The sequence below is a fragment of the Pseudophryne corroboree genome, chromosome 8, assembly GCF_028390025.1.
Source record: "Pseudophryne corroboree isolate aPseCor3 chromosome 8, aPseCor3.hap2, whole genome shotgun sequence".
NCBI classification, from domain to species: Eukaryota; Metazoa; Chordata; class Amphibia; order Anura; family Myobatrachidae; genus Pseudophryne; species Pseudophryne corroboree.
Window position 1 is genome coordinate 34,831,583 of NC_086451.1, and position 72,089 is coordinate 34,903,671.

The 72,089-nt window shown below is 47.4% G+C and overlaps 2 protein-coding genes across 2 annotated transcripts; one reads left to right on the top strand and one right to left on the bottom strand.

Moving 5' to 3' along the window:
- Window positions 1-8,822: 8,822 nt before the first annotated feature.
- AJM1 (apical junction component 1 homolog) lies at window positions 8,823-44,660 on the top strand. The gene is made up of 3 exons (XM_063936242.1): window positions 8,823-9,024; window positions 10,618-10,704; window positions 39,266-44,660. Exon 3 carries the CDS (start codon window positions 39,323-39,325, stop codon window positions 42,599-42,601), a length of 3,279 nt encoding a protein of 1,092 aa, XP_063792312.1. The 5' UTR covers window positions 8,823-9,024; window positions 10,618-10,704; window positions 39,266-39,322; the 3' UTR covers window positions 42,602-44,660.
- On the bottom strand, window positions 23,052-23,737 carry LOC134949728 (keratin-associated protein 19-2-like). The gene is made up of 2 exons (XM_063938480.1): window positions 23,629-23,737; window positions 23,052-23,509 (listed from the first exon to the last, which is right to left on the bottom strand). Exons 1-2 carry the CDS (start codon window positions 23,735-23,737, stop codon window positions 23,052-23,054), a joined length of 567 nt encoding a protein of 188 aa, XP_063794550.1.
- Window positions 44,661-72,089: the final 27,429 nt, after the last annotated feature.

The window sequence follows — 72,089 nt, forward strand, 5'->3', positions numbered from 1 at the left end:
ATACATCTATTACACCCTGTACAGACATAGGACACTACACCCCCAACATGACCTGATCACTGGCCATGACCATAATACATCTATTACACCCTATACAGACATGGGGGGTCATTCCGAGTTGCTCGCTCTGTAAATTTTTTCGCATCGCAGAGATTTTCCGCTTAGTGCGCATGCGCAATGTCCGCAGTGCGACTGCGCAAAGTAAATTTGCTATGCAGTTAGGTTTTTTACTCACGGTTTTTTCTTCGTTCTGGTGATCGTAATGTGATTGACAGGAAGTGGGTGTTTCTGGGCGGAAACTGGCCGTTTTATGGGTGTGTGCGAAAAAACGCTACCGTTTCTGGGAAAAACGCGGGAGTGGCTGGAGAAACGGAGGAGTGTCTGGGCGAACGCTGGGTGTGTTTATGACGTCAAACCAGGAACGACAAGCACTGAACTGATCGCAGATGCCGAGTAAGTCTCGAGCTACTCAGAAACTGCACAGAGATGTCTTTTCGCTATATTGCGAATCTTTCGTTCGCAATTTTAAGAAGCTAAGATTCACTCCCAGTACGCGGCGGCTTAGCGTGTGTAAAGCTGCTAAAAGCAGCTTGCGAGCGAACAACTCGGAATGAGGGCCATAGGACACTACATCCCCAACATGACCTGACTACTGACCATGACCATAATACATCTATTACACCCTATATACAGACATAGGACACTACACCCCCAACATGACCTGACCGCTGGCCGTGACCATAATACATCTATTACACTCTATACAGACATAGGACACTACACCCCCAACATGACCTGACAACTGACCGTGATCATAATACACCCAATACACCCTATACAGACATAGGACACTACACCCCCAACATGACCTGACCACTGGTTGTGACCATAATAAATCTATAACACCCTATACAGACATAGGGCACTACACCCCCAACATGACCTGACCACTAGCCGTGACCATAATACATCTATTACACCCTATCCAGACATAGGGCACTACACCCCCAACATGACGTAACCACTGGCCATGACCATAATACATCTATTACACCCTATCCAGACATAGGACACTACACCCCCAACATGACCTGACCACTGACCATGACCATAATACATCTATTACACTCTATCCAGACATAGGACACTACACCCCCAACATGACCTGACTACTGGACATGACCATAATACATCTATTACACCCTATCCAGACATAGGGCACTACACCAAAACATGACCTGACCACTGGCCATGATCATAATACATCTATTACACCCTATACAGACATAGGACACTACACCCCCAACATGCCCTGGCCATGACCATAATACATCAATTATACCCTATTAAGCCATAGGACACTATACCCCCACATGACCTGACCACTGACCGTGACCATAATACATCAATTACACACTATTCAGCTATAGGGCCCTACACCCCCAACATGACCTGACCACTGGCCGTGACCATAATACATCTATTACACCCTGTACAGACATAGGACACTACACCCCCAACATGATCTGACCACTGCCCATGACCATAATACATCTATTACACCCTATACAGACATAGGACACTACACCCCCAACATGACCTGACTACTGACCATGACCATAATACATCTATTACACCCTATATACAGACATAGGACACTACACCCCCACATGACCTGACCGCTGGCCGTGACCATAATACATCTATTACACTCTATACAGACATAGGACACTACACCCCCAACATGACCTGACAACTGACCGTGATCATAATACACCCATTACACCCTATACAGACATAGGACACTACACCCCCAACATGACCTGACCACTGGTCGTGACCATAATAAATCTATTACACCCTATACAGACATAGGGCACTACACCCCCAACATGACCTGACCACTGGCCATGACCATAATACATCTATAACACCCTATCCAGACTTAGGACACTACACCCCCAACATGACCTGACCACTGGCCATGACCATAATACATCTATTACACCCTATACAGACATAGGACACTACACCCCCAACATGACCTGACCACTGGCCATGACCATAATACATCTATAACACCCTATCCAGACTTAGGACACTACACCCCCAACATGACCTGACCACTGGCCATGACCATAATACATCTATTACACCCTATACAGACATAGGACACTACACCCCCAACATGACCTGACCACTGGCCATGATCATAATACATCTATTACACCCTATCCAGACATAGGGCACTACACCCCCAACATGACGTAACCACTGGCCATGACCATAATACATCTATTACACCCTATCCAGACATAGGGCACTACACCCCCAACATGACCTGACCACTGGCCATGACCATAATACATCTATTACACTCTATCCAGACATAGGACACTACACCCCCAACATGACCTGACTACTGGACATGACCATAATACATCTATTACACCCTATACAGACATAGGACACTACACCCCCAACATGACCTGACTACTGGACATGACCATAATACATCTATTACACCCTATATACAGACACCGGACACTGCACGCCCAACATGACCTGACTACTGGACATGACCATAATACATCTATTACACCCTATATACAGACACAGGACACTACACCCCCAACATGACCTGACCACTGGCCATGATCATAATACATCTATTACACCCTATCCAGACACAGGACACTACACCCCCAACATGACCTGACCACTGGCCATGACCATAATACATCTATTACACCCTATACAGACATACGACACTACACCCCCAACATGACCTGACTACTGGACATAACCATAATACATCTATTACACCCTATATACAGACACAGGACACTACACCCCCAACATGACCTGACCACTGGCCATGACCATAATACATCTATTACACCCTATACAGACATAGGACACTACACCCCCAACATTACCTGACTACTGGACATAACCAAAATACATCTAATACACCCTATATACAGACACAGGACACTACACCCCCAACATGACCTGACCACTGGCCATGACCATAATACATATATTACACCCTATCCAGACATAGGACACTACACCCCCAACATGACCTGACCACTGGACATGATCATAATACATCTATTACACCCTATACAGACATAGGACACTACCCCCCAACATGACCTGCCTGCTGGCCATGACTATAAGACATCTATTACACCCTATACAGACATAGGACACTACACCCCCAACATGACCTGACCACTGGCCATGAACATAATACATCTATTACACCCTATACAGACATAGGACACTACACCCCCAACATGACCTGACCACTGGCCATGAACATAATACATCTATTACACCCTATACAGACATAGGACACTACACCCCCAACATGACCTGACCACTGGCCATGACCATAATACATCTATTACACCATATCCAGACATAGGACACTACACCCCCAACATGACCTGACCACTGGCCATGACCATAATACATCTATTACACACTATACAGACATAGGACACTACACCCCCAACATGACCTGACTACTGGACATGACCATAATACATCTATTACACCCTATACAGACATAGGACACTACACCCCCAACATGACCTGACTACTGGACATGACCATAATACATCTATTACACTCTATACAGATATAGGACTCAACACCACCAACATGACCTGACCACTGGCCATGACCATAATACATCTATTACACCCTATATCCAGACACAGGACACTACACCCCCAACATGACCTGGCCATGACCATAATACATCTATTACACCCTATGTAGCGGAGACGTGCAGGCGGGAGGCAGATTAAAATAATGCAAAGAAGAACAGAATCTGTGATAGATATCTTCTTAAAATTATTGTAAACATTTCCACCTGTGAATATGCCTGCATATGGGGATGGGAGGCAGAGGGAGAGGTGCCTCCCGCTGACAATATAAAGTGGGGGGTGGGGCGAAGCCTTGGGCTGCAAAAGCCAATTAAAAAAGAATATAAAAGGTGCACCTATACAGGTGCCTCAATAACGGGCGTGCATTTAGCCCACATGAATGCACGCCCCTGTCAGTCCCGCAGATGTGATTGGACCAGCAGATTCACTGGATCTGCTGGCCAGCAGGCACATGCGGCAGCACGACACAACGGGCGTTGTGGACATTCGTGGCGGCGGGACCCGGTGGAGAAAGTGTGGCCGGTGGAGGACCTGGGTCCGAGAGGATCCAGTCCCTGCCTGCCATTCTGCAGAGTTCAGCAGTGTGAGCAGATAGCTGGATACCCATTTAAAAAATGGCGCCTCACCATCATTTTTGAAATTCAAGATGGCTGCCGTGAGCCAATAACGACTCGCCGCGTAATCGCCCTGGCCCCTCAACTGGTATGAGGCAGCGGCTGTCAGTCCACCGGCGGGGAGGGAGCAGGCAAGAGCTCCCGAAAATAGAAAGCGCCGGAAGCCCTGGAGAGGCGGCGGCCATGAAAAGGAACTTAAAGGCCGCCGCCCCCAGGTGAAGACGCAGTATAATAAACTATTAAAACATGTGTTGTGTTTTTATTTTAATATTTTCTTTACAGGCGGACTACGAGTGCCAGTGGGCCCTTAGTGTCTGGGCATGCTGGCACCTGTGGTTCTCCATGTGCCGGCATGCTGGGGCAGGCTTGCTGGGACCTGTAGGCCGCTTGTAAAGAACAATATTGGTCTACTATGAACCCCGCACCCACAGCCACCAGGGGTGCGGGGCATAGCAGTGGCTGATTGTTGCTCAGGATGGGGGGGACTCTTGTTTTAATGTTTAGGGCCCCCAGTTTCTGATGAATTCCAGCTCTAGGCTGACTGGTTTGGGGGGTGTTCAATGTTATGGCAGGGGGACCCCACACTGAGTGTCTCCCCTGCTATAGCATTATCCCCCTGGCTGGTTCAGCCTGGTGCTGGTTTTGCTTAAATAAGGGGGACCTTATGCTTTTTTTGGGGGGGGAGGGCGGGGAGGTGGTGTCCGCGATCAGCCAGTGCCTCACCAGTCACTGACCTTACCGCATGTCACTGCTATACAGCCATAAGATGCTACACCCTAACATGACCTGACCACTGGCTATGACCATAATACATCTATTGCACCCTTACAGACATGGGACACTACACTCCCAACGTGACCTGACCACTGGCCGTGACCATATTACACCTTATACAGACATAGGACACTACACCCCCAACATGACCTGACCACTGGCTATGACCATAATACATCTATTACACCCTATACAGACATAGGACACATAATACAGTTTTATTCTGAACTGAGCTGACCAGATTAAAATGTAACATTAAAAGCTAAGAACTTCTGTTCTGAGATCTGCAGCCAATATTAAAGTATACCCATCACCTTCACTCAGTGAAGGCAGACATTTTTTTATTTTATTTTTTAAATGGCATGCTGTAACTGAGGCAAGAGAAACTCTGAGCCTCATACCTCACACTGTACACCAGGGAGAGCTGACAGCTGTCTATAACAGATACAGGACAGGGTCTAGACTAGGATCAGCTCCACTGCACAGATTGCGTTCGCAAGTCTGAGCTTGCTGGTTGCCTGGGCTCCCGGTAAACACAGTGTGACACGGGAACAATGCTGTAATCATTACGCAATCTCACACAATCTCGTAGTGTTACACATTAACATAGACAGGACCAGCTGTACTGCATCAGCTATTGCGGGCTACCACCAGCGCCGCCAAACCTTGTCACTACTACTACTGGTAATATTATACACATTTGGCTGACGGACATGGGGTTGTTGTTTTTTTTTTTACTTCTTCAAAACGTGACCCTAGAAACATCATGTAATGACTCAGGAGTGTAAGAAAGGCGTTACCAAGACTGTAATTCATGTATTTATTCACCATTATGTATATAGCGTACACATATTATGCATTGCTGTATAGACAGTAGTCATTCACATAAGTCAATGACTCACATTTAGTGTTAGGATCCTGACACTTTTCTAACTTACCTCTTGACCTATTTTTTTCTTACTGACGGATGAAAATGACATTTTTACTTACACTCTGTAATTTACTGAATGTTGGCAGCCATGCCTACTAGAAGTCTAATTTGTGCATCCACCAGAAAGCTGGCTTTCACTCTTACGAAGGCACCTTACCATTATTCATGATTTCCCGTTACCAGCATGGCAGGTTTTCAGGGTGTCCCGGCAATTTGAAAAAGGGTGTTACAACAGGGAGCAATTCTAAAAGTCCTGCAGGTGAAACTTGTTAGAACTTTGGGGGCAATTCAGAACTGATCGCTCGCTAGCTGTTTTTTTGCTGTCCTGCGTTCACATAGTCGCCGGCCACCGGGGAGTGTATTTTAGCTGTGCAAGTGTGCGAATGCATGTGCAGTCCAGCGGTACAAAAAGATTTTGTGCAGTTTCTGAGTTGCCCAGAACTTACTCAGCTGCTGCGATCACTTCAGCCTGTCCGGGGCCGGAATTGACGTCAGACACCCGCCCTGCAAACGCTTGGGAATGCCTGCGTTTTTCCAACCACTCCCAGAAAATGGTCAGTTGCCACCCACAAACGACTTCTTCCTGTCAATCACCTTGCGTTCGCCCGTGCGAATAGATTCTTCACACAAACCATTCGCAGAGCAGCGAACTGCTTTGTACCTGTGCATGCGCAGTTCTGACCTGATCGCAGCGCTGCAAAAAACGCTAGCGAGGGTTCAGGTCTGAATTACCCCCTTTGTGTCAAAAATACACGTGAACTACAAAAAAAAGTGTATATTGTAGATGGAACAAATGTGCTGGCAGAGAAGCACAGTGGAGTAGTGTTCAGTATTACTGCCTCACAGATCTGAGGACATGACTTAAAATCCTGACGAAGGCCCTTTAGGTAGAGTATGTATATGCTGTATGTTCTCCATGTGCGTAGGTGGGTTTTCTCTGGGTTTTTCCGTATTTATTTATTTATTAACTTTCCTATATAGCGCAGCATATTCTGTTGCGCTTTACAATTAGAACAACAGTAATAGAACAAAAAACTGGGTAAAAAAACAGAGAGACATAGAGGCAGGAAGGCCCTGCTCGCAAGCTTACACTCTATAGGCATTGATATACAAGGATAGATGCTACCGGTATAAAATAGCCCTAGTGCATATGTGTGTATCTGTGATAGGAAATAGATTGTAAGCTCTGCTGGGGCAGGGACTGATGTGAATGACTGAGATATACTCTATAAAGAGATGTGGCAGTGTCGGGTCCTTCTTTGCGCCGCTTCTAGGGCCGCTGCAACCCCTGTCTGGGTATCCGTTCTCTACAATTGAACACACACACCCCCACTAGCCCCTACCCCCACTCGTCTCTCTGCCAGGCCGGATTGCCCCGCAGCCCCCTTAGTATGCCCCTGTGCTGTAGAGTGTGCACTATATCACTGATAACCACTGTCTAGATAAAACAAAAGAATGGGTCAACAATTTATGCAGCTCTTCCTTATGATGTACATACCTGGCTGAAGAGCACAGAAGGTAATTAGATAAATATATATACCTGGCTGAAGAGCACAGAGGGCAATTAGATAAATATTATATACCTGGCTGAAGAGCATAGAAGGCAATTAGATAAATATTATATACCTGGCTGAAGAGCACAAAAGGTAATTAGATGAATATTACATACCTGGCTGAGGAGCACAGAAGGTAATTAGATAAATAGTATATACCTGGCTGAAGAGCACAGAAGGTAATTAGATAAATATTATATACCTGGCTGAAGAGCACAGAAGGTAATTAGATGAATATTACATACCTGGCTGAGGAGCACAGAAGGTAATTAGATAATAGTATATACCTGGCTGAAGAGCACAGAAGGTAATTAGATAAATATTATATATCTGGCTGAAGAGCACAGAAGGTAATTAGATTAATATATACCTGACTGAAGAGTACAGAAGGTAATTAGATAATAGTATATACCTGGCTGAAGAGCACAGAAGGTAATTACATAAATAGTGTATACCTGACTGAAGAGCACAGAAGGTAATTAGATTAATATTATATACCTGGCTGAAGAGCACAGAAGGTAATTAGATAAATGTTATATACCTGGCTGAAGAGCACAGAAGGTAATTAGATTAATATTATATACCTGGCTGAAGAGCACAGAAGGTAATTAGATTAATATTATGTACCTGGCTGAAGAGCACAGAAGGTAATTAGATTAATATTATATACCTGGCTGAAGAGCACAGAAGGTAATTAGATTAATATTATGTACCTGGCTGAAGAGCACAGAAGGTAATTAGATTAATATTATATACCTGGCTGAAGAGCACAGAAGGTAATTAGATTAATATTATATACCTGGCTGAAGAGCACATAAGGTAATTAGATAAATGTTATATACCTGGCTGAAGAGCACAGAAGGTCATTATATTAATATATACCTGGCTGAAGAGCACAGAAGGTAATTAGATACATATTATATACCTGGCTGAAGAGCACAGAAGGCAATTAGATAAGTATAAAGTAAAATAAAATCCAGCTAATAAATAAAAGCCTGGGAAGGAGGACATGGGTTGGCTTATATTAATATTAGTCAGTCTGTAGCTTCTGCCTAATACAGTTTTCTCATGATAATTCATTCTTGTTTCCTCGCCTCTCAGTGCTCTCACATTAATAAACGTGATAAGTGATTATGCAGGAATGACACAGACCCAGCCAATGGTTACATCGTTTCACTCGTTTAATATGATTAACCCTTTACTATCCTTGTGCATAGAGATGTATTTGTTTATATATTTATTTATTTTTGTTGTGCACATAAGGTCACAGAATGGTTATCGTGTAGCAGTCCTCCCGGATGCATCTCCCTGCCCCCACCCTGCCGGCTCTGCCCCATGATTCCCTTATTGCCTGGCCAGAGCGTCCTTCGATGGCTCTTTAAACCGCTGTTCTGCCTAGCGGCCACTAGGGGCGCTGCTGATGCCAAAGTGAAACTCGTATCTTCTAAGGAGGCATCAGAGACTAACAGGTACCTGGGGCGCTCCGGGGCCACGGGGAGACAGCATGGCAGGACCCTCAGTACACGCCTGGGCAGTAGGGGGTGCACTGGGAAGATGGCTGGGGAGAAGATGGGGCATGTTATATGGGTAGAGGGAAAGATGCTTCAATGCAGCATCATTTCTATTCCATACAGCCTGCATCATGTAGGACCAAGCATCACAGATCAGGCTGTGGAGTGACACCACATCCTGCAGGGAAGCAAAGCATCCTGCATCCAGGCTCTAGGGTGGCACAGCATCCTGCATACAAGCGTCTATGGCAACACAGCCACCCTGTATGTAGGCACTAGGGCAGCACAGCATCCTGCACCCAGGCTCTAGGGCAGATCATCATCCTGCATCTAGGCTCTAGGGCAGATCATCATCCTGCACCCAGGCTCTAGGGCAGCACAGCATCCTGCACCCAGGCTCTAGGGCAGATCATCATCCTGCACCCAGGCTCTAGGGCAGCACAGCATCCTGCATCTAGGCTCTAGGGCAGCACAGCATCCTGCATCTAGGCTCTAGGGCAGCACAGCATCCTGCATCCAGGCACTAGGGCAGCACAGTATCCTGCATCCAAGCACTAGGGCAGCACAGCATCCAGGCACTAGGGCAGCGCAGCATCCTGCACCCAGGCACAAGGGCAGCACAGTATCCTCCATCCAGGCACTAGGGCAGCACAGCATCCTGCACCCAGGCAATAGGGCAGCACAGCATCCTGCACCCAGGCTCTAGGGCAGCACAGCATCCTGCACCCAGGCAATAGGGCAGCACAGCATCCTGCACCCAGGCTCTAGGGCAGCACAGCATCCTGCACCCAGGCTCTAGGGCAGCACAGCATCCTGCACCCAGGCTCTAGGGCAGCACAGCATCCTGCACCCAGGCTCTAGGGCAGCACAGCATCCTGCACCCAGGCAATAGGGCAGCACAGCATCCTGCACAAGGGCAGCACAGTATCCTCCATCCAGGCACTAGGGCAGCACAGCATCCTGCACCCAGGCAATAGGGCAGCACAGCATCCTGCACCCAGGCAATAGGGCAGCACAGCATCCTGCACCCAGGCAATAGGGCAGCACAGCATCCTGCACCCAGGCAATAGGGCAGCACAGCATCCTGCACCCAGGCTCTAGGGCAGCACAGCATCCTGCACCCAGTCAATAGGGCAGCACAGCATCCTGCACCCAGGCAATAGGGCAGCACAGCATCCTGCACCCAGGCAATAGGGCAGCACAGAATCCTCCATCCAGGCTCTAGGGCAGCACAGAATCCTCCATCCAGGCTCTAGGGCAGCACAGCATCCTGCACCCAGGCACTAGGGCAGCACAGAATCCTCCATCCAGGCACTAGGGCAGCACAGCATCCTCCATCCAGGCACTAGGGCAGCACAGCATCCTCCATCCAGGCTCTAGGGCAGCACAGCATCCTCCATCCAGGCACTAGGGCAGCACAGCATCCTCCATCAGGCTACACTGCATCCTTGCTCCCGATTAGAGGGTACCACACAATCCCTCATGCAGCATCCAGGGGAGGGGGTTGAGCTCACACGGGATTAATGCTGCCTAATTATCTCCTATAATCAGGATCTTGTTACGGCTGCAGATCAGGAGCCGGGGATCTGTCTGATCACATGAGAGAGACACCGGGATCCATGACAGATTCATCCTGAGGTGTGTGCAGCCATATTTAATGACTTAATCTGAAATAGTACTGGCTACCCCAGCTGTACTGTGCAGCAGTGCATTCTGATATGTGTATACTGTGTTACAGATGCTGCAGTGTCCATTCTGATATGTGTATACTGTGTTACAGATGCTGCAGTGTCCATTCTGATATGTGTATACTGTGTTACAGATGCTGCAGTGTCCATTCTGATATGTGTATACTGTGTTACAGATGCTGCAGTGTTCATGCTGCTCGTTATGTGGTCGCAGAAGCAAAGTGATAACTAGAAGTACCGATTTCAGACAATAGTACATATGCATAGACTTTTTATAGCAGAAAAACAAATATATTTCAGTATGTTACATGTAAAATACACAGAGGTACTGCCAAATGCTAATAATGCTATGCTCTGCATTAACTGTGTATATATATATATATATATATATATATATATATATATATATATATATACACACACACACACACACACACACACACACACACACAGAGACTGTCCTTCCCCACCTGTGGCTCAGGTGTTTTGCGGCGAAGGAACAGGCGGCACTCCAAGGGCTTGTGTAAAAGCTGATTTAGTATTCAAAACATGGTGACAAAAAGCAAAAAAAACAAAATACAGGTATCTTTTTTCCTGTATTTATATATATATATATATATATATATATATATATATATATATATATATATATATATATACTCTGTATATATACCACCCAGCCTATCTAGCCAGTGGCACCTGCCATCAGTGGCAAAGTAACATATTTAACTATGAAAATATATCTACTGTACTTAAATACTGTACTTTAAGACTTTCCAACCTAGACAGCAATACTAGTTTTCCTGTCATTAAGCTGCCAGTCTCCTATGACATAGTAACCCAGGACATGTTCTCTGCTACTGGTGTCACATAGTAAATAATGGTAAAGGGCATAAGAGATAGTTTGATTTGTTTACCTAGTATAATGTATAACAAGACAACAGATGGCCTAGTATAACAATACAGCCGCATAGTATGTGTATTACAAAATATTATAATGGGCACGAGGCATCGTGCGTCTCACACCTGTGTACTGTGGCACAGAACAGAGTAATATAACTCACACATGTATACTGTGGCACAGAACAGAGTAATATAACTCACACCTGTATACTGTGGCACAGAACAGAGTACTATAACTCACACATGTATACTGTGGCACAGAACAGAGTAATATAACTCACACATGTATACTGTGGCACAGAACAGAGTAATATAGCTCACACCTGTGTACTGTGGCACAGAACAGAGTACTATAACTCACACATGTATACTGTGGCACAGAACAGAGTAATATAACTCACACCTGTGTACTGTGGCACAGAACAGAGTAATATAACTCACACCTGTATACTGTGGCACAGAACAGAGTAATATAACTCACACCTGTATATACTGAGGTAACTGGCTGCATAATGTGACATATCTGTACACTGTGCGTGGTACAGGACAACATAATGTGACTGACACTTGTATACTGTGGTACAGGAGCATAATGTGATTCCCACCTGTATACTGAGGTACCAGACAGCTTAATGTGACTCACACCTATATACTGTGGTAGAGGAAAGCATAATGTGACTCACACCTGTATACTGAGGTACCAGACAGCTTAATGTGACTGACACCTGTATACTGAGGTACGAGACACCATAATGTGACTCACACATGTATACTGAGGTACCAGACAGCATAATGTGACTCACACCTGTATACTGAGGTACCAGACAGCATAATGTGACTGACACTTGTATACTGTGGTACAGGAGCATGATGTGATTCCCACCTGTATACTGAGGTACCAGACAGCTTAATGTGACTCACACCTGTATACTGAGGTACAGTAGAGCATAATGTGACTCACACCTGTATACTGTAATACAGGACAACATAATGTTACTCATAACTATATATTGTGGTGCAGGACACCATAATGTGACCCACACCCGTATACTGTGGTACAGGACATCATACTGTGAATCACATCTATATACTGTGGTACAGGACAGCACTCATAGTGTGACTCACATCTGTATATACTGTGGTACAGGACATTATACTGTGAATCACATCTATATACTGAGGTACAGAACAGCATAAAATGACACACCACCTGTATACTGTGGTATAGAACAGCACAATGTGACTCATCTATATACTGTGGTACAGAACAGCACAATGTGACTCACACCTGTATACTGAGGTACAGAACAGCACAATGTGACTCACACTTGTATACTGAGGTACAGAACAGCACAATGTGACTCACACCTGTATACTGAGGTACAGAACAGCACAATGTGACTCACACCTGTATACTGAGGTACAGAACAGCACAATGTGACTCACACCTGTATACTGAGGTACAGAACAGCACAATGTGACTCACACCTGTATACTGAGGTACAGAACAGCACAATGTGACTTACACTTGTATAGTGAGGTACGAAACAGCACAATGTGACTCACACCTGTATACTGAGGTACAGAACAGCATAGTTTGACTCACACCTGTATACTGAGGTACAGAACAGCACAGTGTGACTCACACCTGTATACTGAGATACAGAACAGCACAATGTGACTCACACCTGTATAATGAGGTACAGAACAGCACAATGTGACTCACACCTGTATACTGAGATACAGAACAGCGTAATGTGACTCACACCTATATACGGAGATACAGAACAGCGTAATGTGACTCACATTTGTATACTGAGGTACAGAACAGCACAATGTGACTCAAACCTGTATACTGAGGTACAGAACAGCACAGTGTGACTCACACCTGTATACTGAGATACAGAACAGCATAAAATGACACACCACCTGTATACAGAGATACAGAACATCACAATGTTACTCACACCTATATACTGAGACACAGAACAGCGTAAAATGACACACCACCTGTATACTGAGATACAGAACAGCACAATGTGACTCACACCTGTATACTGAGATACAGAACAGCATAATGTGACTCACCACCTGTATACTGAGATGCAGAACAGCACAATGTGACTCACACCTGTATACTGAGATACAGAACAGCATAAAATGACACACCACCTGTATACTGAGATACAGAACAGCACAATGTGACTCACACCTGTATACTGAGGTACAGAACAGCACAATGTGACTCACACCTGTATACTGAGGTACAGAACAGCACAATGTGACTCACACCTGTATACTGAGGTACAGAACAGCACAATGTGACTCACACTTGTATACTGAGGTACAGAACAGCACAATGTGACTCACACCTGTATACTGAGATACAGAACAGCACAATGTGACTCACACCTGTATACTGAGATACAGAACAGCATAAAATGACACACCACCTGTATACTGAGGTACAGAACAGCACAATGTGACTCACACCTGTATACTGAGGTACAGAACAGCACAATGTGACTCACATCTGTATACTGAGGTACAAAACAGCACAATGTGACTCACACTTGTATACTGAGGTACAGAACAGCACAATGTGACTCACACCTGTATACTGAGGTACAGAACAGCACAATGTGACTCACACCTGTATACTGAGGTACAGAACAGCACAATGTGACTCACACCTGTATACTGAGGTACAGAACAGCACAATGTGACTCACACCTGTATACTGAGGTACAGAACAGCACAATGTGACTTACACTTGTATAGTGAGGTACGAAACAGCACAATGTGACTCACACCTGTATACTGAGGTACAGAACAGCATAGTTTGACTCACACCTGTATACTGAGGTACAGAACAGCACAGTGTGACTCACACCTGTATACCGAGATACAGAACAGCACAATGTGACTCACACCTGTATAATGAGGTACAGAACAGCACAATGTGACTCACACCTGTATACTGAGATACAGAACAGCACAATGTGACTCACACCTGTATACTGAGGTACAGAACAGCACAATGTGACTCACACCTGTATACTGAGGTACAGAACAGCACAATGTGACTCACACCTGTATACTGAGATACAGAACAGCATAATGTGACTCACACCTATATACTGAGATACAGAACAGCGTAATGTGACTCACATTTGTATACTGAGGTACAGAACAGCACAATGTGACTCAAACCTGTATACTGAGGTACAGAACAGCACAGTGTGACTCACACCTGTATACTGAGATAAGAACAGCATAAAATGACACACCACCTGTATACAGAGATACAGAACATCACAATGTTACTCACACCTATATACTGAGACACAGAACAGCGTAAAATGACACACCACCTGTATACTGAGATACAGAACAGCACAATGTGACTCACACCTGTATACTGAGATACAGAACAGCATAATGTGACTCACCACCTGTATACTGAGATGCAGAACAGCACAATGTGACTCACACCTGTATACTGAGATACAGAACAGCACAATGTGACTCACACCTGTATACTGAGGTACAGAACAGCACAATGTGACTCACACCTGTATACTGAGGTACAGAACAGCACAATGTGACTCACACCTGTATACTGAGGTACAGAACAGCACAATGTGACTCACACTTGTATACTGAGGTACAGAACAGCACAATGTGACTCACACCTATATACTGAGATACAGAACAGCACAATGTGACTCACACCTGTATACTGAGATACAGAACAGCATAAAATGACACACCACCTGTATACTGAGGTACAGAACAGCACAATGTGACTCACACCTGTATACTGAGGTACAGAACAGCACAATGTGACTCACATCTGTATACTGAGGTACAAAACAGCACAATGTGACTCACACTTGTATACTGAGGTACAGAACAGCACAATGTGACTCACACCTGTATACTGAGGTACAGAACAGCACAATGTGACTCACACCTGTATACTGAGGTACAGAACAGCACAATGTGACTCACACCTGTATACTGAGATACAGAACAGCACAATGTGACTCACACCTGTATACTGAGGTACAGAACAGCACAATGTGACTCACACCTGTATACTGAGATACAGAACAGCGTAAAATGACACACCACCTGTATACTGAGGTACAAAACAGCACAATGTGACTCACACCTGTATACTGAGATACAGAACAGCATAATGTGACTCACACCTGTATACTGAGGTACAGAACAGCACAATGTGACTCACACTTGTATACTGAGGTACAGAACAGCACAATGTGACTCACACCTGTATACTAAGATACAGAATAGCACAATGTGACTCACACCTGTATACTGAGGTACAGAACAGCACAATGTGACTCACACCTGTATACTGAGATACAGAACAGCGTAAAATGACACACCACCGGTATACTGAGGTACAAAACAGCACAATGTGACTCACACCTGTATACTGAGATACAGAACAGCATAATGTGACTCACACCTGTATACTGAGGTACAGAACAGCACAATGTGACTCACACTTGTATACTGAGGTACAGAACAGCACAATGTGACTCACACCTGTATACTGAGGTAAAGAACAGCACAGTGTGACTCACACCTGTATACTGAGATACAGAACAGCACAATGTGACTCACACCTGTGTACTGAGATACAGAACAGCACAATGTGACTCACACCGGTATACTGAGGTACAGAACAGCACAAAGTGACTCACACCTGTATACTGAGTTACAGAACAGCACAATGTGACTCACACCAGTATACTGAGGTACAGAACAGCACAAAGTGACTCACACCTGTATACTGAGGTACAGAACAGCACAATGTGACTCACACCTGTATACTGAGGTACAGAACAGCATAGTGTGACTCACACCTGTATACTGAGTTACAGAACAGCACAATGTGACTCACACCAGTATACTGAGGTACAGAACAGCACAAAGTGACTCACACCTGTATACTGAGGTACAGAACAGCACAATGTGACTCACACCTGTATACTGAGGTACAGAACAGCATAGTGTGACTCACACCTGTTTACTGAGGTACAGAACAGCATAATGTGACTCACACCTGTATACTGAGATACAGAACAGCACAATGTGACTCACACCTGTATACTGAGGTACAGAACAGCACAATGTGACTCACACCTGTATACTGAGATACAGAACAGCATAATGTGACACACCACCTGTATACTGTATTCAGGATTGCATATGGTATCACATTGTAGTTTAGAAAGAACAGAAAATCACATGTCAGTATACGGCATGACAAACTAGTATATCATTGTGCAAGGTGTAATGGTGCAGCACAAGATTCCTAGACCAGTTGGGCTGAAGTGCGTACGTCCTGCTTCACTCAGCATTACACTAGCAAATGTCACAATAGCTTGTGTCCCCATTCCCTCTGTGTAGCAGCACTCATGTAATAATCATATGTACAGTAAGCATGGATTATAGGAGCTCATTAGATTTGTTAAATGTGAAAAATAATCATTAGATGGGTAGAGCATCCAGGCATTAGGTATAATGATAGTCCTCTGGTACCAGCAAGCACAGTCCAATCGTATCCATCCTGCATCTATTACACCTCTGTATGCATGCTGCTCTGAAGCGGCCAGGCTTGAAGTAATCTGTAGCCAATCTAATGCACAGACCAGCAGCACAGACTATTTCAGGACTCGGAGCCAGGTGGAGTGTGCTGACCTCTTGTGGGGGAAAGTGACCAGTCCATGTGAGGGCCGGCCGGAAGGTGCACTGTCGTGGTGCGGGGAAGGGGGGGGGGGGGGGGGGGGGGCAGAGGGGCTGGAGGGATTGTCGCACTGAGAGTTACATAGGGACAGGGTCTCCCAGGAGCTGTGTGTTATGGGAGGCGTGTGTTTGGCAACCTTCATCTCCATCACTGGTAATTTATATAGGGCGGGATTTACTAAAGGGAAAATGCGGTAAAACCCCTGTTTTACCGCATTTTCATATGTACTAACTCCCGACCGCCGCATTTTCACCTCATAGGGTATCGCCATCTTTTATGGCGATACCCTATAGAAGCCTATGGGATTCTTACCGCCGCCCCACGCCGCATCCCGCCGCCGCCCCGCGCTGCTCTCGACGACCCCCCCCTTCCCCCCCGGCATACCTGAGCTGCTGCTGCCTGCTGGTGCGGCCCCCCTCCTCCCCCGCATCACAGCCTTGTCTCCTTCCGGCTGCAGGGGGGAGGAGGAGGAGCCCGGTGACTCCCTGCACACGTCACCTCCCGAGTCTGGGAGGTGACGGAGACCCCGCTGACCCCCGCCGACCCCCACAGACATCATTGCGGGGGGCCTCCTATACCGCATTGCGATACTAATCGCATATGTTAGTACATATGCGATTAGTATCGCTGCGGTAGGCGGCGAGAGGCGGCGATTGCTTATAGTAAATCCCGCCCATAGTGTCTATCTACAGCCTCATCTCCCAGGGTAAAGGTGGGTTCCCATTAGAACATAAAGGCTATAAGATTTACATATATAAATCTAGGTATAGAAATGAATAGGAATATCACAGCAGTACATTTTTGCCCATTCTTTTTCTGGGCCAAACCCGCCTGGCCATTCTCCTTTCGTGTCATACTCATACAGCCATTCTCCTGAGCCATACCCGTACAGCCATCCTCCATACAATCATTCTCCTGAGCCATACCCATACAGCCATTCTCCTGAGCCATACCCGTACAGCCATTCTCCTGAGCCACACCCGTACAGCCATTCTCCTGAGCCACACCCGTACAGCCATTCTCCTGAGCCACACCCGTACAGCCATTCTCCTGAGCCACACCCGTACAGCCATTCTCCTGAGCCACACCCGTACAGCCATTCTCCTGAGCCATACCCGTACAGCCATTCTCCTGAGCCATACTCATACAGCCATTCTCCTGAGCCATACTCATACAGCCATTCTCCTGAGCCACACCCACACAGCCATTCTTCTGAGCCACACTCATACAGCCATTCTCCTGAGCCACACCCATACAGCCATTCTTCTGAGCCACACCCATACAGCCATTCTTCTGAGCCACACCCGTACAGCCATTCTCCTGAGCCACACCCATACAGCCAATCTCTTGAGCCATACCCATACAGCCATTCTCCTGAGCATACCCGTACAGCCATTCTTCTGAGCCATACCCGTACAGCCATTCTCCTGAGCCATACCCGTACAGCCATTCTCCTGAGCCATACCCATACAGCCATTCTCTTTCTGAGCTATACCCATACAGCCATTCTCCTGAGCCATACCCGTACAGCCATTCTCCTGAGCCATACCCATACAGCCATTCTCCTTCTGAGCTATACCCATACAGCCATTCTCCTGAGCCACACCCGTACAGCCATTCTCCTGAGCCACACCCATACAGCCATTCTCCTTTTGAGGTACACCCATACAGCCATTCTCCTGAGTCATAGCCATACAGCCATTCTCCTTCTGAGCTACACCCATACAGACATTCTCCTGAGTCATACCCGTACAGCCATTCTCCTGAGCCATACCCGTACAGCCATTCTCCTGAGCCATACCCGTACAGCCATTCTCCTGAGCCATACCCATACAGACATTCTCCTGAGTCATACCCGTACAGCCATCCTCCATACAATCATTCTCCTGAGCCATACCCATACAGCCATTCTCCTGAGCCATACCCGTACAGCCATTCTCCTGAGCCATACCCGTACAGCCATTCTCCTGAGCCATACCCGTACAGCCATTCTCCTGAGCCACACCCGTACAGCCATTCTCCTGAGCCACACCCGTACAGCCATTCTCCTGAGCCACACCCGTACAGCCATTCTCCTGAGCCACACCCGTACAGCCATTCTCCTGAGCCACACCCGTACAGCCATTCTCCTGAGCCATACTCATACAGCCATTCTCCTGAGCCATACTCATACAGCCATTCTCCTGAGCCACACCCATACAGCCATTCTCCTGAGCCACACCCATACAGCCATTCTTCTGAGCCACACCCGTACAGCCATTCTCCTGAGCCACACCCATACAGCCAATCTCTTGAGCCATACCCATACAGCCATTCTCCTGAGCCATAATCATACAGCCATTCTCCTGAGCCATACCCATACAGCCATTCTCCTGAGCCATACCCATACAGCCATTCTCCTGAGCCATACCCATACAGCCATTCTCCTGAGCCATACCCATACAGCCATTCTCCTTCTGAGCTATACCCATACAGCCATTCTCCTTCTGAGCTATACCCATACAGCCATTCTCCTGAGCCATACCCGTACAGCCATTCTCCTGAGCCATACCCGTACAGCCATTCTCCTGAGCCACACCCATACAGCCATTCTCCTTTTGAGGTACACCCATACAGCCATTCTCCTGAGTCATAGCCATACAGCCATTCTCCTTCTGAGCTACACCCATACAGCCATTCTCCTGAGTCATACCCATACAGCAATTCTCCTTCTGAGCTACACCCATACAGCCATTCTCCTGAGCCATACCCATACAGCCATTCTCCTTCTGAGCTACACCCATACAGCCATTCTCCTGAGTCATACCCATACAGCCATTCTCCTTCTGAGCTATACACATACAGCCATTCTCCTGAGCCACACCCGTACAGCCATTCTCCTGAGCCACACCCATACAGCCAATCTCTTGAGCCATACCCATACAGCCATTCTCCTGAGCCATACCCATACAGCCATTCTCCTGAGCCATACCCATACAGCCATTCTCCTGAGCCATACCCATACAGCCATTCTCCTTCTGAGCTATACCCATACAGCCATTCTCCTTCTGAGCTATACCCATACAGCCATTCTCCTGAGCCATACCCGTACAGCCATTCTCCTGAGCCATACCCGTACAGCCATTCTCCTGAGCCATACCCGTACAGCCATTCTCCTGAGCCATACCCATACAGACATTCTCCTGAGTCATACCCGTACAGCCATCCTCCATACAGCCATTCTCCTGAGCCATACCCATACAGCCATTCTCCTGAGCCATACCCGTACAGCCATTCTCCTGAGCCATACCCGTACAGCCATTCTCCTGAGCCATACCCGTACAGCCATCCTCCATACAGCCATTCTCCTGAGCCATACCCATACAGCCATTCTCCTGAGCCATACCCGTACAGCCATTCTCCTGAGCCATACCCGTACAGCCATTCTCCTGAGCCATACCCGTACAGCCATTCTCCTGAGCCACACCCGTACAGCCATTCTCCTGAGCCACACCCGTACAGCCATTCTCCTGAGCCACACCCGTACAGCCATTCTCCTGAGCCATACCCGTACAGCCATTCTCCTGAGCCATACCCGTACAGCCATTCTCCTGAGCCATACCCGTACAGCCATTCTCCTGAGCCATACCCATACAGACATTCTCCTGAGTCATACCCGTACAGCCATCCTCCATACAGCCATTCTCCTGAGCCATACCCATACAGCCATTCTCCTGAGCCATACCCGTACAGCCATTCTCCTGAGCCATACCCGTACAGCCATTCTCCTGAGCCATACCCGTACAGCCATCCTCCATACAGCCATTCTCCTGAGCCATACCCATACAGCCATTCTCCTGAGCCATACCCGTACAGCCATTCTCCTGAGCCATACCCGTACAGCCATTCTCCTGAGCCATACCCGTACAGCCATTCTCCTGAGCCACACCCGTACAGCCATTCTCCTGAGCCACACCCGTACAGCCATTCTCCTGAGCCACACCCGTACAGCCATTCTCCTGAGCCACACCCGTACAGCCATTCTCCTGAGCCATACCCGTACAGCCATTCTCCTGAGCCATACTCATACAGCCATTCTCCTGAGCCATACTCATACAGCCATTCTCCTGAGCCACACCCATACAGCCATTCTTCTGAGCCACACTCATACAGCCATTCTCCTGAGCCACACCCATACAGCCATTCTTCTGAGCCACACCCGTACAGCCATTCTCCTGAGCCACACCCATACAGCCAATCTCTTGAGCCATACCCATACAGCCATTCTCCTGAGCCATACCCATACAGCCATTCTCCTGAGCCATACCCATACAGCCATTCTCCTGAGCCATACCCATACAGCCATTCTCCTTCTGAGCTATACCCATACAGCCATTCTCCTTCTGAGCTATACCCATACAGCCATTCTCCTGAGCCATACCCGTACAGCCATTCTCCTGAGCCATACCCGTACAGCCATTCTCCTGAGCCACACCCATACAGCCATTCTCCTTTTGAGGTACACCCATACAGCCATTCTCCTGAGTCATAGCCATACAGCCATTCTCCTTCTGAGCTACACCCATACAGCCATTCTCCTGAGTCATACCCATACAGCAATTCTCCTTCTGAGCTACACCCATACAGCCATTCTCCTGAGCCATACCCATACAGCCATTCTCCTTCTGAGCTACACCCATACAGCCATTCTCCTGAGTCATACCCATACAGCCATTCTCCTTCTGAGCTATACACATACAGCCATTCTCCTGAGCCATACCCGTACAGCCATTCTCCTGAGTCTTGCCCATACAGCCATTCTCCTTCTTAGCTACACCCATACAGCCATTCTCCTGAGTCATACCCATGCAGCCATTCTCCTTCTGAGCTACACCCATACAGCCATTCTCCTGAGCCATACCCATACAGCCATTCTCCTTCTGAGACATACACATACAGCCATTCTCCTTCTGAGCTATACCCATACAGCCATTCTCCTGAGTCATACCCATACAGCCATTCTCCTTCTGAGCTACACACATACAGCCATTCTCCTGAGCCATACCCATACAGCCATTCTCCTTCTGAGCCATACCCATACAGACATTCTCCTGAGTCATACCCGTACAGCCATTCTCCTGAGCCATACCCGTACAGCCATTCTCCTGAGCCATAACCGTACAGCCATTCTCCTCAGCCATACCTATACATCCATTCTTCTGAGCCGTACCTACAGTATACAGCTATTCTCCTAAGCCGTACAGCCATTCTCCTGAGCCATACCCATACAGCCATTCTCCTGAGTCGTACCCGTACAGCCATTCTCCTGAGCCGTACCCATACAGCCATTCTCCTGAGCCATACCCATACAGCCATTCTCCTGAGCATACCCGTACAGCCATTCTCCTTCTGAGCTACACACATACAGCCATTCTCCTGAGCCATACCCATACAGCCATTCTCCTTCTGAGCCATACCCATACAGACATTCTCCTGAGTCATACCCATACAGCCATTCTCCTGAGCCATACCCGTACAGCCATTCTCCTGAGCCATAACCGTACAGCCATTCTCCTCAGCCATACCTATACATCCATTCTTCTGAGCCGTACCTACAGTATACAGCTATTCTCCTAAGCCGTACAGCCATTCTCCTGAGCCATACCCATACAGCCATTCTCCTGAGTCGTACCCGTACAGCCATTCTCCTGAGCCGTACCCATACAGCCATTCTCCTGAGCCATACCCATACAGCCATTCTCCTGAGCATACCCGTACAGCCATTCTTCTGAGCCATACCCGTACAGCCATTCTCCTGAGCCATACCCGTACAGCCATTCTCCTGAGCCATACCCATACAGCCATTCTCTTTCTGAGCTATACCCGTACAGCCATTCTCCTGAGCCATACCCGTACAGCCATTCTCCTGAGCCATACCCATACAGCCATTCTCCTGAGCCATACCCGTACAGCCATTCTCCTGAGCCATAATCATACAGCCATTCTCCTGAGCCATACCCATACAGCCATTCTCTTTCTGAGCTATACCCATACAGCCATTCTCCTGAGCCATACCCGTACAGCCATTCTCCTGAGCCATACCCATACAGCCATTCTCTTGAGCCATACCCATACAGCCATTCTCCTAAGCCATACCCGTACAGCCATTCTCTTGAGCCATACCCTTACAGCTATTCTCTTGAGCCATACCCGTACAGCCATTTTCCTTCCGAGCAACACCCATACGACCATTATTCCTTTGTACCTTACTGGAATGAAGGTTCTCCCTTAAAGCTTTAACCTTACAGCCCTTATCCATTCAAGCCATACTGTAACTGTACAGGGATTCTCCCTTTGAACCACACATGTAGGATCATTCTTCCTTTGAGTCATACCCATGCAACCACTCTTTAAGCCGTACTTGTACGAACTATCTCCCTTCAAGCCTTAAACGTAAAGTCCTTTTCCATTCAAGTCACACCCACACAAATTTCCTTCCTTAGAGCTATACCAATACAGCCATTCTGCTATCAAGTCATACCCATATGATCATTCTCCATTAGAGCTGAACCCATACAGTCATTCTCCTGTCAAGTCATACCTACAATATGCGACCATTCTCTCATATGGCCATTCCCCTATCCAGCCACACCCATATGACCATTCTTCTTTAGAGCTGTACCCATACAGCCATTCTCCTATCAAGTCATACCCATACAACCATTCTCCCATAGAGCTATACCTGTACGCCCATTCTCCTATCAAGTCACACACATATGATCATTCTCCCTTAGAACTATACCCATACGGTGATTCTATCATCAAGTCATACCTATACGACCATTCTCCCATATGGCTATTCCCCTATCAAGTCATACCCATAAGACCATTCTCCCTTAGTCATACCCATATGACCATTCTCCCTTAGAGCTATACCCAAACGGCCATTCTGTTATCAAGTCCAGGGCCGTTTCTTGGGGCAGGCGAGCAGTGCAACCGCACTGGGCGCCCACCGCTGCACTAACTGTGGCTCCCTGCTTCCCCCTCCTATTTCTCCCCGAGCAACCCGCTCGGGGGGCGGAGTTTCACGGAATGACGCGTTTGTGTCGTTACGTCACGACGCAACCCCGTCACTCCGCGAAACTCCCCCCTCCCGAGCGGAGTACAGAGGGGGATCCAAGTTAGGAAGAGGGAAAGGCCGGCACGAGGAGCGACTGGTGAGGCGGGCCGAAGAGCGGTAATCGCCTCTGTAAGTATTCTCTCTCTCTCTCTCTCTCTCTCTCAATGTGTAAAATGGGGACACCTGCCGTAATGTGCGAAATGGGGACTCTTGCCTGCCGTAGTATGGGGATTTAATGTATCAAGGGCATTGCGGTGTGTGGCATAATATGGTGCAGGGGGCATTACTGTGTGGGGCTTAATATGGTTGAATTTTTTTTCCTGTGGTGGTTGTGATCTATTGGAGCAGGGTCAAAAACTGGATTGTGAGGTAGTCTTTTCAGACGAGGCCATGTCCATTTAAATGAGGTCACACCCATTTAGATGAGGACACGCCCCCTTGTCGGGTGCACGCGCAAGTTTTTTTTTTTTTTAATCTAGGTGTGTGTGGGGGGGGGGGCACATTTTTTTATGTCATGGGGGGAGCGCATTTTTAAATCTCGCACTGGGAGCCAAATTGGCTAGAAACAGCCCTGATCAAGTCACACCCATATGACCATTCTCCCTTAGTCATACATATACAACCATTCTCCCATATGGCCATTCCCCTATCAAGTCATACCCATTTGACCATTCTCCCTTAGAGCTACTGTATACCTGTATGGCCATTCACTTATCAAGTCACGCCCATACGACCATTCTCCCTTAGTCATACCCATGTGACCATTCTCCCTTAGTCATACTCATACAACCATTTTCCTTTCAAGTCATGTCTATACAGTGATTCTCTTTTTGAGCTATACTCATACAGCTATTTCCCCCCGAGGCAGGCCCTTTAAGCCATATCCATATAACCATTCTCCCCTTCTAACTAGACCCATTATGGCTTTTGTCCATGAGGGTTTTACACATTTGCGTCTAACACAGTCATCATACAACGACCAAGATGTTATTATTCAAATTGACCAGCATTTACCTTCCAGAGTGGCCAGCGTATTATACCCAATATGACCAGGACACTATCGATTTAGGAGGTCTGTCCCACCATCCTGGCTGTTGGCACCTTTGTCCTGACAGTCAGAGTTTTGGAAGGTCTGACCAGTTCATATAGAGCAGAGGTGGTGGATAATACATAATACACTGCAGTCTGTTTCATTTAGTAAAACATTTGGGCGCATTGTTATATCCAGCATACAGAAGAGAACACATCGCACTGTGCAGTAGCTGTCATTACTTTGCAGAATTTGTGGAAAGGGCGAGTGACATTATCCAGGAGGTGGCACGGCTGTCAAAGTCTCCTCTAAATTACTACTATCAGAGATTGCCAGCCAAAACCTAGGCAACACGAAGCCTGCCCCTGGCCACGGACCAGAGCTGTGTGGCAGGGTAAAGTCACATTGCGTAAGGCTGTTATTAACTAAAATGTAGATTCCCTGCACTCTGGTAAGTTGTGCAATGCTGCATGTCTGTCTCGCTATAGGGTGTACTACCTGGCCCTCCCTGCAGGGGGCGACCCCTCTGTTGGACTCGATTTCCTTTGTCCCTCTTTACTTGAAAACTGTATGTTTTATGGTGGTCATTCCGAGTTGTTCGCTCGTTGCCGATTTTTGCTATGCTGCGATTTGTTGCTAAATGCGCATGCGCTAAGTTATTTAACACAAAACTTAGTAGATTTGCTGGTGTTCGTGCGGCGCTTTTTCAGTCGTTTTGCTGATCGGTGAATGATTGACAGGAAAGGGGCGTTTCTGGGTGGTAACTGAGCGTTTTCCGGGAGTGTGCTAAAAAACGCAGGCGTGTCAGGGAAAAACGCAGGAGTGGCTGGAGAAACGGGGGAGTGGCTGGCCGAACGCAGGGTGTGTTTGTGACGTCAAACCAGGAACTAAACGGACTGAGCTGATAGCAATCTAGGAGTAGGTCTGGAGCTACTCAGAAACTGCAAGAAAATATTTAGTAGCAGTTCTGCTAATCTTTCATTCGCTATTCTGCTAAGCTAAAATACACTCCCAGAGGGCGGCGGCCTAGAGTGTGCAATGCTGCTAAAATCTGCTAGCGAGCGAACAACCACCTATGTCTGGTGTATAGAACTAATAAAAGTGTTTATTTTGCTTCTACATTTATAATCCCAGTCACTAGACAGATAGATTATAACATTAATGCACTGTACATATGTGTCTGATGTACAGTATGTACAATATTTATCTTTCTAGAATAACGTGAGTGTTCTTGTGGATCATGGGCCTTTTTTTCAGATGTGGTCGCAACTTCAATGGTGTCGCAATTGAGCGATTATCTTCAGACAGCGTATGCTTTGCGACCACAGTTGGCATGCGCCAAGCAGTGACATGCAGTGAGGTAAATGGCTGAGGAGGCACTGGCTAGTACCAGAGTCAGATTTTCACACAATATATCAGTCCAAGGGTGCATGTGGGCATTATACACAGGTGCAGCAGTATATACATGTGGGCATTATACACAGGGGCAGCGGTATATACATGTAGGCATTATACACAGGTGCAGCAGTATATAAATGTTGGCATTATACACAGGTTTAGCAGTATATACATGTGAGCATTATACACAGGTGCAGCAGTATATACATGTGAGCATTATACACAGGTGCAGCAGTATATACATGTGAGCATTATACACAGGTGCAGCAGTATATACATGTGAGCATTATACACAGGTGCAGCAGTATATACATGTGAGCATTATACACAGGTGCAGCAGTATATACATGTAGGCATTATACACAGGTGCAGCAGTATATACATGTAGGCATTATACACAGGTGCAGCAGTATATACATGTGGGCATTATACACAGGTGCAGCAGTATATACATGTGAGCATTATACACAGGGGCAGCAGTATATACATGTGGGCATTATACACAGGTGCAGCAGTATATACATGTAGGCATTATACACAGGGGCAGCAGTATATACATGTGGGCATTATACACAGGGGCAGCAGTATATACATGTGGGCATTATACACAGGTGCAGCAGTATATACATGTGGGCATTATATACAGGTGCAGCAGTATATACATGTGGGCATTATACACGGGTGCAACAGTATATACATGTGGGCATTATACACAGGGGCAGCAGTATATACATGTGGGCATTATACACATGTGCAGCAGTATATATACATGTGGGCATTATACACAGGGGCATTAGTATATACATGTGGGCATTATAGACATGTGCAGCAGTATATATACACATGTGGGCATTATACACAGGGGCATTAGTATATACATGTGGGCATTATACACAGATGCAGCAGTGTATACATGTGGGCATTATACACAGATGCAGCAGTATATACATGTAGGCATTATACACAGGTGCAGCAGTACATACATGTGAGCATTATACACAGGTGCAGCAGTATATACATGTGGGCATTATACACAGATGCAGCAGTATATACATGTGGGCATTATACACAGATGCAGCAGTATATACATGTGGGCATTATACACAGATGCAGCAGTATATACATGTAGGCAATATACAGAGATGCAGCAGTATATACATGTGGGTATTATATACAGGTGCAGCAGTATATACATGTAGGCATTATACACAGGTGCAGCAGTATATACATGTGGGCATTATACACAGGGGCAGCGGTGTATACATGTGGGCATTATACACAGTTGCAGCAGAATGTACATGTGGGCATTATACACATGTGCAGCAGTATATATACATGTGGGCATTATACACAGGGTCATTAGTATATACATGTGGACATTATACACATGTGCAGCAGTATATATACACATGTGGGCATTATACACAGGTGCAACAGTATATACATGTGGGCATTATACACATGTGCAGCAGTATATATACATGTGGGCATTATACACAGGGGCATTAGTATATACATGTGGGCATTATACACAGGTGCAGCAGTACATGTAGGCATTATACACAGGTGCAGCAGTACATACAGGCATTATACACAGGTGCAGCAGTACATACATGTGGGTATTATATACAGGTGCAGCAGTATCTACATGTGGGCATTATACACAGGTGCAGCAGTATATATATACATTTGGGCATTATACACAGGGGCAGCAGTATATACATGTGGGCATTATACACAGGGGCAGCAGTATATACATGTGGGCATTATACACAGGTGCAGCAGAATATACATGTGGGTATTATATACAGGTGCAGCAGTATATATACATGTGGGCATTATACACAGGTGCAGCAGTATATACATGTAGGCATTATACACAGGTGCAGCAGTATATACATGTGGGCATTATACACAGGTACAGCAGTACATACATGTGGGTATTATATACAGGTGCAGCAGTACATACATGTGGGCATTATACACAGGTGCAGCAGTATATACATGTGGGTATTATATACAGGTGCAGCAGTATATACATGTAGGCATTATACACAGGTGCAGCAGTATATACATGTGGGCATTATACACAGGGGCAGCGGTGTATACATGTGGGCATTATACACAGTTGCAGCAGAATGTACATCTGGGCATTATACACAGGTGCAGCAATATATACATGTGGGCATTATACACATGTGCAGCAGTATATATACATGTGGACATTATACACAGATGCACAGTGTATAGCTCCTAGGCCCTGGTTCTTCTTAAAAGCCTGCAGTGTTTCCCCTGGGAGCCTCCCAGGGGAGGATGGATCCTCCTGGGGAGGAGGATGACGGAGAGTCCCAGGCTGCAAGGCCTGAGGGAGGCCCTGGGAATTCTGACCTACCGATTGCAGTGGAAGCCTCAGTGCTGGAGGATTTGGACAGTACAGCGTTTCCAGTGATTGTGGGTCCGGTGATGAAACAGGATCCCCAACTGGAGACCCCCAAACCGCAGGATGCTGGCTCTCTGGGTGAGATAACCCAGGGAGGTGATAAGGTGAATGAACTTGCCTGTGGTGGGGCGGGGGTTAGTGCTGCAGGTGGAGTTGCTGAGGTTTCTGATTGCAGCCTGGAGGATTCAACATCCTCTAGTGATAAATACATGAATATGAGTCTAGAGCAGGCCTGGCCAACCTGTGGCTCTCCAGATGTTGTGAAACTACACATCCCAGCATGCCCTGCCACAGTTTTAGCCTTCCCTAATAGCAAAACTGTAGCAAAGCATGATGGGACTTGTAGTTTTACAACAGCTGGAGAGCCACGGGTTGGCCAGGCCTGGTCTAGAGGAATTAAGAATGGAGCAGAACCGTATATACTCCCGCATTACTTATAAAAAAAGAAGGCTTAACTGTAGCAGCAGATGGGAGAGAGTTGCCCTGAAAGATGAACTTTGGGAGCTGAATGACACTTTGGCTGCAGTTAAAAAGAGGATTAAAATGTTGCAGGATCAGGCTCTATTGCAAAAGGAAAAAGCACTGCTAGAGTCCATACCAGGACAAGATGGCGGATGTGATGGCGGCCCGGTCGGTTCTGTGGCGGCATCTGGGCTCATAGTTCCAGTGGAAGACATGGAAGTGGGCAGCCAGACTGCGGAAGAAGTGGTGGATATCGTGGGCCATGATGGAGGTGAAACCTCTGGGATTGCGTCTGGTGCCGTGGATACCGAGGGGAACCCTGCGATGATGTCATCCTGTGCTTTCCATGAGGGGGAGGCGTCTCTCCCAGAGAGAGTGCTGGGTGGTGGCAGGGCAGGGGGCATGGTGGCTGCCGGGGTGACGGCGGGTGCCGGAGCTCTGGTGGCTGCTACTGCTTCCTGTGGACTTGCTCCCGATGCACTTGTCTCTGAAGCTGCGGATATGGGGACGGCGCGGGCCGTGGTAGATGCTGAGGCTGGCTCTCCCTGTAAGCCAGCAGCGACTGGCTCTGGCTTAGTCGCTGTGGTGGCTGAGGGGGGCGGGGCCAAAGACGCATCATGTGTGACATCACGAGTGACATCATTAACTGCATCAATGGGAATTCCGGAGTATGAAGCCATATTAAAAACTGGGCAAAGTTTGGCCCAAGGACTGCCGGCAGTTGATAAAAGCAGCTTAACCCCTGAGGAGACTACACTAGTAGAAACAGTTTACGGAGATATGGATATGCCTATGAGGGCTTTAGCGGCCGTAAGCTTGATCCAGGCAAGCCAAACTAGGATGGCTGGTGGGGCTGGTAGTGCGGGTATAGAGGTCAGTAAGAAGGTAAATGTTCAAGCACCCAAGGGTCTCCCTGTAATCTCTCCTGTGGTTAGACCAGGATCTGGTTCATATGCCAAAACTTTGGAGGGTTCTGGTTGGGCTAGTACTGGTCCTCAGCTTGGGGTAAGTGGGGGTCAGCCTATAAAAAGGCGTAATGTGGTTCAGTTTAGATGGGTAGGGGAAGGGGAGGCTCCTTCAAAGTCGGAGTTCTTGGATATAGTATTCTCGCTGGGTTTTAGGGCCGCAGACCTTTTTGCGTGCATCCATCCGGTGAGAACTCCCGACTTTGATCTGAGCTTCCTCTCCCTGAATGGCTTGCAAGCTTTTGGCTCCCAATGGGAGAAGAACAAGACCAAGGAGCCATACTGCCATTTAAAAACCAACACCATCACCAGGCAGGATAGGGTAAAGATTACTGTTCTGGTGCGCAATGAGTCACTACCGTCTGCGGATATCGTATATTGGTTGTCCAGGTCCTGCACAGTGTTGTCCCCACTTGAGAAATTTGATTACACTAAGGGGGTCTGGGGTGGTGCCTATTCGACCTTTGTGAGGTTGCACCAGGTAGGGGCTGAGACTAAGCACATACCATCTGCTGCTTATATTGGCCGTGACCGGCTTCAGTGCTTCTATCCTGGGCAGCCCAGAACTTGTCACAAGTGTGGTGACTTTCGCCACCTTAGTAATGATTGTACGGTTGTTAAATGTGCTTTGTGTGGCCAGATGGGGCACGGGTCCCGTGAGTGTAATAAGGTGAGGTGCAATCTCTGCGCAGCGGATGGCCATCCCTATAGTCGGTGCCCTAAAGCATTGCATAATCATGATGCAGGGGTGGTTGAGGAGGCACTAGAAATCAGGCCCAGTCATGAGGATAACATGGTGGTTGCTTTACAGCATCAGGATATGTTGAGAAAACTAGAAGCTGGTGGGGTAGGGAAAGTCCAGGTCGAAAGGGGGGAAGCATCTTTTCAGTCAGTGAGTAAAGGCAGGAGGAAGAAGCTGAAAAAGAAGGGGGTGGACATTGTATGCTCTAATAGGTTTGACGTTTTGTCCTCTGCTGATGATGAGGATGAGGGGGAGGTAGTCATGGTTGGGGGAAAAGAGCTAGTGTTTGTTCCGAATACTTCTAAAAGTAAAAAGCCAAAACAGGCCTCTAATCTGTCTGTTGATGGGGTGGCAGTTACGGTCAAAGCTAAACAGGAAAAGGGGGGATGTGGTAAAGTTCAGAGCAAAACCAAGCACTTAGATAGTTCTCAGGGGGATCTAGAGTGGGATCCTACAGGGACAGAGTTAAGCCAGGCCTTGGTACCGTTATTAAATAAGGTTGAGGTAGTGCAGAGTTCAGAGGGGAAGGCCCCTCAATCTCCGGGAGAGGTGATGGTGGTGGAGGAGACTCCTAGCCTTGAGGCGGGGAGCCTTACCTATTCTCCTTTGGCGTCCTCTGGTGGGGATGATCCTGGGGGCGGTTCTTGTATTATTGCCCCAAAAGTCCCTGATCCGGATCCTTCCCCAGACAGGGTTGCAAATGGGGAGGGGTGTGATATTAGGGAGGGTGTTGTTGTACAGGGATCTAAGGGTCTGTTCTGTGAGACTGCGGTCTCAGTTGTTGGTGGGGTGGAGGAGGGGGAGGTGGAAGAAATCTCCTTGTCCGATGAGGATGTTCTTCCCTTCGGGGTTACGTGTAAAAGAGTAGGATCCTCGGATGAGGATTCTAAAAGACAAGCAAAGAAAAAGTGAATGGGGTCCTACCTCTATAATCCAAGAAACATGGATCCCCAACCTATACGATGTGCCACCATTAATGTGGCTTCCGTGTTTTCTGAACGTGCTCGTTTCTTGGCCTTCGATTTTTTCAACACGGTTGATGTTGACTTTTTATTTTTGCAGGAGACCAGGGTAGGTGACTTGGCCACACTCCATCGGGCCAAGTGTCAGTGGAAGCGGGGACCTTCCTTCTGGTCTCTTGCGGCCGAGGCGTCCAGTGGGTTGGCAGTGCTTTTTACTGATATGGTAAACGTGCACAGGATTATAGATTTACAGGTAGGTAGGTGCATGGTTTTTAGATGTCAACCTGAGAGGACATGACCTGAGGCTAATAAACATCTATGGGCCCCATTCAAAGTGGGACAGGAAATGTCTTTTCAGGGAGATAAAACGGTTTCTTTTTACGGCCCGGCAGATTGTCTTTGGAGGTGATTTTAACACCGTCATTAGGCCAAAAGACAGAGGGGACACAAAGGCGACCCTGGGCTATGATTCCAATTTTCTAGTTAGCATGGTTAGAGAGGCTGGTCTGGTGGATGTGCACGTTCGCCATTTCCCAGACCTCACAGGTTTCACCTATCATTGTGGTAGTCGTAGATCTAGGATAGATAGGTTTTTTGTTAAGGAGTCCTCGAAAACTTTGCCTCCTGAGACAAAGCCAGTAGAGTTCTCCGATCACGTTTTTCTGTGTGTTGCTTTGAACGTCTCAGAAACCCCTCAGAAAGGGCGGGGCCTTTGGCGTTTGAATTCCGAGCTCCTAAAGGAGGAGGGAGTTAGACAGTCCTTTAGAGACTTTCTTCAACTACAGGAAACACTTCTGGAGGCTGGTTGGAGTAGGTCTGAGTGGTGGGAGGAGTGTAAAAAGAGGACTCGAAGGCTTTTTCAAAGGCTGGTAGCCAGGAAAAACTTGACAAAAAGATGTATCTACCAAAGCCTGAGAAAGAAACTGGATTTCTTGATCTCTGAGCGTGGAGATAGTGGGGAAATCTCCCGTGTGAAGGCTCAGATGAAGAAATATCAGTACGATCGCCTGGCTTCTTTGATTCTGGAGAGGGATTATGGAAAGTACCACTCGCCTGATCCCTACCAGAGTTGCAGAAAATCAGTTGATTTGAGGGAGGTCCGGGGCCTGTTTGATGACCAGGGTACTCTTCATGAAGACAGGGAGGGTATTTTGGGAGTCATCAGGTCCTATTACTCCAGCCTTTTGTCTGAGCAGCCACTCATCAGAGAGAGGATGGATCAGTTTCTGAGGGAGACACCTGGACTTGAGCAACTTGATCCTTCTTTTGACTCTTTGGGCAGTGATGTGACAGTGGAGGAGGTCAAGAGAGCCATAGACGGTTTGTCTATTAAAAAATCTCCGGGCCCAGATGGGTTAACATCTGAATTTTTTAAAGCTTTTTCAGACATATTGGCTCCTCATCTCATGGAGGTATTTAATGAAAGCCTGGGTAAGGGATCACTCCCTCCCTCTATGAGATCCTCTGCTCTCATATTATTGTCTAAAGGTAGGGACCCGGTGCGTGTTGAGAACTGGCGCCCCATCGCTCTTCTCAATACGGACAGAAAGATTCTGGCAAAGGTACTTTTTAATCGTCTGATGGAAGTTTCCGGGCTGTTACTTTCGCCGTCTCAGCATTGCACTGTAAAAGGCCGAAGCACCTTTAGTGCTGTCCTTGGCATCCGGGAGGCTGTGGAGCAATGTCGTGCTGAAAAATGGGGCAAGTATTTGCTGGCATTGGATCAGTCCAAGGCTTTTGACCGAGTTAATCATCAGTACCTGTGGGCTGTGCTGGAGAGGTATGGTCTTCCAGCGAGGGTGGTAGATTGGCTACGTGTCATTTACAATCAGGCTGAGAGCTTCCCACTTGTCAATGGCTGGGTAGGCCCTGCTTTTGCGGTCGACTCGGGTGTCCGTCAGGGGTGTCCCCTGAGCCCCCTTCTATATGTATTTGCAATTGATCCTTTTGTGCGGAGGATTGAGAGCGGTGCTGTGGCAGGGGTTCAGCTGGGCCCTGGGTTGCCGCTGAGGGTGGTGGCCTATGCAGACGATGTTACTGTGGTCCTGTCATCTGTGGCAGAGGCACGTGGCATGCAACATCTTATCTGTGAGTACTCTGAGGCTTCGTGCTCCCGAATCAATCAGGATAAGTGTGAAGCTTTCTGGATGGGGGAGGAAGGTGATGAATTTACCCTTCCGGATAGCCTCCCCCGCACCAGTCCAGAGATAAAAATTCTAGGTATCAAATTTGGCCGTGGTGATTATGCCACTCAGAATTGGGAGAAGAGGCTGGAAGATGCTACCAGGAAGGTGCAGTCCTGGAGAAGGTGGCAACTTTCTCTCAGGGAGAGGGTTGACTTATGCAAAACCTATCTGATTCCGCTTTTTCTGTATGTCAGTTATGTGTGCTTCTTGACACAGTCTTTGTGGACCAAGATGAATTCTTTATTCTTCCTGATGTTATGGGGGAATAGAATGAATCTGGTCAAGAGAGGGATCACCTACAGATCGAGGGAACAGGGGGGGCTGAGTATGGTCAACCCTGTGGTGTTTTTTGCTACAACGTTTTTAAAACTGAATCTAGGGAGTTTGTTTCTAAGAACTCCCCCTCGATGGGTAGAGAGTTTTAGGGCCTGGGTGTTTCCCTTCCTCAGGTTATGGATGGATGGTGGCCAAGTAAAAACCTTTCGAGTCCGGCATGGCTACCTCCCGATCTACGTTATACTGTGCTTGAAGATGACGAGGCTTTGGGGGCTGGAGGTGGGTGAAGTCAAAAACTTCTCTAGAAGGGAGTTGGAGAGAAGAATTTTGCGGACTCACTTTTATGCTCCGCTGTCGTTAAGGGACTGCCCAGGCAGTGTCTGCTCAGATGGGTTGTCTTTGATTAATTCTCAAAGAATCCCACTGAAGTTCAGAGATATTGCCTGGCTTTCTTTCCAAGGGAGGCTTTATGTGCGGGGTAACCTCAAGTGTCGAAGTGCCAATGATCGTGGCTGCCCACGTGAGGAATGTCTAGGGGAGGTGGAGACAATGGACCATTTCCTCCAGTGTCCCTTCAATATAAAGGTTTACAGAGCGGTATCAAGGGCCTTACGCATCCCGTGCCTTTCGGGGCTTAGTTACCCTGAGTGGGTTTATGGGGCGTTCAAAGGGTATAGAAGGTTTGATTTAACCACAATTTTTATAGTTAGTTTAGCCGTTAGGTTTCACACATGGGGTGCACGGTGTCAGGTTTCCCTCAGAGCAAAGGTCCTCCCCTGTGAGGAGGTGGTGGGAAATATTCTGCACGAGGTTAAGAGGATGATGGATATGGATAGGAAGAGGTTGGATGCTGTTGGGTGGTCCAGGCTCTGGCGCCACCTGAAACCCCCTTGAGTGGGTAGCAGAAGTCCTTTTCTTGTTCATCTTATGGCTTCCTATCCTTCACCTTCCCGTAGATTTTCTTTTTTCTGTTTTTTTAATTAAAGCGGTTTGCATGTGACTAAAAGACTTCATTCATCTTTTCATTGCTTATGGTTATGATATGTGTTGTTCGAATACAGTAGGTTGTTTTTTTGCTTAGATGTTAAGCAATTTTGAAATTGCGTATAGTTATACAAGCTTTGTTGCTTTTTGGTTTGGATTATTGGGCAACAATTCAATGTATATTGTATGTCCTATTTTTATGAGTTTTACCATATTTATGTAATGTATGTTGCAATTTTTCTTAATGAAAGATTGCAGTATATACATGTGGGCATTATACACAGGGGCATTAGTATATACATGTGGGTATTATACACAGGTGCAGCAGTACATACATGTGGGTATTATACACAGGTGCAGCAGTATATACATGTGGGTATTATACACAGGGGCAGCAGAATATACATGTGAGTATTATATACAGGTGCAGCAGTATATACATGTGGGCATTATACACAGGGGCATTAGTATATGCATGTGGGTATTATACACAGGTGCAGCAGTACATACATGTGGGTATTATATACAGGTGCAGCAGTATATACATGTGGGCATTATACACAGGTGCAGCAGAATATACATGTGGGTGTTATATACAGGTGCAGCAGTATATATACATGTGGGCATTATACACAGGTACAGCAGTACATACATGTGGGTATTATATACAGGTGCAGCAGTATATACATGTGGGCATTATACACAGGTGCAGCAGTATATACATGTGGGCATTATACACAGGGGCATCAGTATATACATGTGGGTATTATACACAGGTGCAGCAATACATACATGTGGGTATTATATACAGGTGCAGCAGTATATACATGTGGGCATTATACACATGTGCAGCAGTATATATACATGTGGGCATTATACACAGGGGCAGCAGTATATACATGTTGGCATTATACACAGGTGCAGCAGTATATACATGTGGGCATTATACACAGGTGCAGCAGTATATACATGTGGGTATTATATACAGGTGCAGCAGTATATATACATTTGGGTATTATATACAGGTGCAGCAGTATATATACATGTGGGTATTATATACTGCTGGAAATTTGGTGAGTTGTGATCAGAGATGTGTGGAAAAGGTTGGCCGGGGGAGGTATGGGGGGCGCAGTGCCTCACCTTTCATAGAGTTTTTACTCCAGACTTTTGACTATAAATGATTAGCATAATACATAGAAGATATTTGTAATATATTCTTTGCATGCTTCATATACTTTGTATAGTCAAAACTCTTGAGTATACGTTAGTATGACAGGAGAGGCTCTGCCTCACCGCACGTCACTGGTGCCAAGGCACCGCTGCAATGACGCTCGCATTGAGCAATCAACCGCAGAGTGATTGACAGTAAAAGGCCATTTGGGGGAGGAAATGGGAAGGGTCTGCAAAAAAGGCAGATGTGTTGTGACTGTTTTCAGGGTGTGTTTTGGTGCGTGTCAGCGTTGCAGCTCCCGCGCCTATTCTGCACAGCCGAGGCGGCACTCAGGGGGTCTGTGTCCATTGCAGCTGCATCGCGGATGCGACGGAGTACGATGCTGTGATAGGTTCGATGGGCATCTCTGTTCAGTTGTGGGCGGCTGCTACACTTTGCGATGCCTCGCAGATCCATCGCTGAAAAGGATGGCTGCTGCGGCGGCATTGCGACCGCATCGGGATCAGGCCCCATGTGCGATATTGGAATGATGTAGTATTTAATGTACAGAGGGGCCTGATTCAGAGCTGTACGCAAACCCAATATTTTCACGGGTGAGCAATTATCGGGCAGCTGCGCACTTTACGAATAAGTTGACTGTCAAGTGATTGTCAGTCAGGAACCATTTGGGGGAGGTAACGGGAAAAGCAGCAAAAACGCAGGTGTGTTGCGACCATTTTGTGGGCGTGTTATAGCTTCTGACAGATCCTGGATGCAGTTACAATGTCCCCGATGTGTTACTTCCTGCGGCCATGCTGCGCGATCGTAGGGCCCCTCAAAACTTCCATAATCAACTGATCTGTGCCAGATGCTGCGTCTTTGTACGCAGCCGCCGGGATCCGCTCAGTCACCAGTGGGCGTGTCACTACCAATCCAGGAGTCAGCGACATTTGCATATTTTCGCACAGTCACTGTCTACAAATTTGCCCCAGTTCTTAGTATGTAATTTGGGAGGCCAATCCCGGGATAGGGATTGGCGAGATCCCAGGATTTAGGCCAAAAAAGTCCGGGATTCAATTCCGGATTTGGAAGCTCCAATCCCGGGGATAACAGGATTTAGCTGCCCCATTGTTTTTTTTTTAATGCCGGGCAGCGTTGAGCGTCCTCAGGAGGCTTAGACGCTGCCCGGCTCCCTCCTTCTGGCTCACCGTGCCCCCAGCAGTGTGTACTGTGCAGCATGATATGATGTCAGAGGTCACGCTGCGCAGTCTGATGCTAGCCACCCGGGCCGCACCTCACCGCCGCACCTTGCCGCCCGCAGCCCTCCCACCCATGATGGTGAGTCTGACGCCAAACGCCAGGACCACACCTCGCCGCCCGGTTCCCACCCGCGATGGTGAGTATTTGTGCACGGTGGGCGTGTCTTTAACCCAGTTCTGCGTATCCCGGGAATCCTGGGATTGACCTTTTTTCAATCCCGTACCCGGGATTTGAAAAAAGTTCCATGTTATGATATAACATAATAGTGCCCTCCACATTACAATGAGCGGATCCAATTGTGCCACATTACAGTGCCCCCCACTCCCCACCTCACCATTATAACATCCACTACACATTTCTTTTAGTGAAAATGTAATGTTACACAATTCAGGCTTCACAATGGATCAGGCCCAATTGCTTGGCAGTTGAATCTGGGAAATCGGTATGCAACTTTATATCCTGGATCAAGGCCCTATGTATGGGCCTCATATGTATGGGGATCCATGGGTTGTGCAATTTTCTGAGGGTCTTCTGCATTTTTGCCTGTGATACAGGGGAGAGCTATCAAGCCTCAGAGACAGATAAAGTGATGTAGTTGCTCACAGCAACTGATCATCTTAACTGTGCTAGATAATTGACAGAAGTTGATTGGGAAACATCTCCAATTCATGTCTCTCCAAGGCCTGCTACATTTTTTAGTTTTTGAGTTTAAGTTTTCCTTACCGAACACCTACAAAGCCTGAATTCTCGGTTGTACTTGAAGCAATATGGCGTCCTAGAATTGATGAGTAGAATATGTTGTATATATATCTGTACATGACAGAATATAGGGGATTTGTGAGAGAACTGACTTCTCCTACTCTGCTTTACAGATCATATCGTTGAGATGAGGTAAAAGCCACTCTACACCACGGCTACGCTTCATTAAAATGACACGAACCGACCCGCCTGACCTACTCGTTTCTACGGTTTACCCAGACGTCAAGGTGAGACTGAACGTTGATTCCCGAAGCCCCTGCTCTTTTGCACAATGTGACAGATTCATGTCCAGCCACAGGGAAGTTCACCAGCCACCGTTCAACAAGCGGCACTGCCGCAGCTTTGACTTCCTCGAATCTTTAGACGACCAGTTGCCTAACCCACCAGTCATGGAAACTTACCAACGAGGAGCTCACAGGCGTGCCGGAACGCCAGAACCATCTAACCAGCCTGTGGGTAGGAGATCCACAGCCAGGGCCGACACACAATATACTTCCCAAGGGATGGACACTGCCAGAGATCCGGCCAAAGAACCAAGAAGGAGGCCGAGGTCGAAGAGCGCTCCTCGGGTTAAAACCACCTTCACATCAGTTCCAATACAGATGTCTTCTTCTCAGTCCCCTCCGCCGACTGCCAGAAGGGGCAGAGAAGTTGCCAGAGCTTCAAGAGAACCTCAGAAATCGGTGTCCTCTCCCAAAAGGGAGGTGACTTATGCACCTACAAAAGTACTAATGAGTGAGGTGCACCCCATAAAATTACAACCACAGCGCAACAGTGCCAGTCGCATCTCACCCCTGTGTGTCAGCAACAACTGCATGGAGGAGCCTCACGTTGGGAAACCAAACTCTAGCCCTCACGTGCGGTGCCGGGTGGACATAAAGCCTGATGATGCAGTCCTTCAGCATGCTGCTCACACTTCTGCCCCCTGCCAGGCTTGGGGGGAGGCACAGCACTGTACAAGGCAACCGGGCACCCCCAGGAGCCTAGCTGTGCCAAATGCAAGACTGATGTCTGTGTCGCGTACCCCCACACCAAGTGATTCCTACAGTGTTGACCCTAGAATGACCCACTTTGCTTGCACTCCAGGGGGAGAGATGTATATACCGGATGTGCGAGGTATTCCTTACCAAAGTGTTGCTTCACCAAGAGATTTCACACAATACACCAACCGGGACTGTGGACAGTATGTCAGCCCCACGATCCCTACCGCATTCTTCTATACTGACGAAGACTCCAACTTCAGCCAAACCATTCCTGTCAAAAACAGGGGATATTATCCCCGTCCATATCCTGACCCTGGGGTTTCTGCGCACTCATATTATGCAGATGAGAACCCTACTTTGCCTCCAAGGACTTTTTACTTTGAGGACCCTAGACCGTATCCTATTCAGGAAGCCCCAATAAGGACGTTTTATGGCGAGGATCCCCGGTTTTACCCTCCTCGTAGTGCCCCCACCAAAAGCCTTTATGGGGAAGACCCGAGATCTTATCCAGTTCAAAGTACTTCATCAAAACTCTACTTTACGGAGGATATAGCAAAGTATTCTGAAAGGGAAGCACTGTCCAGGACATACCCATATCCAAGGAGCACACAGCCCCTGCAATTCAGTGAGTGGTATTTTCCGGACCAGAGCCCAATATCTTACCAACCCATTCAGATGCCTCAGTTTCCCACGCACACGGCTGGAAGGGAGGCAATGCTTTCCTCTTGGCACGCTTCTTACAGCATGAACCAGCAAAGACTTGGGACTGATTCCAGAAACTACTCCCGTTCATGGGACAATATTTTAAACACCGGTGGGCGGAAAGAGGACCCATTGTCGCGAGGCCGTAGCTATGAGAATTTGTTGTGCCGTGAGCGACGTGCCTTATCTCCAGACGATAGACGCCAGCCTGTGGTTGTTAATCTGTCTTGTTCTCCAAAGCGTTATGCCGCCCTCTCCCTCTCAGAGAATTCCATCATGGAGAAGATGCATACAGATGGGGGCGGCGGAAGGTACACAACAGGCCGCTCGTGGTTCGTTACCCCGGAGATTACCATCACCGATAATGACTTAAGAGCCAATGGAGTGGGAAGAAGTGATCGACGATCAGCCAGCTGGGATGTGATAGATTCTGGAGTTTCACCACCAGCTTACCCAGCACATGTCCCCTACCCTACCAAAGATAAAATGCCAAGCAGGTCCTCTCGGCACCGCAGCCTAGAACAGCTTGATGAACTAATTGCTGATCTGGTGATAGATTATAAACCACCATCCAGTCGCCGCCCCAGTGAGGCAGATGCCCTGGCTGATCAGTTGAGGAAGTTAATTAAGGAGGACATGATAGGAATTCCACGGAAATCAGAGAACTATGAGCAGATAACTCATCTCTTGCAGAACCGACCCCTCAAGGAACAGCCAACTCCCACCTTCCCTGACTCCCAAAGGGGTCAGAGGAGAGAGACTTTTCCAGAGGTGCCAGTGATCAGTCCCCATAAGCCCTTAGAGGACTGTTCTCCAGATCTCAGTGCTGATGAAGATGACCTACTGACCTGTTCCAATGCCAAGTGTAGACGCACAGAGACAATGTTCAATGCCTGCCTCTACTTCAAGTCCTGCCATAGCTGTTACACCTACTACTGTTCCCGCAATTGCAGACGTGAGGACTGGGACATACACAAGGAGAGCTGTATCTACGGCCGCATGGGCAGTGTCTGTCGCCACGTGCTAAAATTTTGCAGAGAGAACACTGAGGTACATAAAGCCTTCTCCCGAATCGCCAAGGTGGGCTATCTCTCTCGTGGGAGAGGGGTGCTCTTCCTGGGTTTTCCCAACCCGGGTTCAGCAGATAATTTTTTGCAGCTAGGTCTGGAAGGCCTGCTCATGTCTCCCACCTACCTGTCTCTGAGGGAACTCGAAAGTTACTCAGACAACCTTGGAGAACACGCCAAGGAACTGCAAATAGCTGGCAACCAGTTCGACCCTGAAGAATGTTTTCTGTTGAATGTAACTGTGGCGGTGGGACAAAGCGGCCCTGACCGACTCTCCACTAGGGCCCACCACGTTCCCACCGTCCGCAAGTATGCCAAAATAGCCTTAGCCTCTTCCAGCCCGGAGAGGAAGATCACAAAAAAGGAAAAGGACATGGAGACCCTAATACTGACCCCACCACCAGGCACAGCTGACCTAGATAAGGAGGGAGAGGAGGGGAGGAAGGCAAGGGAGGTTTGCTTTATACATATCCAGAGGGAACTTAGGATCAGGGGGGTCTTCCTTCGCCATGAGTACCCCAAGATCTACCAGCAGCTGTGCGAGTTCGTAGAGAACAATAAGAGGTTCACACCTACCACTATCTACCCCATAGATCGGAGGACTGGCAAGCAGTTTATGTGCATGATTATGGCAGCTTCAGAGCCCAGAACTCTTGATTGGGTCGCCAGTCCCAACCTCTTGGATGACATCATGTGACACAAACGCAACCCAGGCGAATCCCAACCCTTATGACTCTTTGTTTTGTAGTTTATGTATTCTTTTGTATCTGCCGTCATACTATGATAGAGATTTTTGGACGGGAGGTGGATCAGAGCAATGTCTGTGCTGCAGTAATTGGTTAATTAGTGCATGTGGAGGGGAGATTTGACCCAAGAGTTTACAGAAGGCATGCAATATGATAAACATATCAATCAGTGGCACTGAGAACAAGCGACATCTCTTGTGTACCAAAGGCCGCGATTCTGAGAACTGGTGGCTTTTTATATAGGATTACTAAATAGTTTATTTTATAGTAAGATGATAGCGTAGATTGCTATTTAATATATTATATATTGGCTGTTTCCACCCTGATGCCTGGTGCTGATTAGATAATCGTGAATTACTTTTTATGAATTATCAAGCGGAATTGCGGGTTTGGGTAAATGAAAGTTCTAGATATGATCATTTTAGAGGAGATTAACGTTTATTTGTCCTGGAGACACTGAACTGTGCTAATATAATGCCTTAGTTATAGATTCCTCCGGCAGTGATGTCTCAAAGGGGGATATTTACTAAAGTGTGAGTTTTTTAGAAGTTGAGAGTTGCCCATAGCAACAGATTCTAGCTATTATCTTCTAGAAGGTGCTAGATGAATGAAAAGTAGAATCTGATTGGTTGATATGGCCAACATCCCCACTTCTAAAAAAATTCACACTGTAGTAAATTCACCCTATAGAGTCTCATTAGCAGCCAAGAGTTGGTTAACTACAGTCCACAGATGAGCCACGTGGTGATCAGACACACTACAGTTGTACGGTTGGTTCAGCTTAAACCTGTATTGAATGAATTACTGAGGGGGAGACTTATCAAACCTTTTAAAGAGTAAAAGTAGATGTGTTGGCCATAGCAACCAATCAGATTCTAGCTATTATTTATCTAGTATTCCATAAAATTACAGCTAGAATCTGATTCGTTGCTATGAGTAACCGCTCCACTTTTCCTTTTTAGACGTGTTGATAAATCTCCCCCCGTCTCACAGTTTGCTCTACATTATCATTTGTTTTGGCAGGATTCTCTTTTAGACAATATTAGTTTATCTACAAACAACGTAAACTGCACCTGTAACCTGTACACAGTGGAGGCAGCCATTTTGTGGGCCGAACCAAAATTTCTGATAATGCAACCTGACATACTAACAAAGGGGGGGGGAGCAGGTCCTGGTTACCAGGGCCCAGACTGGTTGGAGGGGCCCGGGTCAGCTGTGCCTATAGTATTAGTTTTGAAAGGGATATGGCTTAACCTCCAGTATTTGCCCCCCCCCCCCCCCTTCTTTCCTGATACCCTGGCCCTGTTGAGCTCTAAATGGCCTTGGAATTTGTGCCTCACAAATATAAGTCAGGCCTCAGGAACATTGCTCATGAAGTGCAGCGGGGTCTCTGGGCCAGTGACGCAGGGTGTTCAGCTGCTAGGGGCTTGATCCCATGTATGCTCAGGAGAGGTTCCCACTTTTCCTTCTGAGAGAAGTGCTGGGATGTGGGAGCCTTTAGCTGCATGAACAAGCCGTCCCAGAAATGTTACCCATCCATGCAGTGTTCAGCCTCTGATTCTGGGTCCTAGTGAATTCACAAGGTGCCTGATTCTGATTTAGAGCAAGTAACCATGCATCTGGGAAAAACCATGTGCACTGCAGGTGGGGCAGATGTAACGTGCAGAGAAAGTTAGATTTGGGTGGGGTATGTCCTAACTGAAATCTAAATTGCAGTGCAAAAATAAAGCTGTCTAACATGTGTGGGCTACATGCAAAAGCAGCCAGTATTTACCCTGCACAGAACTAAATATAAACATACCTGCCGACATTCTGGCTGGGGGCAGCCAGGTCGGCACAACAGGGGGGGTGTCATTGGCATTGCAGCCCCGCCCCTAGCTATACAATGGCCAGATTACCAGCATTGTAAAATGGGGGGCGGGGCTATGATGACACAATTCAGTGCCAATTACATCATCACCACACCCACTTTTGCTAAGCAAGTTGGCGAGGGGGGGGGGGGGGGGGCGGGGGTTGAGGCTGCTCTGGGAGGCTTTCCAACTTAACCAGGCAGCCGGGAGTGCCATGCGACTTTCGTTAGCGGCACGGCTGTTCCAGGATATTAGGCAAGTATGAATTTAAATGTGCTTGCTCTCTTTGCATTGCAAAATGGTTTGCCCAGGTTCAAAGTTACTTGCTTTATTTAGTTTACTTCCATATCAGAAGCAGGCACTATTCTCCACAAATATTGCTCTATCCCACAAAATGGCTGCCTGCACTACATGTAGGAGATAGGATCGCTTTACAGCAGGAGCCAATAGTTTTTAACTAACTAAAACGACAATGAGATGAATTGTTTTTCATCAATGAAATGTATGATTTGTTTTAAGCCTCATGTGAAACAATGCATGACTTGTCTGAGGTAATTAAGACGTTGAAAGGGCACAAACAGTTCCATGATGGGTGCCTACTGCACAAGTACCAAAAGCACAAGCTGGCAGGCATCCATATTGTAGTTCACGCTATATTGTCATTAGACCTCGACCACAGAACCACAGTAGATGACATATAAACTGCATTAGCAAATTGCGCCCCTTTGAAGCTGTCTGATCCCTATCTAGAGAAAGCTAGAGAGTACCAATCAGGTGTCGGCTTTCATCTGTTTACAAGCGACTGGTAAAATCTGACGTGTGATTGGTTGCTAGCAGGTTTATTTTTTTGTTTGTTTTATAAATCCCCATTGCTTTGGTACCCCAAAGGCGTTACTGGAAGAAGATGCAACATGTAGCCTTCCTAAGGTGTAACTGCCACTTATCCACACTAACGGCAGCCATATTGTGAGCTGGGACAATATTGGGAACCTTGGGCAACTCTACATTGGCTGCGTAGAATACTGGTTTAGCTGTATAATGGTAAGAGGTCATTCACAGCAGCCGCAGCTTTTTTTATTTCTACGGTGTTAGCAGCATTTTCTGTGGAGAAACCCCTCATAGGGGCAGATGTACTAAGCCCTGGAGCGTGATAAAGGGGAGAGATAAAGTACCAGCCAATCAGCTCCTAGCTGTCATTTTTCAGACACGATATAGGAACAAGAGAGCAGGTGCACCATACAACCATTAGAATTATAATAAATGTAATTATACATCATATCTGAGGTTCTTGGCATACATTGGCCATATATATATATATATATATATATATATATATATATATATATATATATATATATGAGCCTGCCCACCAATCGTCATGGTGACCTCCTCGGACAGGTCCCTAACATTATAGGGGTTCGACTCTGAGGCGCAGGGCACCCCCAAACCACCCCAGCCAGACAATGCCTGCAACATGGCAGTTAGGAGCAAATTGGTTGGTACTTTCTCACTCTCCACATTATATCTCTCTCCAAGGCTTTAGTACATCTCCCCCATAATAAGCCCAGTGATTGGACTCTATTACTTAATACCCATAGGTTAAAATCCAATTACAATGTATTGTAATTCAAATATTGACATATTATTTACTCACTGTGGGGCCCCATTTAGAGTTGGGCGTGTGTGAGTTTCTGTGACCAATTATACACATTTCCATACTGCGCTGGCCTACATACCAGAACAGCATCGGCCTGGGGCTTCCAGAGCTCACCGGGGAATGTAGTGGTAGGGGCCCAAGCTTAAGGGGTGAGGCCAGCCATCACAGGGAGTGTGACCAGCCACCTGAAAAGGCCTACGGTCATTAGGTGAACAAGGCTTAGGTCGACAGTCATGAGGTCGACCACTATTGGAAAAAAAGGTCGACATGAGTTTATCACTTTTTTTTTTTTTTTGAACTTTTTCATATTTTACGATCCACCCGGACTACGATTGGGAATAGTGATCTTGCCTGAAGAATGGTGAGCGAAGCGAGCCATGCAAGGGGACACGGTGCACTAATTGGGGTTCCCCGTCACTTTACAAAGAAAACGACACCAGAAAAACGAAAAAAAAAAAACTCTTGTCGACCTTTTTCCATGTTGACTTACTACATATCGACCTAATGATCATGTCGACCTAGTGACCCTGTCGACCTAAGTCTTGTTGACCTAGTGACCCATACCCCCTCAAAATGACTTGGCCAACCATTAGTGAGAACATGCAAGGAACAGGGCCACTTTGTGAAGAAGGGGGCATAGTCATGCCAGGATGACCAACTATGGTTAGCAGGAGGGCTCATCTTAGTGTAGTTTCCATACACAACAAACCAAGCAGCCAAGTTCATCCATGATCCTGCTCCACCGCGTTACTGACCCTTGGGGAGGTGCACTCGGTCAGTGGGGCCCACCAGGAATTTTCCTCACACGCCTGTGGGCCAGTCCAACCCTGTAAACTTGAATGAGTATGTACCTTAAACTTCCGACCCAAGGCGGGAAGGCAGGGCTGATAGACACAATGGGGAAACATGTCGGGGGCCCGCAGCTATTGTTACAAGTACTTACACTATGAAGAAATGTTTAAGGGGGCTGAGTTCTAACACACCAATTGTTTTCTTTACCCACTCCAAGCATCGTCAGGTCATTGTTCTACCCCTGAATGGAATCATTAGGCATTGAGATACAACCTTTATCACTTGGACCTGGGTCTGTAGAGTCTGTATTTCCATATTACATTTATTAATAACGCTACCCTCTGTTCATTGCGTTATATTGTATATCGCATACACTGATAACACTGTCAATCCGCGTATCTACTCTATCATTGGGCATAAGTATATACATTACTATGTCTCACTGAGAAGTACCACTGGTTTGCAGTTGGAGATACTTTAAGATATTGACTCAGCATACACAAGTAAGTCGGCACTTTTTGCACCGTGTCCCCTCGTTTAGAGCGCAAAATGCATCAGTCCCTAAGTGGGGCGCAATGTGTTGCAGCAATGTAAGGGCAAAGAAGCATATTTGGCATCTAACCCTACAATCCAATACTATTCCTCTGTTACTGTATATAATATCACATTTTTCGCTTTATGTTCTTATTCTGTCCACTGTAAGTTATTTATTAAAGGAGTGAATTTCAAATACAAAATGATAAATAAATTAGCTTATGCCTGTGTATAATGAACATGTCAAGGTAAATTATGTTTAGGCTGTGACGTGTTTTACAGGATTACTTCCGTGCTAGCAGAGGGTCACTGAAATTATATTCATATGTTGGTAGATTATATGTGGAAGGTACAGCCTGACTGAGTTTATGAATAAGGCATGAGGGGCTGTATTCATGTATGAATGACAAGTGTCTATCAATATGGTCTGTCAGCAGTTGACCCAGCAGCTACTATGAAATGATAGTTGTGTAGGGTATTTTCTGTGTTTGGCAGCGCTCAATAATAAATTGTTCCTAGGAATCCCCATGACGCAGTGTATAGGAAGTATTGCAAGATTGTCATTCCTCTACAGGTGAAGACAGTCCTTCCATTTAATGATTATCTACTGCATGTTCACTATAAAATATTCACTAGCTGAAACGGGATGCGGTCATTAGGTCGACACCACTTAGGTCGACAGGCATTAGGTCAACCACTATTGGTCGACGTGCATTAGGTCGACATGTACTAGGTCGACAGGTCAAAAGGTCGACATGAGTTTTTCACATTTTTTACAATTTTTGGACTTCATACTTTACGATTCACGTGGACTACGATTGGCAATAGTAACCTTGCCCGAAGTTCGCTCGCCATGCGGGGGGACGCTGTGCACTAATTGGGGTTCCCCGTCACTTTACGAAGAAAAAAACAAACAAAAAAAACTCATGTCGACCTTTTGACATGTCGATCTAGTACATGTCGACCTAATGACCCTGTCGACCTAATTCATGTCGACCAATAGTTGTCGACCTAAGTGGTGTAGGCCTAATGACCCATACCCGCTGAAACATAACGCTCTAATTGCATTCTGTGTTTTAAAACGCACACATCGTTTGCTCATAGTGAAGGCAGCCATTTTGTTTCCAGCGTCATTAGTGAGGCTTCACATTCCCAGTGAATTGGCACCGTTATTATCATGGGGCAAGGCCAGGTTATGATGGGGCACGGCCAAGCCCCCATGGACGTGCCACTGCCCCATACTCCCATTCAAACACCAATTCATTGCCGCAAGCAACAGTGGTGAGAGAATACTGTACAACGTTCTGGCCCAATCAGGATACAGAGCCCTAAATTGTGACTTTCCCATCGAAATGAGGACATTTGGGAGGTATGGAATACTAGAGAGGCTTGATCGGCATATATCGCATCTTAAACCGCTTTGGTGACTCTGAATTCCCGAAAATTCATCAGAAATGTTTTAATTGTTCGATTGATTAAACAAAATCACAGTAAACTTGAGAAAGTCGTACAGGTATGACCATGTTTAAGACAGTTCACATACAATCAGCAACGCGGTAACCACACGCTCAATGTGGGTCGTACATGTGTAATGAGGCTCAAATACCTTTCAGCTGAAATTGATACGTTAGCTGATTGCAAACGGCAATCTTAGATTGCGAGCTGTGAGCATTCTAAAATAGGGACTGTCCCATCTAAATCGGGGCAAGTGTGAAAATGACTGCTCCGCTGTTTGCAGGTAACAGGTGTCCCTGTATTTTCAGTTTATTTTCCGTATTTCATGTAAAACAAGAAGAAAGAAACCTACCTTTGTACATTGTACATATACCATTTAGTGCTATATGAAGAATGGAGAAGTGTCCTGTACGATTAGCTGTTTATCTTTAAATACTGTCAGAAGTAAAAGCTCTAATACTGTTAATATTCATGTTACACCCTGTTACAGTATTCACGCTTGTAAATAGTTCTTGTGATAACTAAGTAGTTATTAATAAGGGTACCCATTTATCAACAAGTTTTAGCTATTTAAAACTCATTGCGTATGATAAGTGGTGCTCCAGCCAATCAGATCCTGCTATGTGACAGTTGGCAGCTGATTGGTTGGGGCACCAGTCACTTATCACCTTGCCAGCATGAGGGGCTGCAAGCTGAATTGTGTCTCCTTGCGGCTCAGCGCTCCCGAACGGAGCAACAATTGAATTGCTCCGTTGAGCGCCATCCAGCGGTGGCCGCGAGGAGAAACAATTGAATTCCCCCCATAGAGTTATAAATAGCTAAAACTTGTTGATAAATGGGCCCCAAGTTTTACACCAGCGTACACTGATTTATATCAATGTGTTGTTCATAGTTTAATGACATGTTTGAAAATATCACTGTAATCTCCCCATTATTTTTAAACTGTGATTTATGAAAGCACTTAATACCTTCCCATGGGAGCAGGCACTGTATATAGAGGGATCTTGTTATAGGAAGACTATAAAAATAGAATATTGTAATATATATAAGTAAAAAAAGATAACAGAAATGCTTTATTGTAATATATGCATTTACATGTATCCATACTGCGGAACAACTTAGGAATCTGCGTTGGGTTTATAAACAAGAAATCTTCCCACAGACTCTTTAGCTGCAAATTGTCTGGGCTTATTCATGAAGTGCAAGATGGCCGCCTCTAAGTCCTGTGGTTCTGTGCCAGTTTGGAGCCGGTACACCTAGCTTTCTGCACTGGTTAGACCCTCATGGGCCGCTAATGCAAAACCAAGTCGTACGTTTTTAAGATTTTAGTAAATATATATGAATTATTGCTGCTAGCAGGTCTTGTACCAACATATGGAACTTAATATATCTCACAGTCTAGCAATGTTTGACAACCTTCTGGAAATATTTGTACATTACAGTTAATAAACAACCAGTTAGATGATGGCTGAGGCATGAGTCACAAAGAGTAAATGGCTCACTGGATATTAATAGGCTGCATTGGTTTATTTGTTACACTGACAAAATGGCTGCCTCCAGCATGTGTAGGTAAGGGGTAAGGTAGGCATGCCTTCCAACATTCATATATCCTAAGTCAGGCCATGTCAAAGGGTATGTGACAGGCAGGGCCGGATTAAGGATAGTGGGGGGCCCCCACCAATAAAATGACAGCAGAGGACCAGCAGCACTGAACTCAGCGGAGGCAGCATGAGCGGTGGTTAGAAGGAGGAGGGCCGCCGGGAGGAGCATACAGGAGGTGGATCAGAGCCACAGGCAGTCCTGGATACGGAGCTGCTCTGTGCTGTATGCACCTGTTTTCATCAATTGCAGGGTCAGACTGACCCCGTGGGGGGGCCCTGTGTGTGGGGGCCCAGGGTGATCGCCACTGTGTCATCTCCACCTCCACCCACCCACTTCACGCTCTTCCAGGGACTTGTGTAATGCTTCCTCCCAATTCCTCTCTGCAAAAACACCCTTGAATTGCTCATGCCACCCATTCAACATGGTTACAACTTCCCTTGGGCCGGGACAACCGTGCTTATTCACATGATGGTGGGACAGTCCCAACAGGTCGGTTGGGAGGTATGAGGAGGACTATAGAAATATCAGAAGCCAGGCCGTCAATTTGCCTGATTAGTAGAATTCTGTAACATTCAATGCAGCTTATGAATTCACTAATAACAGGATAGGTGCCCCATGCTTCAGTGTCACCGGTTCTTAGGGAATTAATGAGCTGGTTCAGGCTACAAAATGGCCGTCACTACTGTGGTAAAGTAACCGCAATATAGGTGCAATCAAAGTCCACAGAAGCAAATGCGGTAGTAGACTATCGAGTGTAGATACAAACTGTAGGTAGTTATATACATATGTGCTCTCATACACCAAACGTCTATACGCCATACCGCATAAGCGGACAGGCGTGACTGAGGCACTCCGAGGGGAGTAGCGTACCATCTTTTTCTTTAAATTATACATCTTATTCGCATTGCAGATGCAGCAAAACACCACTCACAGGCCCTCATTCCGAGTTGTTCGCTCGTTATTTTTTTTAGCTACGGAGCGATTAGTCGCAAACTGTGCATGCGCAATGTTCGCAGTGCGCCTGCGCCAAGTAAATTTGCTCAAAAGTTTGGTATTTTACTCACAGCGTTACGAGTTTTTTTCATCGTTCTGCTGATCGTAGTGTGATTGACAGGAAGTGGGTGTTTCTGGGCGGAAACTGGCCGTTTTATGGGAGTGTGCGGAAAAACGCAGGCGTTTCAGGGAAAAACGCGGGAGTGTCTGGAGAAACGGGGGAGTGTCTGGACGAACGCTGGGTGTGTTTGTGACGTCAAACCAGGAACGAAAAGGACTGAACTGATCGCAGTGTAGGAGTAAGTCTCGAGCTACTCAGAAACTGCAAAGAAATTTCTATTCGCAATTCTGCTAATCTTTCGTTCGCAATTTTGCAAAGCTAAGATTCACTCCCAGTAGGCGGCGGCTTAGCGTGTGCAATGCTGCTAAAAGCAGCTAACGAGCGAACAACTCGGAATGAGGGCCACAGTGTGCTAGAGACGCTGAACTGCACAGGAATTAGTTTTGAACATGTACAAAGTCGCAGATGACGCACGACGGAACCTGGATTGAGAAAAAGCTGTGGCCGCTGCATTGTGCCACTTTGTATGCAGAGTCAGACTCAGTCACACACAGATGTTCAAGTGTCACCTATGACTTTGATCAGTGCAAGCTAGCAATGTCGTTTTGTCACTCCCAGTTGTTTAATTTATGCGAGTAAGGTGTACATTTTGAGAAAGACACTCAGCGCAGCCAAGTCGCCTGGGGCGCCGAGAGGGGTGCAACAGTGTATGAGGACACATGTACACAGGTCTAAATTCACGTTTGTACTCAATGGCCGTTTATTACACAACAGAGCAATGATCAACATACTGTGCATGTGCTGCAATCCACATGTGTGAAGATACCGTTGCGATCCCACGCGCAATGAGGATTTCATGGAAAAGGGATTGACAGGAAGTGACTGCTTGTCATTCCTCTGTGGCAGCCTCACTTGCTAATATTAGCAGCTCTGTAGCCTAGAAAATCGCAATTGCTTTTGCGTACAAACATAAATTAGGCCCATAATACAAATGTTATCCATTGTTTGCACAGAAAATGCATGTTCTGAATCTTAGTAATCATGTTACATATGGGTTTTCTGGTACAAAGTAAACGGGGTCTCAATTGCAATAAGAAAGTGCAGTGCCCATAGTCCTCTGCTGATTTCCATTTTGAGGACTCTTGATCCTGCTCTAATTTGAGCCTTTGCACCACGGGGTGTGGTTCGTTTTATCGACAGTGTCTAGGTCGACAATGTTTAGGTCGACCACTATAGGTCGACAGTCACTAGGTCGACATGGATGGAATGTCGACAGGGTTTCTAGGTCGACATGTGCTAGGTCGACAGGTCTAAAGGTCGACATGAGGATTTATTTATTTTTTTGTGTCGTTTTCTTCGTAAAGTGACCGGGATCCCAAATTAGTGCACCGCTTCCCCTCACATGGCTCGCTTCGCTCGCCATGCTTCGGGCATGGTGCCTTCGCTCCGCTACCGCTTCGCTCGGCACACTTTACCGTTCCAATCGTAGTCCACATGGATCGTTAAGTATGAAAAAATCCCCCCAAAATTTTTTTTTTTAAAAACTCATGTCGACCTTTAGACCTGTCGACCTAACACATGTCGACCTAAAAACCCTGTTGACCTTCCATCCATGTCGACCTAGTGACTGTCGACCTAAACATTGTCGACCTAGACACTGTCGATCTTCAGACCGGATCCCGCACCACGAATCATACTGTAAGTAAAACCTTTGCAACACATAAATGAACAAAGCTGAATATAAACAACATACAGTACTGTACATGTGTAAAATGTTCCTTTACATCACATCCTGTAGTAAGTAAGATTTGCTTATAAAAATAATCAAAGCCATGGGCTTATGTTTGTTAGCACAAAGTATCATGTTCCTCTGTGGATTGGTTTTCCTTGTATGAGATAATATGCACAGCTTACAGCAGAACATGGCTCCCAGTTGTCACATCATCATACAAAATGGCGGGGAGATAAGTTCTCTCAGGCACTGGAGAAGTCCTTTTTTATTGAACAAATGTGTTATAGAGTATAATTAGTTAAAAAAAAGAAATGTTATTTCCTGGTCTATTTAAAGCAAAGCAGAAACTGTATAAATAATACAAGAATTATATGCACAGTATGGCTGTATAGGATGTCTGCAATTCCGGTGTGATTCCTGAGTAGCCTCGCCCAGTAATAAATGGCGGAAGCGGCATCATAATTGTAGGGTGATGTGTGGTGTAAGGGGATATAATAGCTGTTATTGGCCCTACTTTTTAGGCAGTCCCTGATTTTAAACATTTGTCCATTAAAATGTCTCCCTTTTTCATTATAGATCGTTAATACAGTACAGCTCCTATTGGGGCAGATGTATTAACCTGGAGAAGGCATAAGGAAGTGATAAACCAGTGATATGTGCAAGGTGATAAAGGCACCAGCCAACCAGCTCCTAACTGTTAATTTACATATTGGAGCTGATTGGCTGGTGCCTTTATCACCTTGCACATATCACTGGTTTATCACTTCCTTATGCCTTCTCCAGGTTAATACATATGCCCCATTACTCTGTACGTCATATGGAGTTCTTAATATCAATTCTTATCATACTTGCCGACTGTTAATGTGTGAACTCCGGGAGAGTCCCGGGGGGGGGGGGCTGGTGCGGAGGTCACGGTGCCAGGATTTAGTCAGCTTGGCCCTATCCCTTGTATACAATTCACAAATTGGCATTGTGCAGTGCCACCATGAGGTGATTTGACGTGAAATTATGGACATACGATATTCCGATAGCAATATTTAAAGAGACGTTCGCCAGGCTCTTGCACAAATACCTGAACTGAATGTCACCACGACTTGTACTAGTGGGAACAGTTATGTAATGTATCATCTCCGTGAGGCGTAATGGAATTGGAGCACTTTGTGCAGCGTTCAGAAGGCAACGTTGGCCGCTACCACTGAAAAGTGTGTCTCCGATAAACCCGTAACCTCCATTTTCACAGGCCATCTGCTGTCATATAACCGCACCTAACACCCACACGCACAACGGAAGCAGCCATTTTCGTGGGCTGATATAATATTCACGAGGATGTAAACTATTAATTTGCTACAGATCTCTGTTCCTCAGTACAGTTGCTGGTTCCTAGTGAATTAATAAGCAGTACAGTAGTTCAACTTTAAAGGTGGCTGCCAGCACTGTGTATAGTGGTGTAAAATATCAGTGCAGCTTTAATTTTAGGTTTCCCGCCAAATTCATCCACATCAGAGGTGTTTTCACCACTTGGCACAATGTAATTTTACTTTATGTTGCTGTCCTTCTCTTTTCTTATTGCATTTCAGTATATGGGTAAACCGTCCTGTGTGTGCATGGAAGTTTATATGAGCGCGTAATAAAGGGCCGGGGATGTGTAGGGGGGCTCAGGCAGAGAAGTGGGGGCTGCTCTTGTCTCAGGTCAGTCATATACCGCATGCAGAGCTGTCCATTTTTATTACAAAGTAAGCGTCCAAGGCAAGCACTTGTATTTCTTCATGTTTTGTTGTAGAAAAATCCTTGGACAGAGAAATTCTGAACAAACTGAAGATAAAAGTTTTAATAGATAATAATAAAATATAAACTTGAATGTACAAGGCTGTGTGTGGACTCTCATTGTATAATCTCAAGTCATTACGTCATGACACTTCCTACGCATAATTAAAGGACAATGCAGATTTGAACTCGTCAATCCTAATTGTTTTTCTCTCACGTCCTAGTGGATGCTGGGAACTCCGTAAGGACCATGGGGAATAGACGGGCTCCGCAGGAGACTGGGCACTCTAAGAAAGAATTAGGACTACTGGTGTGCACTGGCTCCTCCCTCTATGCCCCTCCTCCAGACCTCAGTTAGAATCTGTGCCCGGCTCGAGCTGGTTGCACACTAGGGGCTCTCCTGAGCTTCTAGTAAAGAAAGTATTTATTAGGTTTTTTATTTTCAGTGAGATCTGCTGGCAACAGACTCACTGCTACGAGGGACTTAGGGGAGAGAAGCGAACCTACCTGCTTGCAGCTAGCTTGGGCTTCTAGGCTACTGGACACCATTAGCTCCAGAGGGATCGAACACAGGCCCAGCCTCGGTCGTCCGGTCCCAGAGCCGCGCCACCGTCCCCCTTGCAGAGCCAGAAGCAAGAAGAACGTCCTGGAAATCGGCGGCTGAAGACTCCGGTCTTCATTAAGGTAGCGCACAGCACTGCAGCTGTGCGCCATTGCTCCCTATGCACACCACATACTCCGGTCTAATGGGTGCAGGGCGCTGGGGGGGGGGGCGCCCTGGGCTGCAATTAGAGTACCTTACATGGCGAACTGCACATAATATAGTCTAATAAACTATATATGTGCAAAAATCCCCTGCCATAATATTAATAAAAGAGCGTGAGAAGCCCGCCGTGAAGGGGGCGGGGCTATCTCCCTCAGCACACTGGCGCCATTTCCTCTTCACAACTCCGCTGGAAGACAGCTCCCCAGGCTCTCCCCTGCAGTTTCCAGGCTCAAAGGGTAAAAAAGAGAGGGGGGGCACTAAATTTAGGCGCAAAACTGTATTTATATAGCTGCTATAGGGAAAATCACTTTGTGTAGTGTAAATCCCTGTTTATATAGCGCTGTGGTGTGTGCTGGCATACTCTCTCTCTCTGTCTCCCCAAAGGACTTTGTGGGGTCCTGTCCTCAGTCAGAGCATTCCCTGTGTGTGTGCGGTGTGTCGGTACGGCTGTGTCGACATGTTTGATGAGGAGGCTTATGTGGAGGCGGAGCAGGTGCCGATAAATGTGATGTCACCCCCTGCGGGGTCGACACCAGAGTGGATGGATATGTGGAAGGTTTTACACGACAGTGTCAACTCCTTACATAAAAGGTTCGATGACATAACAGCTGTGGGATAGCCGGCTTCTCAGCCAGTGCCTGCCCAGGCGTCTCAAAGGCCATCAGGGGCTCAAAAACGCCCGCTACCTCAGATGGCAGACACAGATGTCGACACGGAGTCTGACTCCAGTGTCGACGATGACGAGACTAATGTACATTCCACGAAGGCCATCCGTTGCATGATTACGGCAATGAAAAATGTGTTGCACATTTCTGACATTAACCCAGGTACCACTAAAAAGGGTATTATGTTTGGGGAGAAAAAGCAACCAGTGGTTTTTCCCCCATCAGATGAGTTGAATGAAGTGTGTGAAGATTCCCCCGATAAGAAACTAGTGATTTCTAAAAAGTTACTGATGGCGTACCCTTTCCCGCCAGAGGACAGGTTACGTTGGGAGACATCCCCGAGGGTGGATAAAGCGCTCACACGCTTGTCAAAAAAGGTGGCACTGCCGTCTCAGGATACGGCCGCCTTAAAGGAGCCTGCGGATAGAAAGCAGGAGGCTATCCTGAAGTCTGTATATACACACTCAGGTACTATACTGAGACCTGCTATTGCTTCAGCATGGATGTGCAGTGCTGCAGCAGCGTGGTCTGATTCCCTGTCTGATAACATTGATTCCCTTGACAGGGACACTATATTGCTAACCATAGAGCATATTAAAGACGTAGTCTTATATATGAGAGATGCACAGAGGGATATTTGCCGGCTGGCATCTAGAATTAATGCAATTTCCATTTCTGCCAGGAGAGTATTATGGACTCGGCAGTGGACAGGTGATGCGGATTCTAAAAGGCACATGGAGGTTTTGCCTTACAAGGGTGAGGAATTGTTTGGGGATGGTCTCTCGGACCTCGTTTCCACAGCAACAGCTGGGAAGTCGACATTTTTACCTCAGGTTCCCTCACAGCCTAAGAAAGCACCGTACTATCAGGTACAGTCCTTTCGGCCCCAGAAAGGCAAGCAGGTTAAAGGCGCGTCCTTTCTGCCCAGAGGCAGGGGTAGAGGGAAAAAGCTGCACCATACAGCCAGTTCCCAAGAACAAAAATCCTCCCCTGCTTCCACTAAATCCACCGCATGACGCTGGGGCTCCACTGGTGGAGCCAGGTGCGGTGGGGGCCCGTCACCGGAACTTCAGCGACCGGTGGGTTCGCTCACAGGTGGATCCCTGGGTTCTATAAGTGGTATCTCAGGGATACAAGCTGGAATTCGAGACGTCTCCCCCTCGCCGTTACCTCAAATCAGCCTTGCCAGCTACTCCCCAGGACAGGGAGGTAGTGCTGGCGGCAATTCACAAGCTGTACCTCCAGCAGGTGATAATAAAAGTTCCCCTCCTTCAACAGGGACGGGGTTACTATTCCACAATGTTTGTGGTACCGAAACCAGACGGTTCGGTGAGACCCATACTAAATTTGAAATCCTTGAACACTTATATAAGGAAGTTCAAGTTCAAAATGGAATCGCTCAGGGCGGTTATTGCAAGCCTGGAAGAGGGGGATTACATGGTATCACTGGACATCAAGGATGCTTACCTGCATGTCCCCATTTACCCATCTCACCAGGTGTACCTCCGTTTTGTGGTACAGGACTGCCATTACCAATTCCAGACGTTGCCATTTGGTCTGTCCACGGCACCGAGGGTATTTACCAAAGTAATGGCCGAAATGATGATACTCCTTCGAAAGAAGGGAGTTATAATTATCCCGTACTTGGACGATCTCCTTATAAAGGCGAGGTCCAGGGAGCAGTTGTTGGTCGGAGTAGCACTATCTCAGGAAGTGCTACAACAGCACGGCTGGATTCTGAATATTCCAAAGTCGCAGCTGGTTCCTATGACGCGTCTGCTGTTCCTGGGTATGATTCTGGACACAGAACAGAAGAAGGTGTTTCTCCCGGATGAGAAGGCCAAGGAGTTGTCATCTCTAGTCAGAGACCTCCTGAAACCAAAACAGGTGTCGGTGCATCACTGCACGCGAGTCCTGGGAAAGATGGTAGCTTCTTACGAGGCAATTCCATTCGGCAGGTTCCATGCAAGGATCTTTCAGTGGGATTTGTTAGACAAGTGGTCCGGATCGCATCTTCAGATGCATCGGCTGATCACCCTGTCCCCGAGGGCCAGGGTGTCTCTGCTGTGGTGGCTGCAGAGTGCTCATCTTCTGGAGGGCCGCAGATTCGGCATACAGGACTGGGTCCTGGTGACCACGGATGCAAGCCTCCGAGGTTGGGGGGCAGTCACTCAGGGAAGAAACTTCCAAGGACAATGGTCGAGTCAGGAGGCTTCCCTACGCATAAATATTCTGGAACTAAGGGCCATTTACAATGCCCTAAGTCAGGCAAGACCCCTGCTTCAAAACCAGCCGGTGCTGATTCAGTCAGACAACATCACGGCGGTCGCCCATGTGAACCGACAGGGCGGCACAAGAAGCAGGATGGCGATGGCAGAAGCCACAAGGATTCTCCGATGGGCGGAAAATCACGTGATAGCACTGTCAGCAGTGTTCATTCCGGGAGTGGACAACTGGGAAGCAGACTTCCTCAGCAGGCACGACCTCCACCCGGGAGAGTGGGGACTTCATCCAGAAGTCTTCCAGCTGATTGTAAATCGTTGGGAAAGGCCACAGGTGGACATGATGGCGTCCCGCCTCAACAAAAAGCTAAAAAGATATTGCACCAGGTCAAAGGACCCTCAGGCGATAGCTGTGGACGCTCTAGTGACACCGTGGGTGTACCAGTCGGTTTATGTGTTCCCTCCTCTTCCTCTCATACCAAAGGTGCTGAGGATAATAAAAAAGAGAGGAGTAAGAACTATACTCATCGTTCCGGATTGGCCAAGAAGGACTTGGAACCCGGAACTACAAGAAATGATCTCAGAGGACCCTTGGCCTCTGCCTCTCAGACAGGACCTGCTACAGCAGGGGCCCTGTCTGTTCCAAGACTTACCGCGGCTGCGTTTGACGGCATGGCGGTTGAACGCCGGATCTTGATGGAAAAGGGCATTCCGGTTGAAGTCATTCCTACGCTGATAAAAGCTAGGAAGGATGTGACAGCAAAACATTATCACCGCATATGGCGAAAATATGTTGCTTGGTGTGAGGCTATGAAGGCCCCCACTGAAGAATTTCAGCTGGGTCGATTTCTGCACTTCCTACAATCAGGAGTGACTATGGGCCTAAAATTGGGATCCATTAAAGTCCAGATTTCGGCCCTGTCTATTTTCTTTCAAAAAGAACTGGCTTCACTGCCTGAAGTTCAGACGTTTGTTAAGGGAGTGCTGCATATTCAGCCCTCTTTTGTGCCCCCAGTGGCACCTTGGGATCTCAACGTTGTGTTAGATTTCCTAAAATCACATTGGTTTGAGCCACTTCAGACCGTGGAATTAAAATATCTCACGTGGAAAGTGGTCATGCTTTTGGCCTTGGCTTCGGCTAGGCGGGTGTCAGAATTGGCGGCTTTGTCCTGTAAAAGCCCCTATCTGATCTTCCATATGGACAGAGCAGAATTGAGGACTCGTCCCCAATTCCTCCCTAAGGTGGTATCAGCGTTTCATTTGAACCAACCTATTGTGGTGCCTGCGGCTACCCGGGACTTGGAGGCTTCCAAGTTGCTGGACGTAGTCCGGGCCCTGAAAATCTATGTTTCCAGGACGGCTAGAGTCAGAAAGACTGACTCGCTGTTTATCCTGCATGCACCCAACAAGCTGGGTGCTCCTGCTTCTAAGCAGACTATTGCTCGCTGGATCTGCTCCCCGATTCAACTTGCACATTCTGCGGCTGGACTGCCGCATCCTAAATCGGTAAAAGCCCATTCCACGAGGAAGGTGGGCTCTTCTTGGGCGGCTGCCCGAGGGGTCTCGGCTTTACAACTTTGCCGAGCTGCTACCTGGTCGGGATCAAACACGTTTGCAAAATTGTACAAGTTTGATACCCTGGCCGAGGAGGACCTTGAGTTTGCCCTTTCGGTGCTGCAGAGTCATCCGCACTCTCCCCCCCGTTTGGGAGCTTTGGTATAATCCCCATGGTCCTTACGGAGTTCCCAGCATCCACTAGGACGTCAGAGAAAATAAGAATTTAGTCACCGGTAATTCTATTTCTCGTAGTCCGTAGTGGATGCTGGGCGCCCATCCCAAGTGCGGATTGTCTGCAATACTTGTATATAGTTATTGCCTAACTAAAGGGTTATTGTTATGAGCCATCTGTTCAGTGAGGCTCAGTTGTTATTCATACTATTAACTGGGTATAGTTATCACGAGTTGTACGGTGTGATTGGTGTGGCTGGTATGAGTCTTACCCGGGATTCCAAATCCTTTCCTTGTTGTGTCAGCTCTTCCGGGCACAGTTTCCCTAACTGAGGTCTGGAGGAGGGGCATAGAGGGAGGAGCCAGTGCACACCAGTAGTCCTTATTCTTTCTTAGAGTGCCCAGTCTCCTGCGGAGCCCGTCTATTCCCCATGGTCCTTACGGAGTTCCCAGCATCCACTACGGACTACGAGAAATAGAATTACCGGTGAGTAAATTCTTATTTTTTTACACTATCAGTGCACATTTGCCCCATTTCTCTAACGTCCTAGTGGATGCTGGGGACTCCGAAAGGACCATGGGGAATAGCGGCTCCGCAGGAGACTGGGCACAAAGTAAAAGCTTTAGGACTAGCTGGTGTGCACTGGCTCCTCCCCCTATGACCCTCCTCCAAGCCTCAGTTAAGATTTTGTGCCCGAACGAGAAGGGTGCAATCTAGGTGGCTCTCCTGAGCTGCTTAGAGTAAAAGTTTAAATAGGTTTTTTATTTTCAGTGAGACCTGCTGGCAACAGGCTCACTGCATCGAGGGACTAAGGGGAGAAGAAGCGAACTCACCTGCGTGCAGAGTGGATTGGGCTTCTTAGGCTACTGGACATTAGCTCCAGAGGGACGATCACAGGCCCAGCCATGGATGGGTCCCGGAGCCGCGCCGCCGCCCCCCTTACAGATGCTGAAGCAAGAAGAGGTCCATAAATCGGCGGCAGAAGACTTTCCTGTCTTCATAAGGTAGCGCACAGCACTGCAGCTGTGCGCCATTGCTCTCAGCACACTTCACACTTCGGTCACTGAGGGTGCAGGGCGCTGGGGGGGGGCGCCCTGGGAAGCAATGAATTTACCTTATTTGGCAAAAAATACATCACATATAGCTCCTGGGCTATATGGATGTATTTAACCCCTGCCAGTTTTCCAGAAAAAAGCGGGAGAAGAGCCCGCCGTGAAGGGGGCGGGGCCTATCTCCTCAGCACACAGCGCCATTTTTCCCACACAGCTCCGCTGGTAGGAAGGCTCCCAGAATCTCGCCTGCATCCTGCAACTACAGAAACAGGGTAAAAAAGAGAGGGGGGCACTTATTTGGCAAAATAACAGATATAAGCAGCTATAAGGGATAGACACTTATTGTAAGGTTGTCCCTATACATATATAGCGCTCTGGTGTGTGCTGGCAAACTCTCCCTCTGTCTCCCCAAGGGGCTAAGTGGGTCCTGTCCTCTATCAGAGCATTCCCTGTGTGTGTGCTGGGTGTCGGTACGTGTGTGTCGACATGTATGAGGAGGAAAATTATGTGGAGGCGGAGCAATTGCCTATAATGGTGATGTCACCCCCTAGGGAGTCGACACCTGAATGGATGGCCGTAATTAAGGAATTACGTGACAGTGTCGGCACGTTACAGAAAACTGTTGACGACATGAGACAGCCGGCAGCTCAGTTAGTGCCTGTCCAGGCGTCTCAAACACCGTCAGGGGCTATTAAACGCCCGTTACCTCAGTGGGTCGACACGGACCCAGACACAGACACTGACTCCAGTGTCGACGGTGAAGAAACAAACGTATTTTCCAGTAGGGCCACACGTTACATGATCACGGCAATGAAGGAGGTTTTGCACATCTCTGATACTGCAAGTACCACAAAAAGGGGTATTATGTGGGGTGTGAAAAAACTACCCGTAGTTTTTCCTGAATCAGATGAATTGAATGAAGTGTGTGATGAAGCGTGGGTTACCCCCGACAAAAAACTGCTAATTTCTAAAAAATTATTGGCACTATATCCCTTCCCACCAGAGGTTAGGGCTCGTTGGGAAACACCCCCTAGGGTGGATAAGGCGCTCACACGCTTATCAAAACAAGTGGCGTTACCGTCTCCAGAAACGGCCGCCCTTAAGGAGCCAGCAGATAGGAGGCTGGAAAATATCCTTAAAAGTATATACACACATACTGGTGTTATACTGCGACCAGCAATCGCCTCAGCCTGGATGTGCAGTGCTGGGGTGGCTTGGTCGGATTCCCTGACTGAAAAATAAGATTTTACTTACCGATAAATCTATTTCTCGTAGTCCGTAGTGGATGCTGGGACTCCGTCTGGACCATGGGGATTAGCGGCTCCGCAGGAGACAGGGCACAAAAATAAAAGCTTTAGGACTAGGTGGTGTGCACTGGCTCCTCCCCCTATGACCCTCCTCCAAGCCTCAGTTAGGATACTGTGCCCGGACGAGCGTACACAATAAGGAAGGATTTTGAATCCTGGGTAAGACTCATACCAGCCACACCAATCACACCGTACAACTTGTGATCTGAACCCAGTTAACAGTATGAAAAACATAGGAGCCTCTGAACAGACGGCTCACAACAATAACAACCCGATTTTTTTGTAACAACAACTATGTACAAGTATTGCAGACAATCCGCACTTGGGATGGGCGCCCAGCATCCACTACGGACTACGAGAAATAGATTTATCGGTAAGTAAAATCTTATTTTCTCTGACGTCCTAGTGGATGCTGGGACTCCGTCAGGACCATGGGGATTATACCAAAGCTCCCAAACGGGCGGGAGAGTGCGGATGACTCTGCAGCACCGAATGAGAGAACTCCAGGTCCTCTTTAGCCAGGGTTTCAAATTTGTAGAATTTTACAAACGTGTTCTCCCCCGACCACGTAGCTGCTCGGCAGAGTTGTAATGCCGAGACCCCTCGGGCAGCCGCCCAAGATGAGCCCACCTTCCTTGTGGAATGGGCCTTGATAGATTTAGGCTGTGGCAGGCCTGCCACAGAATGTGCAAGTTGAATTGTGCTACAAATCCAACGAGCAATCGTCTGCTTAGAAGCAGGAGCACCCAGCTTGTTGGGTGCATACAGTATAAACAGCGAGTCAGATTTTCTGACTCCAGCCGTCCTTGAAATATATATTTTCAATGCCCTGACAACGTCCAGCAACTTGGAATCCTCCAAATCGCTAGTAGCCGCAGGCACCACAATAGGCTGGTTCAGGTGAAACGCTGAAACCACCTTAGGCAGAAACTGAGGACGCGTCCGCAGTTCTGCCCTGTCCGAATGGAAAATCAGATATGGGCTTTTATACGATAAAGCCGCCAATTCTGACACTCTCCTGGCTGAAGCCAGGGCCAGTAGCATGGTTACTTTCCATGTAAGATATTTCAAATCCACCGATTTGAGTGGCTCAAACCAATGGGATTTGAGAAAATCCAAAACTACATTAAGATCCCACGGAGCCACTGGGGGCACAACCGGGGGCTGTATATGTAGTACTCCTTTTACAAAAGTCTGGACTTCAGGAACTGAAGCCAATTCTTTCTGGAAGAAAATCGACAGGGCCGAAATTTGAACCTTAATGGACCCTAATTTGAGGCCCATAGACAATCCTGTTTGCAGGAAATGTAGGAATCGACCCAGTTGAAATTCCTCCGTCGGGGCCTTCCTGGCCTCACACCACGCAACATATTTTCGCCAAATGCGGTGATAATGTTGTGCAGTCACCTCCTTCCTGGCTTTTACCAGGGTAGGGATGACCTCTTCCGGAATGCCTTTTTCCCTTAGAATTCGGCGTTCAACCGCCATGCCTTCAAACGCAGCCGTGGTAAGTCTTGGAATAGACACGGTCCCTGCTGAAGCGGGTCCCGTCTTAGAGGTAGAGGCCACGGATCTTCCGTGAGCATCTCCTGAAGTTCCGGGTACCAAGTTCTTCTTGGCCAATCCGGAGCCACGAGTATCGTTCTCACTCCCCTTTGCCGTATAATTCTCAGTACTTTTGGTATGAGAGGCAGAGGAGGAAACACATACACTGACTGGAACACCCACGGTGTTACCAGAGCGTCCACAGCTATTGCCTGAGGGTCTCTTGACCTGGCGCAATACCTGTCCAGTTTTTTGTTGAGGCGGGACGCCATCATATCCACCTTTGGTTTTTCCCAACGGTTCACAATCATGTGGAAGACTTCTGGATGAAGTCCCCACTCTCCCGGGTGTAGATCGTGTCTGCTGAGGAAGTCCGCTTCCCAGTTGTCCACTCCCGGAATGAACACTGCTGACAGTGCTATCACATGATCTTCCGCCCAGCGAAGAATCCTTGCAGCTTCTGCCATTGCCCTCCTGCTTCTTGTGCCGCCCTGTCTGTTTACGTGGGCGACTGCCGTGATGTTGTCCGACTGGATCAACACCGGCTGACCCTGAAGCAGGGGTTTTGCCAGGCTTAGAGCATTGTAAATCGCTCTTAGCTCCAGTATATTTATGTGAAGAGACATCTCCAGGCTTGACCACACTCCCTGGAAGTTTCTTCCCTATGTGACCGCTCCCCAGCCTCTCAGACTGGCATCCGTGGTCACCAGGACCCAGTCCTGTATGCCGAATCTGCGGCCCTCTAACAGATGAGCACTCTGCAACCACCACAGAAGAGACACCCTTGTCCGTGGAGACAAAGTTATCCGCTGATGCATCTGCAGATGCGATCCGGACCATTTGTCCAGCAGATCCCACTGAAAAGTTCGTGCGTGGAATCTGCCGAATGGAATCGCTTCGTAAGAAGCCACCATTTTTCCCAGGACTCTTGTGCATTGATGCACAGACACTTTTCCTGGTTTTAGGAGGTTCCTGACAAGTTCGGATAACTCCCTGGCTTTCTCCTCCGGAAGAAACACCTTTTTCTGAACCGTGTCCAGAATCATTCCCAGGAACAGCAGACGTGTCGTCGGGGTCAATTGAGATTTTGGAAAATTCAGAATCCACCCGTGCTGTTGCAGCACTACTTGGGTTAGTGCTACTACGTCCCCCAGCTGTTCTCTGGACCTTGCCCTTATCAGGAGATCGTCCAAGTAAGGGATAATTAATACGCCTTTTCTTCGCAGAAGAAACATCATTTCGGCCATTACCTTGGTAAAGACCCGAGGTGCCGTGGACAATCCAAACGGCAGCGTCTGAAACTGATAATGACAGTTTTGCACCACGAACCTGAGGTACCCTTGATGTGAAGGGCAAATTGGGACATGCAGGTAAGCATCCTTGATGTCCAGGGACACCATAAAGTCCCCTTCTTCCAGATTCGCTATCACTGCTCTGAGTGACTCCATCTTGAACTTGAATTTTTGTATGTACAGGTTCAAAGATTTCAGATTTAGAATAGGTCTTACCGAGCCGTCCGGCTTCGGTACCACAAATAGTGTGGAATAATACCCCTTTCCCTGTTGTAGGAGGGGTACCTTGACTATCACCTGCTGAGAATACAGCTTGTGAATGGCTTCCAATACCGTCGCCCTGTCTGAGGGAGACGTTGGCAGAGCAGACTTTAGGAACCGGCGAGGGGGAGACTTCTCGAATTCCAACCTGTAACCCTGAGATACTACCTGCAGGATCCAGGGGTCCACCTGTGAGTGAGCCCACTGTGCGCTGAAATTCTTGAGTCGACCCCCCACCGCCCCTGAGTCCGCTTGTAAAGCCCCAACGTCATGCTGAGGGCTTTGCAGAAGCCGGGGAGGGCTTCTGCTCCTGGGAGGGAGCTGCTTGGTGCACTCTCTTACCCTTTCCTTTGCCTCGGGGCAGATATGACTGTCCTTTTGCCCGCTTGTTCTTATAGGAACGAAAGGACTGCGGCTGAAAAGACGGTGTCTTTTTCTGTTGGGAGGGGACCTGAGGTAAAAAGGTGGATTTCCCGGCTGTTGCCGTGGCCACCAAATCCGATAGACCGACCCCAAATAATTCCTCCCCTTTATACGGCAATACTTCCATATGCCGTTTGGAATCCGCATCACTTGACCACTGTCGCGTCCATAAACTTCTTCTGGCAGATATGGACATCGCACTTACTCTCGATGCCAGAGTGCAAATATCCCTCTGAGCATCTCGCATATAAAGAAAAGCATCCTTTAATTGCTCTATAGTCAATAAAATACTGTCCCTATCCAGGGTATCAATATTTTCAGTCAGGGAATCCGACCAAACCACCCCAGCACTGCACATCCATGCAGAGGCGATGGCTGGTCGCAGTATAACACCAGTATGAGTGTATATACTTTTCAGGGTAGTTTCCAGCCTCCTATCAGCTGGATCCTTGAGGGCGGCCGTTTCAGGAGACGGTAACGCCACTTGTTTTGATAAGCGTGTGAGTGCCTTATCCACCCTAGGGGGTGTTTCCCAGCGCGCCCTAACCTCTGGCGGGAAAGGATATAATGCCAATAACTTCTTTGAAATTAGCAGTTTTCTATCGGGGTTAACCCACGCTTCATCACACACTTCATTCAATTCCTCTGATTCAGGAAAAACTACAGGTAGTTTTTTCAGACCCCACATAATACCCCTTTTTGTGGTACTTGCAGTATCAGAGATATGCAAAGCCTCCTTCATTGCCGTGATCATATAACGTGTGGCCCTACTGGAAAATACGTTTGTTTCTTCACCGTCGACACTAGATTCGGTGTCCGTGTCTGGGTCTGTGTCGACCGACTGAGGTAAAGGGCGTTTTACAGCCCCTGACGGTGTCTGAGACGCCTGGACAGGTACTAACTGGTTTGCCGGCCGTCTCATGTCGTCAACTGATTTTTGTAACGTGCTGACATTATCACGTAATTCCATTTTGCAGTGAGCCTGTTGCCAGCAGGACTCACTGAAAATAAAAAACCTAATAACTTTTTCTAAGCAGCTCTTTAGGAGAGCCACCTAGATTGCACCCTGCTCGGACGGGCACAAAAACCTAACTGAGGCTTGGAGGAGGGTCATAGGGGGAGGAGCCAGTGCACACCACCTAGTCCTAAAGCTTTTATTTTTGTGCCCTGTCTCCTGCGGAGCCGCTAATCCCCATGGTCCTGACGGAGTCCCAGCATCCACTAGGACGTCAGAGAAATATTGATACCCTGGACAGGGACAATATATTATTGACTATAGAGCATTTAAAGGATGCATTCCTATATATGCGAGATGCACAGAGAGACATTGCACTCTGGCATCAAGAGTAAGTGCGATGTCCATTTCTGCCAGAAGAGGATTATGGACGCGACAGTGGTCAGGGGATGCGGATTCCAAACGGCATATGGAAGTATTGCCGTATAAAGGGGAGGAGTTATTTGGGGGCGGTCTATCGGACCTGGTGGCCACGGCAACGGCTGGGAAATCCACCTTTTTACCCCAAGTCACCTCGCAGCAGAAAAAGATACCGTCTTTTCAGGCTCAGTCCTTTCGTCCCCATAAGGGCAAGCGGGCAAAAGGCCACTCATATCTGCCCCGGGGCAGAGGAAGGGGAAAAAGACTGCAACAGACAGCTTCTTCCCACGAACAGAAGCCCTCCCCCGCTTCTGCCAAGTCCTCAGCATGACGCTGGGGCCTTACAAGCGGACTCAGGCACGGTGGGGGCCCGTCTCAAGAATTTCAGCGCGCAGTGGGCTCACTCGCAAGTGGACCCCTGGATCCTGCAGGTAGTATCTCAGGGGTACAAATTGGAATTCGAGACGTCTCCCCCTCGCCGGTTCCTGAAGTCTGCTTTACCAACGTCTACCCCCGACAGGGAGGCGGTATTGGAAGCCATTCACAAGCTGTATTCCCAGCAAGTGATAATCAAGGTACCCCTCCTACAACAGGGAAAGGGGTATTACTCCACGCTGTTTGTGGTACCGAAGCCGGACGGCTCGGTGAGACCCATTTTAAATCTGAAAGCCTTGAACACTTACATAAAAAGGTTCAAGTTCAAGATGGAGTCACTCAGAGCAGTGATAGCGAACCTGGAAGAAGGGGACTACATGGTGTCTCTAGACATCAAGGATGCTTACCTCCATGTCCCAATTTGCCCTTCTCACCAAGGGTACCTCAGGTTTGTGGTACAGAACTGTCACTATCAGTTTCAGACGCTGCCGTTTGGATTGTCCACGGCACCCCGGGTCTTTACCAAGGTAATGGCCGAAATGATGATTCTTCTTCGAAGAAAAGGCGTCTTAATTATCCCTTACTTGGACGATCTCCTGATAAGGGCACGGTCCAGAGAACAGTTAGAGGTCGGAGTAGCACTATCTCAAATAGTACTACGACAGCACGGATGGATTCTAAATATTCCAAAATCGCAGCTGATTCCGACGACACGTCTGCTGTTCCTAGGGATGATTCTGGACACAGTACAGAAAAAGGTGTTTCTCCCGGAAGAGAAAGCCAGGGAGTTATCCGACCTAGTCAGGAAACTCCTAAGACCAGGCCAGGTGTCAGTGCATCAGTGCACAAGGGTCCTGGGAAAGATGGTGGCTTCTTACGAAGCGATTCCATTCGGCAGATTCCACGCAAGAACTTTTCAGTTGGATCTGCTAGACAAATGGTCCGGATCGCATCTTCAAATGCATCAGCGGATAACCCTGTCTCCAAGGACAAGGGTGTCTCTCCTGTGGTGGTTACAGAGTGCTCATCTCCTAGAGGGCCGCAGATTCGGCATTCAGGATTGGGTCCTGGTGACCACGGATGCCAGCCTGAGAGGCTGGGGAGCAGTCACACAGGGAAAAAATTTCCAGGGCTTGTGGTCAAGCATGGAAACGTCACTTCACATAAATATCCTGGAACTAAGGGCCATTTACAATGCCCTAAGTCAGGCAAGGCCTCTGCTTCAGGGTCAGCCAGTATTGATCCAGTCGGACAACATCACGGCAGTCGCCCACGTAAACAGACAGGGCGGCACAAGAAGCAGGAGGGCAATGACGGAAGTGGCAAGGATTCTTCGCTGGGCGGAAAATCATGTGATAGCACTGTCAGCAGTGTTCATTCCGGGAGTGGACAACTGGGAAGCAGACTTCCTCAGCAGACACGATCTTCACCCGGGGGAGTGGGGACTTCACCCAGAAGTCTTCCACATGATTGTAAACCGTTGGGAAAAACCAAAGGTGGACATGATGGCGTCTCGCCTCAACAAAAAACTGGACAGATATTGCTCCAGGTCAAGGGACCCTCAGGCAATAGCTGTGGACGCTCTGGTAACACCGTGGGTGTATCGGTCAGTGTATGTGTTCCCTCCTCTTCCTCTCATACCAAAAGTACTGAGAATCATAAGAAGGAGAGGAGTAAAGACTATACTCGTGGCTCCGGATTGGCCAAGAAGGACTTGGTACCCGGAAATTCAAGAGATGCTCACGGAAGACCCGTGGCCTCTACCTCTAAGACAGGACCTGCTCCAGCAGGGACCATGGCCCTCATTCCGAGTTGATCGGTCGGTATTTTTCATCGCATCGCAATGAAAATCCGCTTAGTACGCATGCGCAATATTCGCACTGCGACTGCGCCAAGTAATTTAACAATGAAGATAGTATTTTTACTCACGGCTTTTTCATCGCTCCGGCGATCGTAATGTGATTGACAGGAAATGGGTGTTACTGGGCGGAAACACGGCGTTTTATGGGCGTGTGGTTGAAAACGCTACCGTTTCCGGAAAAAACGCAGGAGTGGCTGGAGAAACGGAGGAGTGGCTGGGCGAACGCTGGGTGTGTTTGTGACGTCAAACCAGGAACGACAAGCACTGAACTGATCGCACAGGCAGAGTAAGGTTGAAGTTACTCAGAAACTGCTAAGTAGTTTGTAATCGCAATATTGCGAATACATCGGTCGCAATTTTAAGAAGCTAAGATACACTCCCAGTAGGCGTAGGCTTAGCGTGTGTAACTCTGCTAAATTCGCCTTGCGACCGATCAACTCGGAATGAGGGCCCATGTCTGTTCCAAGACTTACCGCGGCTGCGTTTGACGGCATGGCGGTTGAACGCCGGATCCTGAAGGAAAAAGGCATTCCGGATGAAGTCATCCCTACCCTGATCAAAGCCAGGAAGGATGTAACCGTACAACATTATCACCGTATTTGGCGTAAATATGTTGCGTGGTGCGAGGCCAGGAAGGCCCCTACGGAGGAATTTCAACTGGGTCAATTCCTGCATTTCCTGCAAACAGGACTGTCTATGGGCCTCAAATTAGGGTCCATTAAGGTTCAAATTTCGGCCCTGTCGATATTCTTCCAAAAAGAACTAGCTTCTGTTCCTGAAGTTCAGACGTTTGTCAAGGGAGTACTGCATATACAGCCTCCTTTTGTGCCTCCAGTGGCACCTTGGGATCTCAATGTAGTGTTGGGATTCCTAAAATCACATTGGTTTGAACCACTCACCACTGTGGACTTGAAATATCTCACATGGAAAGTGGTAATGCTGTTAGCCCTGGCTTCAGCCAGGCGTGTATCAGAATTGGCGGCTTTATCCTATAAAAGCCCTTACCTAATTTTTTCATACGGACAGGGCAGAATTGAGGACTCGTCCTCAATTTCTCCCTAAGGTGGTTTCAGCATTTCACTTAAACCAACCTATTGTGGTGCCTGCGGCTACTAGGGACTTGGAGGATTCCAAGTTGCTGGACGTAGTCAGGGCCCTGAAAATATAGGTTTCCAGGACGGCTGGAGTCAGAAAATCTGACTCGCTGTTTATCCTGTATGCACCCAACAAGCTGGGTGCTCCTGCTTCTAAGCAGACGATTGCTCGTTGGATTTGTAGTACAATTCAGCTTGCACATTCTGTGGCAGGCCTGCCACAGCCAAAATCTGTAAAAGCCCATTCCACACGGAAAGTGGGCTCATCTTGGGCGGCTGCCCGAGGGGTCTCGGCTTTACAACTTTGCCGAGCAGCTACTTGGTCAGGGGCAAACACGTTTGCTAAATTCTACAAATTTGATACCCTGGCTGAGGAGGACCTGGAGTTCTCTCATTCGGTGCTGCAGAGTCATCCGCACTCTCCCGCCCGTTTGGGAGCTTTGGTATAATCCCCATGGTCCTTTCGGAGTTCCCAGCATCCACTAGGACGTTAGAGAAAATAAGAATTTACTTCCCGATAATTCTATTTCTCATAGTCCGTAGTGGATGCTGGGCGCCCGTCCCAAGTGCGGATTGTCTGCATTACTGGTACATAGTTATTGTTACAAAAATCGGGTTATTGTTGTTGTGAGCCATCTTTTCAGAGGCTCCTTCTGTTATCATGCTGTTAACTGGGTTCAGATCACAAGTTATACGGTGTGATTGGTGTGGCTGGTTTGAGTCTTACCCGGGATTCAAAATCCTTCCTTATTGTGTACGCTCGTCCGGGCACAGTATCCTAACTGAGGCTTGGAGGAGGGTCATAGGGGGAGGAGCCAGTGCACACCAGCTAGTCCTAAAGCTTTTACTTTGTGCCCAGTCTCCTGCGGAGCCGCTATTCCCCATGGTCCTTTCGGAGTCCCCAGCATCCACTACGGACTATGAGAAATAGAATTATCGGTAAGTAAATTCTTATTATCTATCCCTGGTGCAAAAGATGCGTCTGAAAACAAGCGTATTTAAACACAACTCTGCATAGCCCACAATTGCGAC

Coding starts and splice junctions, on each gene's coding strand:
- LOC134949728 (XM_063938480.1), bottom strand. CDS start 23,737: ATGGATAAGGGCTGTAAGGTTAAAGCTTTAAGGGAGAACCTTCATTCC. Junction 23,510..23,628: donor GAAGGAAAATGGCTGTACGG/GTATGGCTCAAG, acceptor GGTATGGCTCAG/GAGAATGGCTGTACGGGTAT.
- AJM1 (XM_063936242.1), top strand. CDS start 39,323: ATGACACGAACCGACCCGCCTGACCTACTCGTTTCTACGGTTTACCCA.